The sequence below is a fragment of the Hibiscus syriacus genome, unplaced genomic scaffold, assembly GCF_006381635.1.
Source record: "Hibiscus syriacus cultivar Baekdansim isolate YM2019G1 unplaced genomic scaffold, ASM638163v2 tig00117056_pilon, whole genome shotgun sequence".
Lineage (NCBI taxonomy): Eukaryota > Viridiplantae > Streptophyta > Magnoliopsida > Malvales > Malvaceae > Hibiscus > Hibiscus syriacus.
The window spans coordinates 4,607,961-4,678,929 of record NW_024063539.1 but is presented as its reverse complement, the minus strand read 5'-3'; the positions used below and the strand labels follow the sequence as shown (position 1 = coordinate 4,678,929).

Genomic DNA, 70,969 nt, shown 5'->3' with positions numbered 1-70,969 from the left:
CCAGTTCAAGGGGGTAGCGGAGCGTTTGGCATGTTGGGATAGAAGAGAAGATTGGATTCGAACCTGGTTCGATGAATTGGAATTATTAGAAGGGTATGAGCAGAAACTCAAAAGGAAATTATGGGTTATCTTAAAAGATGTTCCACTAGTAGTGTGGTGTGACCAGTTTTTCATCAGACTAGGGAATCAGTGGGGTTCTGTTATATCCATTCATAAAGAAACTAGCAATAGAGTTTGTTTTGATGAAGCGAGACTTCTCGTGGAAGTGCAAAATACTACGATGGTCCCGGATAGATGCTCTGTTATCATTAATGGTAAAGTGTTCACTATGAAAATCATTACAGAGGCTCATGAAGAAGGCAGAGTTTTCATTGACGGTACACCGGAGGGAGGTAGAGAGATGTCTCCAGAAGGTGATGGAGATTCCCAGTTCCCTAGGCTGCAGGATAATTTTGATGCTCATCTCCACATGCTGAATTTCCTGTGGTCTATGAGGAGGTCGTCGGTGATGGTCTGCATGACGTGCCTATGTTGTCTAACGATGGGCCTATTTTTCAGATGGTGGATGATAGTATCGATCTTGTGGATATTAATAGAGAACAAGCCCAGTTTGGGTTGATCCAATCCATTTCTAATAGCTCCAGATTATTAGACGTCTCAATTGTCCAAGTCTCTCCTCTCTCAGGCCGAGATGAAGGAGAGCAGATAGAAGTTTCTACGGTTAATTTAGATAAAAGTCCAGTTAATTTTGATGGTGTGTTTAATTCTGCAGTGGACATTCTAGCGAAGGGGGTGAATAATACCTCTTCTAAGTAAAAAGGCAGGAAGACTCGTCGTAGAAAGAACCCTTTACAAAAGAAGAAGAATACAAAGATTAATAGGGCAAAGTCTATTGCCGATATTCATTTCGATGGGGTTGGTGCTTCTAGTGGGATCAATTACGATCAGTATATAGGGATTGAAAAGGAAGTCGTGGGAACCTTAGCAGTGGCTAATTCATTGGGAGTGCAATTTGCTACTAATCCTAAGAGGGTGTTTGAGAGATTGAAGACCTCTGTTCAATCGGGTAAGCCTTGATTAAGTTTTGTTCTTGGGTGTTATGTGTGTGTGATTGGTAAAATTTATGAAATTCAGTTTTCCTATTTTGTCGTGGAATATTAGAGGGTTGGGTAGGAACGAGAAAGTGAGAGCAGTCCATAGGGCGATTGATTCGAATAAAGCAAGGGTGGTGTTGTTACAGGAATCGAAGATTGGGAGCTTATCTATTGGTGTAGAGAGAAGGTTAAAGGGTCGGTTTGCTAGGGAGTTGGTTTGTGCGCCGGCAGAGGGTGGTTTGGGGGGTTTGATTTCTCTGTGGGACAATGACGTCTTTAACGTTAAGTCTCATAATGTTTACATGAGAGTCATTGTGTTAAAAGGTTTGCTTGTACAACATAATCGAGAAATATGTATCATCAATTTTATGGGCCAAATGCATATGGTGAAAGAGTGAATTTTTTGAGCAGTTAAATACTATTATAGAGAACCTGAAGGTCCCGGTCATTGTGGGTGGGGATTTTAATATAGTGAGGTCGGACTTGGAAAGAACAGGGGATCACTTCATCGCGTCCTCATCGTCGGTTTTCGAAGATTTTATTTCGAAATGTGAGCTAGTCGACGTTTCAATTTCAGGCAGTGTTTTCACTTGGTTCAGGGGTGGTTTGAACACAGATGCTAGTAGGCTCGATCGATTTCTTGTCTCGGCCGATATAGTGTGTTTAAGTCCTACGCTGGTGCAAACAACTCTTCATAGAGGCATATCAGATCATAGTCCAATTCTTTTGAGTGATAGATTGCCAAAAAAGGTTAGCAAGCCCTTCAAATGGTTTAATCAATGGGCAAACGATCCACGGATTGCAGAAATTAAATTGTTTCTTGGCGCCAATCATGGGAAAGATGTGAACCAAATTCTGATGTTAACAAAGAATGTGATTAAGGATTGGGTTAGTGTGCGCAGAGAGTCAAAGGATGAGTTGATTATTGAATTGGTGAAAAAAATTGATTCCCTAGAAGCTTTGTGTATTGTGAATCCAAGCGATAAGATATCTCAAGCAGAACTTTTGTCAGCTAAAGCTAAGTTATGGATGGAGTATAGACATACGGAAAGAGAATAGTTGTAGAAGTCGAGATTAAGGTGGTTTAAAGAATGTGATAAGAACACCAAATTCTTTCATCTTACTGCTGCATTCAGAGAACGCAGAAATCAGATTTCGAAATTGAAGGTGAATAATTCGATCTTCAAAAACCAAGCAGGGATTCAGCAAGCTTTTGTTAATCACTTCCGCTCTTGTTATAATGATGTGAATACCATCCCGATTAAGAGGTTTGATGTCCAGCTTAAAAGGATTGGAGCTGCTACTAGAAAATGGATAGAACGACCTTTTTCGGAAGAGGAGATTTGGCTCGCTATTAATTTTTCGGATGGTTCAAGAGCCCCCGGTCCTAATGGTTGTAGCTTGGATTTTTTTAAGAAGTTTTGGGAAGTGATTAAAGTCGATATCATGAAATTTGTGGTTGATTTTTATTGGGGTAGGATGACTGATTTCTCTTTCAATAAATCTTCCATTGCTCTAATTCCGAAGAAACCTCAAGCGGCATATCCTGAAGATTATAGACCTATTTCATTGGTGGGTAGTATCTATAAAATTGTGGCACGTACTTTGGCTAAGAGATTTGCTTCTTGTATTAATGGGGTGATCGGTGAGAATCAGTTCGCTTTTATGGCCGGAAAACAGATCCTAGACTGCTCGTTGATTGTAAATGAGGTTGTTGACAATCTGAAAAAGAACAAGAGTGAAGCAGTTTTGATTAAAGCATATTTCAGCAAAGCTTACGACACAGTCGATTGGGGTTTTTTGAACTTGATTTTAAATAAAATGGGGTTTGGAAAAAGATGGAGGAGATGGATTTCAATTTGCATTTCGACGCCTATGATTGCCGTTTTGGTAAATGGATGTCCGTCAAAATATTTTCCTATAAAAAAGGGGCTTAGGCAAGGATGCCCGTTGTCGCCGTTCTTGTTTAATATTGTGGGCGAGGCACTTAGTGGTTTGTTGAACAAAGCGGTTGCTCTTGATGTTTGTCGTGGGGTTTATATTGGTTCAAGAAGAGTAATGGCTTCACACATCCAATTTGCTGATGATTTAATTCTGTTTTCTGAAGCTAATGAAGAAAAAATTATCAATTTGTTTCGTGTTCTTAGAATCTTTGAGATTGTCGCTGGGTTGAAATTAAATATGAAGAAAACGTTATTATTTGGCATTAATGTAGATGAGTGCGGAGTCAAAGAGTGGGCTGATTTGTTATCGTGTGATTGGTCTAGGTTGCCATCGATGTATCTGGGGTTGCCGTTAGGATATAAAAAAAACCTTAAGCAAATGTGGAATCCTATTGTAGAGAAGGTCAAATCTCGCCTCCAAGGATGGAAAGGAAAATTGCTTTCTTTCGGGGGAAGGATTACCTTGATTAAGTCGGTGTTGGTTAATCTACCAGTGTATTATATGTCCTTATTTTCTATGCCAAAAGCTATAGCTGGAACGATTAATAAATATATGGCCAGATTTCTGTGGAATATCAAGTCTAACAGAGGTATTCATTGGATTAATTGGGACACGGTGAGTGGTCCAAAATCTCACGGTGGTCTAGGATTGTTTGATGTCAAAGTTAGGAATCGAGCATTGTTGAATAAATGGATCTGGCGTTTCAGTGAAGAGATAGATAGCTTATGGAAGAGGATTATTGTTGCTAAATATCAGTATGATCCAGCTGCGATTCTGCCCAAAAGCATTAGCGTTAGAAGGATGACAGGGTTATGGACTGATATTGTGCTTCCGACATTGTCATTGGAGGATGAATTCTTTCAAAACGTTCGATGTGTAATGGGGAACGGTTCAAGAATATATTTCTAGTGTGACCATTGGACCGAGTTTATTTCTTTGAAGGTAGCTTTCCCAAGAATCTACGGGTTGGCTATTAAAAAACTCAGCAAAATTTGTGAGTTCGGGAGTTGGGTGAATGGTATTTGGCAATGGAGAATTGAGCTGAGGCGTTCATTGTTCTCTTGGGAATTCCAAGTGTGGAGCCAATTTATCCAAGCTATAAACAGAGATGCTGTTGCTAGTCCTGGGATAGACAGATTGTTGTGGTCTGGGGATTCCAATGGAAAGTATTCTGTTAGAGACTTTTGTATTCAATTGGCTTCAGCTGGAAAATCACAAGATCCTATATGGAATGTAGTGTGGAATAAGTTCGTACCTCCAAAAGTGGTTGCTTTTGTTTGGAAAGCGGTTTATAATAGGCTGCCAGTAGCGACAAAATTAATTAAGAGAGGTATTGCTGGTAGTGTTCAGCCGCTTTGTTCATTTTGTAAAGTTCATAACGAAGATGTTAGCCATGCTTTATGTCATTGTTTTGTTGTCTGGCAAGTATGGCAAAGGTGGTGTTTCCTATGGAATGTGAACTTCCCGATCCCATCGAACGTTAAACAACTTTTAGAAATATGGTCAGCTCAGAATATTAGAAGGAAATTCACTAAGCCTTGGCACCTCGGGTTTTTTGGACTGATTTGGCAGATATGGTTATGCATGAATAATTCTAGGTTCAATGGCGATTCTTTCTCAGTCGAACGGATTTTTAATCTGGTGTTATTGCAGGTCGGGTATTGGGCTAAAATTTTATGGTCGTCAATGGTCCCTCATGTGATTGATTTTGTGCGTAGTCCGGACTCCATCATTTCGGGATTCCAGTTCGATTTCTGGCTTCGCTACTCCAATGTAGTCTTCTATTATTTCGAAAGTTGCCTGTAATGCTTGCCGTTGGGAATGTCATTTTTTGTTCCTTGGGGGCTGTTTACTTGAAAGGTCTGCAACTTTTGGCCTCTCCTTTGTGTCGTTAGAATGGTGCCATTTAGTTTTGTGTCTCTCATGCTCTTTGCTCTTTGTTTTAGAATCTTCAGGGATAGTAGTTCGAGGGAGGGTTGATTCGTGTGTTGATATAGTTTTAATTGTATGACTTTCGCCACCCCAGGGTATACTCTTTTTCCTCCATTTAGGACTATGGAGGTTTTTTAATGAGGACCTGTTCGTGGCGTACTTTGTAACCTTCTCTAATACAAAGTACCCTCTTTCAAAAAAAATATTTATGAATCTTATCAACTTACGAATAGTTATCATGACTCTAGACCTGACTCCAATATTAAAGATTAGTATATAAGTCACTATATATGATCGAAAAGGGGATTCATAACTCTCTTCCTCTCCCTCGATCTGTATTCACGTTGTATATCATCTTCTTCAGCTCACCAGAACAACCAATCATAACTATCCTTCCAAACTACAAATGTTGAATCGTCAATCGCTATTACAATTATACTTTTGTCATTAACTTTAAAAAATCTTAATTTTTTTATTTAAATATTTAGTAAATCTCTAATCATTTTAAAATTTAATAACTAATCTTATAATATCTCATCTTAATTCCAATCTATAGGTATGTAATAACTTTTATTAAATTATGAATAAAATTTTAGACAGCTAGATGTGCTTTATATAAAATTTTAATTAATATTAAAAGATTCTTTAATTAATAACACTATTTAGTACTCTCTCCTTTTTTGCCTTAATGCTGATAATAATGCAAACGTGAGGACATCTTGCTTACTTCCACAATCGACTGGAGACAATCTTATTGACCTAGGTTACAACTTCGAACGAATTCCTCCACGTCTCAGTGTCGACTAATTAATATGTTAAAATATGACTCGTCAAATTAATCGCTCAAAAAAAATTTATCGACTCGATCAAATATTCAATCTTAAGTTTGTAAAATATCATTCTAATATTTTAAAGATATAATTGACGAAATTCAGAATTCGACGATAAGAATGTAGCCACTATTATAATTTAGTGACTATACAGATAATTTACCCTAGTTCTTAAAAATAATACTAACATCTTTGTCAATGCTTGGTCCATGACTCCTATCTCTATCAAAACAGCAATTCCTCGTCTGCAAAAAACCTTTTTTTTTTTTAAATAAAATTCTAAACCTTTATTATATGGCATCTTCTTCTTTTTAATTTATTTTAAATTTAGAAAGTCTTGTCCATTAATTTATTGATGTTTGGAAATGTGTTGAAGTTTTTTTTATAACATGAGACGATTATAAGGTTATACCTATTTATTTTTTTTAATTATGGGTAATACATCCTATAGATACAACTCTTCGAACTAAGACAAAAAAAAAACCTTCCTTTTGACAACAAATTTTTCCCAAAAGTAATTTTCACTAAGATTCATTTTCTATATATTCCCAGTATATTTCATGATTCATTTCCAATTTTTCTTGACTTTTTTTGGGGGGGGGAGGAATCCATGCCTTATATTATGTAATTTGTGAATTCGGTCTTTGTATTTTCTTTCAAAATTTAAAATTTTAAACTAAATTAAAACAATAGCAATAAAATCTGTTAAATCAAAATTTGTTACTGGTCCCAATTTATGCATAAAGTGTATTTTAATTATTGTTCTTCAATTTAATCATTTTTAAGTTCATTGGTTGTTTAAGTCAAAATTGTGGTTTTAAAATTCATAAAGCACAAAGATAAAAATTGATCAAATTATTACAATGCATTCACTAAATCCATAACTTGTGTACTATATAAGGTTTGAGAACAAAATTCAACCTTTATTTTATTCTAATCAAACAAACACTTTCTCATAAAATTTATCGAATTATTATGTTTTGACAATTAAATAAATATAATACATTATTTTATTAAACTTAAAATCATTGATTAAAATTTTGAAATAATTTACTTTTGATTTTTCTGTAGAAATAATGTTTTTTTTTTCTCTCTCTCTAGGCATATTCAGGGACATAACTACATGATATGGAATGATAATTTAGATCTTCTAAGTTAAATAATTTAACCCTTCCTAATATTATTTTTAATAGTTTGAAATGATTATAAAATACTATATGTTTAGAATTTTTTTGGTCATTGAAAAACGTGCATATACTATGCATACCTGCTCAAATCCAGATCCTATAATAAAAACATTTTCTTTTACCGTTGAGTTTACTAGTATAAATCTTGTTTCTTCCCCGAAACCAAACAAAACTGCAAAACCATATACCAAACATATAATTGCAAATCAACGGTATATAAAATCCAAGGCGTCCAAATTTTGTTGAATATGACCCTGAGCTCAAATCTATTGTTTTCGAAAGAAACATAAAAAAATATATCATTGCTATTTGCTAGCTGTCTAAGCATTTTCTACTATTCTTTGTAGCTGTCTCTTTCTTATGATATCCTTCAAAAGAAATGTAAACAATCTACTTATCCAAAAAAAAAATGTAAACAATCTTAATGGGAATTAACTTAAAAGTAATTAATTCTCCATTATAGATCTAATGGCAGATGTTTTGTGACCTTTTGACGTGATTAAGGAACACAATTATGTTAATATTTGAAGGACAGCTTGTGGTGGGTGGACCGTTTTGTTAGGTGTCAAAACATTACTTGAAACCACTAATCATTTACCTTCATTAATATATATAATATTCATCTTAATCATTGCATCAAATGATTGGAAATATGCCTCTAATTAGGTCAAAAGATTTGCAATAAGATTATAGCATTGGATTTCGCTTATGCTTTCTGCCTCGTTATTTGCAGAACTTTCCCCCCTCGAGCAGACATTGTTTAATATTACTATAATAACGAAAGAAACTATCCACCATTGTGTTTAGTTCAATAAGTCTTATTTAATTTTAATTAATCCGTTCAAAGAAGATATTACGTGTTGTCTTATCAGATATACAACCTTCGATAAAGATTATTGTGTTATTCTAAAAAAAAACTAAAAAAATTAAAAAAATTAAACTTAGTTCTTGTTGACATGAGATTGTATGATCATAATCGTAATCTTCCCAATCAATTCATAATATGCAGGGGGATAAAGACAAGGAAAGATGTTAAATTTGAACAAGACAACTGGGAAGGTAAACCAAACAAAGATGCCCCAAGTTATGACAGATGTTGCTGGTGTGCCATGAATTATATTCTGTGTATATGAGTATTTAATATTGTATTCAGCATTGCATTTGACGTTGACGGTTCCAAAACAATTTTTTTATAACAAAAGATCATATTTAAAAAAGGATAACAGAAAAAAAAACATTTTAAATCATAATTTTCGAAGTTAACTTTCAACCATAATAAATAATGGTAGACTAGGGCAAAGGCAAAAATAATCTACAATTAACTTGCTTAGGACAAAATATGAAGCATGTATTATGATTTGGAGAGGTAGAGACATTAATCTTACATTGAGAGAAATAAAGGGAGATCTTGAAATTTATAAGTGATTACGTTGAGCATTCTATTAAACAATTTTTTTGGAGAAAGAATAATAATCTCATGGCAAGTGATAACAGAGTGATTATTTGACTTTATGATTTCACACGCCATGCCCCAATGAAAGGAGTAGACAAAATGAATAACAAAGAAGGTACAATATTAAGAGTTTCACTGACAACATCAAAATGTTCCGAAACAAAGCAAGAAAAGGGAATTCAGAAAACAGATTATGCTCATTTCAATGCTGGTAGTAAGAAGAGCTTTTTAGAACATTCGATGTTCTGTCAGGAAAGCATCATGCAGCCGATCCCAGTCAATTACCAAACACTCATGTGAGCCGATATATGGGTCAATGTATTACCCGAGAACAAGAGATCTTCTTCAAATTGGTATGCCAGCAATCTTCATTAAACTTATGCGATTCTACGTTTTCTCGACTTATTAATGAGATTGTTGTACCTTGAGGGAGGAGTTGCACCCTCATCGACAGTTTTATCTTCCTGCCACTCTCTGTCTCTACTCTTCGTAGCACTCCTGTAAAATTAGACAGCAGTATTTACGTTAAAATCTTAGCAAGTTAACATATAGAAGGTTTACCATTTCAGAGCTTAAGTTTCTTACAGGACCTATCAAATTCTGAACTTTCCTCTGAATTTCTATCTAACCAAAAATGCTTCCAATGTGAAGGGGCATCAATGACCCGATGATGTTAAGTATTTCCTCGTCAAAACTGCAAACAAGAACCAATGTTAAAATCACAGTCATCACGTCTTTTACCACCGTACCTTCCGTTTAGCCAAGGCGAAAGAAGTAGAATAAAACAGAAACTCGGAATGTCGAAGATGCGGGGGGGGGGGGGGGGGACATATGCAGAACCAAGGCATAAGGCTGAATGATTGTAATGGATAAATTTGATTGTTTCATTTGAATTAACACTGAATGATTCACAAACTAAAGATTGACGGTAACCAAAATAGAACAGTATTTTGATAAACAGACATACGCCCTTGTTAAAGTAAAAGGATAGTTTTCTTTTAAAAGCAAATTTTCACTTCTTGACTGAAAAATGGATCATGGTTCCAACCATCATGACATGGCACTTGTGATATCTGCTGGCAAATATTTCCTCCTCGTCTTTCTTTAACAACAATGAATAAGCAACTAACAGGGGTTAATCAAATACGAAATGTAGTCTCTAGCCATTGACACGTACGCGACACGAAAATTGAACTTCAGAACAAGGTAACAAACTATTACTCACAGTTCTGCATTTAAACTATGTGCGGATGTTTTCAGCTGTTATTATAGCAGACGAAAAACCAAGAACAATGACGTTAATTGATTCTTGTGAAAGTTTCACTACTTCCCCTCTGTACATGAAAATTAGCATAGACGATATCTTAAGTGTGCACCTCATAGAGATGTATATAAAAGAAGACGATATCCATCACAAGGACAACTCAATAAATAGCATAAAATATCATGGAAAAACTACCTAAGAGCATATCCGGCTTCCGTGAAAGAACTAGGAGATTTGCTTTTAGATTGAAGCCGAAATAAGGTTGAACACCGGAAAGATTTTTTGCCTGATTATCAAGAATATTAACATCATAAGCCAATAAAACACCAGTAAAGGCTTCCTTAAATCTGCAAAGAAAATCTGAAAAGAAAAACTTATAGCAAGATAAAAGCAAATATTCACACATCATTTGATTATCATCACCACGTGAACGCAACCTATCTAATTCAATGTCGAAAAGACAAAATCTTAATACTTGAACCGAACACTGTGAATGAATTATCAGCAATATACAGACAAATAATACGTTTTAGCTAAAATTTTAGCTAAGACGGAGAATTTCATCATTGCCATTACATGCTAAAATATCATTTAAGATAAGATGTATAAATCTAACGATAATGTAACATTTAAAATGAAATGTCATGCAATACATCGATAAAATTTTGACCAAAACTAATTATTAATTATAGTTTTTTCTTTTTTAATATCATTTTTAAAATGTTGATTACCATTTACCTCTGTAAAAAAAATTGTTTGACCATGCATAAATAGATGAAATCCAAATGGGTTGGGCGGTTCGCCATTATTAATTTTATAATTACTATATAATTTAATATATAGTATATAATTTATTAAACTTGCAATAAAGTGGTGATTTTTAATCAATGATGTCAAAGACGTAAGCAAGACTTCACCTATGCACTTATAATATGGTCAATAGGTTGCCGTGTAATTAGGGTTGAAAATTTGATATCAACAAGATGAGTTTTAGTTTGACCTTATTTTATAAAAATATTTTTTAATTTTAATTTAAATTAAGTTAAATTGAATTTTGTAAAGTATGCACTCACAATATGGTCAATAAATTGAATTTTGTAAAGTATAAATTTAAATTATTATAATACTCATTTATATATATATATATTAAATGAAAATGAAAATGAAATTTTCAAAAAAATGAAAAAAATATATATTTACATTGATATAAATTGAGTGTAAATTTTATTTTAAATTTCGGGTCGATATTTTTTAAAAAAAATCATATTGAGTCTAGGCTCATATTTGAGTCAAAAAAATAACTTAATCTATTGTCATCTCTACATGTATGATGTAATTGAGTCAATCTAAAAATAGATTCATTGTCGGTTCAAATTCAATACTATATAAGTTCACAAAATAAATAAATATGTTCATGAACTAGATTGAATTTATATAATTCACAAACAACAGTAACATTGTATGTAATTGTTTAACATTTATTTAATTCAAAATATGAACATCAAATTTTGTTTGAATCCATTTACATGATTAGCATAAATTCGTTTATACTGTGAAAAATGTAGTGAAATTCAATTTTATAATATTATTTAAACAATAATGAAAATAAGAAATAGAGTTGAAGAAAGGATAAAAAGTGAATGGCATATATAGAAAAAGGGAAAAGAGAAAGCCCAAGAAGAAGGCATGAGTGTCGGCCCACCTCTCACAAACATCGATACGAAGATGGTGGACCAGCGGAAGGGAATGATAATGAGAAAAGGGGTTGTAATATCTTAAGGCCATGTCCCCTTGCACCCCTACATCTTGCACCGCTTCTATGCTTCCTTTATCCCACGCCTTCCTTCCTTTTCGATTATCACGCCCCAGGGTCCCCCCCCCCTTCTTTCATTTTCTCTCCTTATACCATCAACGCTTTTTTTTATTCCTTTTCCAAATAATCATCTCCAATCTCAATCATTTGTTTGCTATCTCAACTCCATACATTTTATCACTCATCCCTATGCAATATCTCCTTTTTGTTTCCTATACACTTAGGATAAATCACACATATACCACCGTTTAACAATATAAATATATTAAAATATTGTATTAATGGTTAGACATAACTTATAAATATACTGAGAAAGTCTCGTAATGTATTAGGGTTTATTTATTATAAAAGGAGATATAATCTAAACCTATGATATATTGAATTGAATAAAAATTCTAGCGCCGTCTAAGACACCGAGGACGTAAGCACATTGTTGAACCTCGTTAAAATTATTTGTGTTCTTTCTGTTTTCTTTACCCGATTATTCAATATTAACAATATTCGTTCAAGTGGTAAACAATTTAATATCACTTAAGTATCGAGTTTGAAATTTTGTATATGCATAAAATCTATGTTGAGAAACTCACTCACTAAAGTCAAATACGAGACACGTGTCGATCCAAATTAATCAGGACAAAACCCTAAGAAACTCGATAGCAACTTATATATATATATTAAATGAAAAACAACAATATACATATATATATATATATATATATATATATATTCTCTTCAATTATTCAATAAATATATATTCAGAATTGTTGTATAAAATTTTAATGATAAAATGTCAATTATCCCATATTCAAAATGAAATCATAAACTTATGTTTTAAAAAAATACATAAACTTGTGTTTCAAAAAAATGAATACATAAACTTCTAATTGTATAGTTTAAGTTGTGAAATCATGATTCAATGTCTCCAATTGCCAATAATTCTCAATTTTCCCCAACTTTTTTGGGGATAACCTGTGCACTTTGTGTAATTGGATAGGATTCTTTGTGTAATTTTGGTTAACAAAACGGCACCATCGACTTATACACGTCATGATAAAGTGAGTTAATTGCATCATTTGTCCCTAAATTATAACTCTCATTTTAAATTGGACCCTAAACTTTTGAACATTTTAATTTCATCCTCAAACTATGCTTTTATTTTAAATTAGTCCCCAAACTAAAACCCTCTTTCTGTATTGACCCCCAAACTTTTAAATATTCTAATTTCAACTTTGAAGTTTTGAATGATTTAGGGGATATTATCGGAATGTTCAAAAGTTTGGGGATTAATTTAGAATAAGGATCATAGTTTCATGATGAATTTAAAATGTTTAAAAGTTTAGGGACCAATTTAAAATGAATGTCATAGTTTACGGATGAAATTAAAATGTTTAAAATTTTTAAAACTAAATTAAAATAAGAATCATAGCTTAAGAATATATGTTGCAAATAACTCTGATAAAGTTAGCAAAAGCAAAACTTTCCCCTATGTTGTCAACCCTATACGGTGATATTGGTAGTACGACAATTTTGTAATTTATTTTTCTGCAACTGGTTAAGATTTTAACGATTTATGGTTAGTTTATAAACCGTATAAAATTATGATTTTTGAAATAAAATTGTACGAAGATAATAAGGATTTTTTATATAAAAAACCGTTGTTAAATATATATATATATATATAATTATATTTTTTTATTAAATTAATTCCACTTACTCATATTACCAATTCAATTATTTATTTTATAAACTAAAAACTGTCTCGTAAAAAATGGAAATGTTGATATAATTAATATTATAGTTATGTGACGTAAATCGTATAGTTTCTAACATTTTATTCCAACGAATATAGGTCATATCTTGACTTTTATAAAAGTAAGCTAAGAACTTTATATGATATAAAGTTAGTGGGTGGGTGCAAAAGCTATTGCTCGATATCGGATTTGTTTGGTCTTAATGTCAAAAAGGGTGGTCCATATTTGGGTTGTTGCCATAATTCACATAAGGGTCAACCTAACACATCTAACGTTGGATGTGAGGGTCTATGTTATGTACCTTTAACAAAATATACAATTCAGTATAGGTTTGTCACGTAGAATTCATGAAAATAAACAGTAGATTAATAATCAATAGATAAATAAAAATGTGTAATTAATGGTCTAATTAACAATACATTTTTAAATCCGAAAGAGAAGCTGATTGGTGAGTGCCATGATTGGCATGAAACAAAGGGATGAGATTAAAAAAAGAAGAAGCTAAGAATGCGACGAGTTTAAGTTCCAATGGCCATTGAACAGAGAGCTTAAGACTTAAGAGTCCAATTCTCAGTTCTTTAAGTGTACGCGTGCGGTGCACCGATTTCAACGTCACATGTGCACCGTCCGATCATATTTCTCATCCACATAGATTTGCAACCCTTCCATGTGATCGTATGATCATCACGTGCCTATTGAGAATGATCAATGACCCCAAAAAGTACCAATATATATATATTTTTGTTTAATATACACTTAGTTAATGTCTCTATAATAGTTAATACTTGAGAATATCAAATTTTATAAACTATTAAATTAACATTAATGTGATTTACATAAATTCATTTTTTAAAGAAATATAGTTAATAATTTTGGGTGTAAATGTTAAAATAAAAAATATGGCAAGATAGGTAATAAAATTATGTATGGTTATCACATTATTAAGTGCATCTAAGACACTGCTAAACAAAATCATTATCTAGATTTATCCATTTTTATTATTATGTAAAATTAGTGAAGGAAAAAACAAATCTATAATATTTCCAAAAGAGACATCTATTTATTTACATATTTGATGTTCCATTGATTTGGTTCGGCTTAGCATCCATGCAAGACCCACCATGCAAAAAGTTGTCCCCTTGGCCATCCCTTTCGGGGGCAACGCTTTGAATAATATATCCTATGGTTTCATTACTGTTTAATGCTACACTTCACTATCTTTACTATAGATGTGATATCTTTCCATACATTTATATCATGTATATATTGTTATCATTTATTTATATTTAATATTGTCAGAATTATGACGACGCCGTGCGTATTCAACCCTTGCAACAGTCCATCAATCATCACTTTTCTTATGTTCTTATTATTATTTTGGATAGATAATGTTTAAAGGAAATCTTGATTTCCTATATCATGACTACTTTAAAATACAACAAATGACAAACATTATTCAATACATGTATTTGAAAGACTCAAAATCAACAATTTTGAATAAAATTCATACTATATATATTTTGCTTTTGGTCTTTTTTTCTTTCTTTTTTCCATTTGTTACCATTGTTTTACAATCTATTACAATTGTACTGCCACGTAGTCAAAAGCTCAATTTATATGATGCATTTTTAGAGATATGTTTGATATGATATATCTTTATTTTACGTGATACAATAAATATTAATTCAATAATTAAACTTAAACGAATGTTAAGTAAAAAAATATTTTTTAAGATGACATTTAGATAAAAAGAGGTTTTTATTAATTTAATAAAGTAGTAAAATTCGTTAGTTTATTTTTTTAGCCAAAGAGATAAACTAAACCATTAGGGTAGTAACTCTAGATTGAGTTCATGTCAACTCCCAACGGGAGACAATACAAGTAAAACAAATTTAATATAAATTCATTTATATTAAAAATAATATAAAAAATCACGTCCTTATGAATTCAATCTTTAGTATCATCTTCGTACCGCTTCAAGATTATTGACGAGGGATCATAAAATTAATATTCTCAATAATATAACTTACAGTTAGCGCAGTTAATTAATCAATAATTATATTTTCTTTTCGATAAATATATTGTATTAGTATATTTCACAATTTTTACAGTAACATCTTTTTTTTGGATAAGTAAAATTTTATTCATCTAAAAGAGAGCAACATAGGTGCTACAAGAGACATAACAAACAACTAAATCAGCCTCCAATTTAGGCACAGCCGCCTATTTACAGCGTCTACCCTATTAATGTGACACCTATACAACTTAGTTCTAACTGCCTCCCTTATATTATTTACAATTGAATCAGTCGAACGAATCACTCCACTAAAACTCTTGTGATTACGTTCCTCCCAAATAGAGGAAACAAACCCAGTCCAAGCTAGCTTAAGGATATGGACTAAGAGGGACTGACTTACCTTTAAAATTCAAAATCTTACAGTGAATCACATCATCCCAGCACCTCAGCATTTGATGTTGCAGTCCACAAGCATGCATAACAGCACACCATATCTCATTCGCAAAGGGACATTCCAGAAATAGATGGTTGCGAGATTCCTGGCCTACCCCACACAACCCACACACATTGTCAGTCACAATTCCAAAACGACCTAATCTGTCTTTAGTAGGCAGCCTGTCAAGCAATGCCATCCAATCTACTAGAGAGAATTTAGGGACATGAGCTGGGAACCAAATGAGCCGATGCCATGCAACATTATCTATCCTGTCACGGATGCTATCCCAAATCCACCTACCTTCAATTTGAGATAAGTTAGCCATAGGACTGAACAGTCTTCTAGCCTCCTCTCTCAGCTTAATCAACTTGCTAAGAATCCAGCTGAAATGAGGTTTACTGACAACGTTCCAATAGTCAACAGTCTTTGGAGTGTATAAATTCTCCAAATTATTACGGGTCCATATTGTACTTTTTGCATAATGAAGGGTAACTTTAATTCTTGCATTGAATTGATATCGGCCAATAAGAATAAACAAAGTTGATGTCATCATATGAGGACATAGATCGGAGGCACATAAATGTGTTAGATTCATAGATATAAATAAGGAAGCAAAGGAATTATTTGGCAGCCCAAATTTATATTTCATCTTAAATGTTGCTGTATAAGTTTGGACAAAACTTCATTTACTAGATTTGCATTTAAATCCAACGAGTGTCCTAACAATACTATTAAAAGTTATTTAATTTATTATTTACAAATATTGTCAAAAATATATATCATAATTGATAATTATGTTAATGTATTCAATGCATTAGGTGAAATATTGTTACATATTCGGGCGAATCTATTTATAAGAGTAACTAAATTTTGACTCGAAAAAATTGATTTTTTTACTTGATTAAATATTAAGAAACTTAACTCGGCTTGTAATTTTATAAACAATACTCAACTCAGTTGAACTTGAAAAAACCACATTTTTATTGAGTAATTAAAAAATCAGTTGGTCTAGTGGTTTGAGACACTAGATCTCTTAAGCAAAGGTCAGATGTTCAAAATCAAAATATATATCATAATTGATAATAATGTTTATGTATTCAATGCATTGGGTGAAATAATGTTACATATACGGGGTGAATATATATAAAAGGGTAAGCAAAATTTGATTCGGAAAATTTGATTTTTTTTATTTAACTCAACATTAAAAAACTTAACTTGGCTCGTCATTTTATAAAATTTACTTAATTTGAAAAAATTTAACTCAGTTAAACTCGAGAAAAAACTATCTTCATAGAGTGATCAAAATATGAAAAATTCGAAAGTTAAGTCATTAAATTGAAATTATTAAAATTTTATAATCAAAATAGGAGTAAGAAGATAGTTGAGTGATGAATTATATAATTTACTCTAATATTTTAATTGAATATAAATAATAAATACTTTTAACTTTTACAAATAAAACTAAAAATTTAAATCCAGATTCAATTTTTAAAAAAAGAAAATGTGCGTACCGTACCTAACTATTTTTAATAAATTTATTAATAGAATCGTACGTAAAAAGGAAATTATTTGTAAAAAAATATTTTTTGAATAGTAATTGTAAAAAATATTAAAATGAATAAAAGCAGGCAACCATATATTTTGTAATAGGAAACTATACATACAATGGCAAGTTGCAAAAACTAGAGTAATAGTATGTGTGACGTGAAGAAGAAACGGCGCCTGACAGCGGAGTCAGGAAAATAAGGCAACACGTGTCAGCTCCAAAATGTTCCCCACTTTCCTCACATTGATTTGTCGTGAACCGCACGCGGGAGACGATCGGTCAAATTATCATACGCAAAAATAAAAAATAAAAAACTTCGAACTTATTTATTATAAGTTAATAATATTCAATAAAAATAAAATTAAATAAAAACACTTTCACACACACGACGAAAATTGGAGAGGACTCGAAACAGCCAATCCACGTTGTCCACGTGCTATGATACGCCACGTAGACTTGTTCATTATCCTACGCAGTCTTCTCTCTCCTCTTTGTTTAAAAAGAAAACTTTATAATTTTTTTTAATTTCTTTATGCTCTTACACTGTACTATTTTCGTGTTCCGTTAGTTTTGCTATGTTTTTTAGACATTTATTTTATTTTAATTTATTATATTATATATATAATGCATTGGTTTGAAGTTTAAAGCTGCAACGGAATCACACCCATATAGAAAGTGTATGCGCAGGATAAGAGCATGCACACTCTTCCTAGTTTCAAGCAACTTACACATTCATTCTATTTGTTTTGGTATTATAAAAACAGAGTGGCAAAAATCGAAAATATACTAGTTTTTTTTTACTTTGGGTTTTGTTTTTATTTTCTTTTCATGGTAATGTAGCTAGAGAGGGGGAAGGAATCAAAGTGAATGATGAGAGGATAGTGGAGTTTTCATTGAAAGGTCTTTATCTTTTTTTTTATAGAGAGAGAGAAGCTAATATACTCAAATGCTATGGTCGGCGTGCTTTGATGCCTGCTAACTGAAGGGGGAGGGAAGGTGTTAGCTTTTTGGTCATTTCAAAAAGCCCACACAAAAAGATCTGTTTTTCTTCTTCCCAGTGTTGTTCCCTTTTCTTTGCAGGTTTTTGTTCCTTGATTTTGGACTTTGATTCTGCTGCTGCTGCTGCTGCTGTTGTTTGTTTGTTTGTGTTGTTGTAGAGGGGCTAAAAGGTTTCTCCTTTCTGGACCAATTGGAGAGACCTTTTGTTTTTTCATGTGTGCCATGATACTCCTTTTACCCTTAGAATAATCTGTCCATCTTATAACATATAGGAGCAATGGGGATGGGAATTCGTTTCTTCTCCTTTTGGAAGTTCATGGTCTTCTGTTTTTCTTCAGTGAAGATGTAAAGGTTGGGATCTTTTCTTTGAGTTCTTATTGTGAAAGAGTCTAGAAAAGGAAGAATTCTTTTAGCAATGATGGGTTCCGTTGTTGAAGAGAAGATGAAACCGGGAGCTTTGGTTAATGGAGGGACACAGTCGGCTCTGCTCGAGGAAATGAAGCTATTGAAAGAAATGCAACATCAATCTGGTTTGTATTATTTTCAAAATTTCTTCTTTTATGTTTTAGTTTTAATCCAATATGCAAGAACCGTTGACGTTTTCTCTTCACCATAGAAGCTCACAAATGAAAGATGTTAAAGTTATTTATTACTTGGTTTTAATGGCGACACATTTAAGTCTTCCAAAAGTGTTAAATAAGATAATCTCTGTCGAAATCATGCGTGTGATGGATTTGTTTTCCTGACTGATCCCAGGGTCCCGAAAGGCTATCAATTCCGAGTTATGGCATGCCTGTGCTGGTCCACTTCTTTCTTTGCCTCAGGTGGGAAGCCTTGTGTATTACTTCCCTCAAGGACATAGCGAACAGGTTTGCATTTATTTCTCATACTTGATTATCAGTTGTCTTCTTTCCGTTACATTGTTTTCCCTTGTTTATTATTTTGACATTCATTAGCATTAAACATAATGAGACCTTAAAACGTTCAACTTGGAAGGCCTGCTTTGCTTTCTTTCATGTCGTTTTTGATGTTATTTTGTTCAAGAACCAAAGGACTAATGGTGGTTTTTTTTTCTTTTTTCTTTTGAGCAGGTTGCTGTGTCCACGAAAAGAATGGCGACCTCTCAAATTCCCAACTATCCAAACCTTCCATCTCAGCTAATGTGCCAAGTTCATAATGTTACATTGCATGTATGTCATTTATATATGATTTTTAGTCACATTGGGACATTAACATCATTTAGGCTTGATAACTCAGATGTTTCTTTCTTTGTAATCTTTGACAGGCCGATAGAGATACCGACGAAATATATGCTCAAATGAGTCTTCAACCAGTGAACTCTGTAAGCTTCTCTAGTTGGATAACTATACATCTCAAACTCTTATGAATTTTCCATATATTCGGACTTGATAAAAAGAAAGAACGCTTTTTGACATTATGATCCACTGCACTGCCCTCATTTATAAAGATTTGAGTTTGGTTAGGAAAAAGATGTGTTCCATATACCCGACTTTGGATTGAAGCTGAGCAAGCATCCAAATGAATTTTTCTGCAAAACCTTGACTGCAAGTGATACAAGTACACATGGTGGTTTTTCAGTGCCACGTAGAGCAGCCGAGAAGCTCTTTCCTCCATTGGTGAGGTTCTTGTAGGTTGATCTAAGTGATGCCGGTAACATTATGTGAATTCGCATGACCCTTTTTTTAATCTGTTTTTCAGGATTATACCATGCAACCCCCAACTCAAGAGCTTGTTGTAAGAGATTTGCATGATAATACCTGGACATTTCGCCATATATACCGCGGTGAGTTTTATTTTGATTATTTATCATCTGTTTTATTAAGTAATCTTATTCAATGACTAGAATTGGGCAAGATGTGTATATCTGTAAAGATACATTTTTGACAGTGAATCTTGAGCATAATATATGATTTTTTTTATGCAGGGCAGCCAAAGCGACACCTTCTTACAACCGGGTGGAGTTTGTTTGTCGGATCAAAAAGGCTTAAGGCCGGTGATTCTGTGCTCTTTATCAGGTATGCCATAGTCACATACTAGCATGTGTTTGGTGCAAGATATTTCAACTGCTATATTCATGATTATGTCTTCTTGATTTAGGGATGAGAAGTCACAGCTAATGGTGGGTGTAAGGCGTGCAAATCGTCATCAAACAACATTGCCGTCATCAGTTCTATCTGCTGATAGTATGCACATTGGTGTTCTTGCTGCCGCTGCTCATGCTGCTGCCAATAGAAGTCCATTCACAATTTTCTACAATCCGAGGTATGTTTGATAGCATTCATACACCACCGAGTTTTTCCGTCAATTCTTTCTCTCCATCACACTTATCTTCTTGCTCTTCCTTAATCTATTTCTTGATTTTTTGCAGAGCCTGCCCTGCGGAATTTGTCATCCCTTTACCTAAATACCGGAAATCAGTATATGGCTCTCAAGTCTCAGTTGGAATGAGGTTTGGTATGATGTTCGAAACAGAAGAGTCTGGGAAACGTAGGTAAGTTGGCTAATAGTTTTTCATCCTCTCACCATATGCTGTATAGATTTTTCTACTTGAGAAAAAAACAACAAAATATCTACATATTTCTTCTAATGTTTCTCAACTTTCTGCAGATATATGGGTACTATAGTTGGTATCAGTGACGTGGATCCTCTGAGATGGCCTGGCTCGAAGTGGCGAAACCTTCAGGTTTGCTTTCATCGAACTCAACACTGTTTAAGCTGAAGAGCTTTGCTTTCTGGTCGGTTTAAACATCGAAGGTCTTGTATTCGTTCTCGAAACAGGTTGAATGGGACGAACCTGGATGTAACAATAAGCAGAATAGGGTGAACGCATGGGAAGTCGAAACTCAGGAAAGCCTCTTTATTTTTCCTTCATTAACTTCAGGTCTCAAGCGACCTTTATATCCTGGATTTTCAGGTAAGCTTCTGAGTTCTGTTTGTAACATTGAGTGGTGGAGGACAGTTTTAGATGCTTACCATTGTGTGTGCTCGTTTCTTATTTTTTTATGCACACAGGAGCAGAATCCGAATGGGGAAGCTTGATGAAAAGGCCCCTCCTCCAGTTTCCTGAAAGTGGGAATGGGAATATTCCCTATTCGGTCTCGAATTTATGTTCCAAACAATTTGTGAAGATGATGTTGAAGCCTCAGATTATTAACCGTTCCGGAATTTTCGCATCTGGTTTACAACAATTCACTGATGTTAAGCCATTTTCATTAGAAGAAATGAAGAACTTGCAGTCTGGAAGCAACCAAAAACTGCAGCTTATCCAATCAGAAAATATGACAATCGAGAACCAAAATCTTCCCAACTTGGTCCCTGACCAATCCAATCCAATCAACTCAAATATTTCCAAAATCAATCCTAATGGGAATCCACATCCTGCAAACAAGTTTGAAAGGCTAACACAAGCTGGGACTGGGAGCAGTAATGAAAAGATAAAGTTGGAATCAAAGCATTCCACTGAGCAGTTGACTTCAGCATCCGAATGCAATGAGGAAAAATTGGTGGTGAATGCTACAAGTCTGACTATGTCGAATCAACTTTCTTTCCCAAACCAGAACCAGGTTCCACTCCAAGTGCAAAATAATCCATGGCCGATGCAGTCACCATTGGATTCATCTGTCCTCCAAGCTGATCTTAATACCTTAAATAGCTTTCTTCCTTTTCCAGACACCGATGAGTGGACGTCAAACCTTTCTTCTTGCCAACCTTTTGCTGGGGTATATAAATCACCTGGTACCGTACCAATGGTTGGGTTACAGGACTCTTCAGCCATCTTTCCTGTTGATACCGATGCTTTGTTAACTACAGTTGGTCAGGATATGTGGGATCAAAAGCTGAATAATTGCAGGCTTTCATTCCAAGCTGACCAATTGACTCCATTCACTCAGCACGATCCGTGCAGTCTTAATTCTGGCGGGGTGAGGGATTTGTCCGATAACAGCAATAATCAAAGTGGGCTATATAGCTGGCTTAATGTTGATGTTAGTAATGGTGGTGGTACTGTGATTGATCCTTTTGTGTCCAGTGCCATTCTAGATGAGTTTTGCTCATTGAAGGATGCTGATTTTCAAAACCCTTCAGATTGTTTGGTTGGGAACTTCAGTTCTTGTCAAGATGTTCAATCTCAGATTACCTCAACTAGCCTTGCGGATTCTCAAGCTTTCTCTCGACAAGAATTGCCCGACAGCTCCGGTGGCACGTCTCGTAGCAACATTGATTTTGACGAGAGCGGACTTCTGCAAAACGGTTCCTGGAAGCAAACGGCTCCACGTGTTAGAACATATACAAAGGTACAATAATCTAGATTCTGGATATGTAAATTCTCGAGTCATACTGTATTCATGTGTCTATAACTCTTCTTGGTCCGATTCTGACAGGTTCAGAAGGCAGGATCTGTAGGAAGGTCGATCGATGTCACGAGTTTTAGGAACTATGATGAACTAATCTCTGCAATTGAATGCATGTTTGGACTCAAGGGTCTGCTGGAAGATCCCAAGGGTTCAGGCTGGAAACTGGTATATGTGGATTATGAGAACGATGTTCTCCTCGTCGGGGATGACCCTTGGGAGTAAGTTTATCTGCAACTGTTGTATATTTCTCAGTCCGAGCATTAGCATCCACCTTCTAATGGCTAATGGTTTGGTCTGTGCAGGGAATTTGTCGGGTGTGTTCGCTGCATCCGAATTCTATCACCTACAGAAGTACAACAGATGAGTGAAGAGGGGATGAAGTTGCTCAACAGTGCTGCAACAGTGCAAGGCATGGATGGCTCTGATTCAGAGGGTTGCAATGCAATGCTGAAGGTTCCACCTAGCTGAGTATCGTTCCGATATGAAAGTGGTCAGGGAGACTCAGATCGCTGAAACCAGATGTATTCAACTAGTATGTCTGTAGTAGAGTTGGAAATGTTATGTATGAATTCTAAATTTACATTTTTCAGCAGGAAAATGAACTTTCAGCAAATAGGTGTACCAATCAGAACATAAGTTTTGCTGATGAGTAATGAGAGATATATATTTCTAAGATTCATTACATCCTTAAGATAGTATAACAAGAACAACATAGCTGTTTTATATATTCTTCAAAGATATGAACTGAAATCATGAAATTCAAGGAAAATGTCACCTTGAGGTACAATGAATATCAATGAAGAACTTCAAACAATTTCCGTGAATTCCACTACGAAAATACTAAGAGATTCAAGAGGTAAAAAGGGGTTTCAGATTACAGAAGAGAGTACATCCTTCACCATTTTGCAGCGTTTATTCCAGCTTAGAAATTTGATGAATTTGCACAATTTTTGTGTGGATATAAATAGAAATTTGAAGCAATATTTTCCAACATCCATCAGTTTCCTGGAAAATCTTTGATCATAAGATTCTCACCGGCTTTTGTAAAACAGCAGATAGATAAATTTCTGGTTTTCCTGCATCAGTTCTCTCCTACAACCCATTTCAGCTTCTTGTATCCGAATCTTTCAATCAAACGAGTTAAAGCTCTCTTCTTGTCATCATCAGAACAACAAAAATTATCGAACCAAAACAAGCCACCGGCCCTTACAATGCGGTCTATATCGAACATCAAGAACTCCAATTTCTCCGGTTTACCTCCAACATTTAATCCACTCGTGGCATGAACCAAATCGAATACATTATCATAGAAAGAGAACCTATGATCCAAGCTCAAAAACGAAGGGAAAAGTCCGAGGCCCAGCACCAATATGGAATCCAATTCTAATCCCACCATTCCACATACCTAACACATCATCCATGAGAAAACCAATCTTGTTTCTAACCTTAACATATCTTTGAGTCTCGTATCCATTAACTAAATCAAAGCAATCGACACAATCTCTATTCAATATCTTCCCTACTCGATTTTTTTATTAATATGAGATAAATATATATAACGAGTGAGAGAAAAAATAGAGAGAATTGAAAGAAAGAACTTAAAAAAACTATAAGGTGTTTGTAAACTAGTCGCAGCTAGTGTCGTAGTGTTATCATATTGGACAAAGTTGTTGTCAAATTAAGGAGGCAAGAATATTGTAGAAGCATATAAGGCGGTGTATTACATATATATATAAATATATATATATATGTATATGTTAGACATAAGAGTAACGAGAGAGAGAAAAAATAGAGAGAATTGAAAGAAAGAGCTTAGCAAAGCTATAAGGTGTTTGTAAACTAGCCACAACTAGTGTCGTAGTATTGTAATATTGGGGTAGTGTCGTTGTAACAAATTTTGTTTCGTATCAATAATAGTTCGAGTGTTATAAATTACCGAGTGTCCATCTACACTTCCAACAAGTGGTATCAGAGCTTGGTTTGAGTTTAACGTGGTGGAGAAGATGACCAACATGATTCAATCACAAATTCTGAGATTAAAAAAGACGAATTATGGAAATTGGAGCATTCAAATGAAGGCGTTACTTGGCTCCTAAGATTGTTGGGATATCATCGATGATGGTTACACCGAGCCTGAAAATGCAGCAGCAGAAGCAGCCCTGACCAATGAAGAAAAAAAAGTATTGAATGAATCCCAGAAAAAACGGAAAAAAAGACAAAAGAGTGTTGTTCTTTATTTTTCAAGGAGTAGACGAATCTATATTTGAAAAAATTTATGATGCGAAGACTGCAAAATAAGCGTGGAAGAGTTTGCAAAAATCTCTACAAGGTGCCGAAAAAGCAAAGAAGAATACATAGCCACAACAGCGTGCACTTGCCAATAATCTAGTCTCCCATAGCCGAAGCAAACATATTAATACAAAGTATAACTTTATACGAGAACAAGTGAAGAACAAAAATGTGGAGCTAATTTACTGCAGAACTGAATATCAACTAGCAGATATTTTCACAAAACCATTGAGAGCAGATATATTCAACCGACTCAAAGAAAAACTTGGAATGGAAAATCGAGTTTGAGGGGAGTGTTGGAAGTCAAACTCAACTTGTTGAAAGAATTGTGTAGAAAGCTAAAACGTGATAGTGCACTAAACCTCTAGAATATGTCGGCAAGATTAAGGAGGCAAAAGCTAGAATTTTCTTGAATTACTTAATTATTAAGGTGGTCCTATAAAAAACATATGTTGACAACAAATTGATGTTATAAAAGCTCAGGAATTAGCTGACACCAATCAAGAGTTTCACCACAGCAAGGGACAAGCAAATTAAGGCGTCAATAATATTGTAAAAGAATATAAGGCGGTGTATTACATATATATATATATATATATATATATATATATATATATATATATATATATATGTTAGTAGTCTTGAGTATAAGGTGTGCGTGTAATACATAAGAGTAATGAGTGAGAAAAAAAATAGAGAGAATTGAAAGAAAGAGCTTAGCAAAGCTATAAGGTGTTTGTAAACTAGCTGCAGCTAGTGTCGTAGTATTGTAATATTGGGGTAGTGTCGTTGTAACGAATTTTGTTTCGTATCAATAATAGTTCGAGTGTTATAAATTATCGAGTGCTCATCTACGCTTCCAACAAAGATACTAAAAAACAATTTCTTGCGAATTTTATTCTCGAAAGAAATCATAAATTATCAATTTAGTCATTTTACAAGTCAATAACTTAGATTTGAACATACAAAATACGAGACTAAAAGAAAAACTATCAAATGTAACAATTCAACGATTAAATATCAAACATAATATTCACAATTTTTATTTTAAAAAATTTTTAATAGTATTTTAATAAATATTTAAATTTTTAGTAATTTAACTTTTTGCAAATTGTTTATTTAATTTTAAAATAAATAAACCTCTTAACTTTAAAAAAATCAATTTGATCCTCAAACTCCTTAAAAAATAATTTAATTAATTTGTCACTTTATTAGTCATCGTGGATCACTACGTCAGCATCGTAAACTACACGTTAACATCGTAACAGTCAACAACGAAAATCATTGCTCAAAGGCCACATTGAATTTTTTTTTTTTGGAGTTTGAAGGCCACAATAAGTGTAAAAATAATTTGACGGTCACATTGATTATTTTGGAAATGTTTGAGGGCCTCACATATCATTATACATCAATTATTTTTTAATATTTTTATATTTTATATTTAAGATAGTTTTATTTTTTATAAAAAAATTGAATAAGTCCTTAAATTTATAAAAAATGAATTAAAAAAATAATTGAACACATTTATTACATCATTAGTCACATCATTAACTAAGTGGATCGCTATAGTAACACGACTGACTGACACATCTACATCGTAAACTATCACGTCAACATTGTTATATTCAACGAAAGAAATCATTGGTCAAATGGTCACATTAGTTTTTCTTTTCTAAGTTTGAGGATTATATTAAATGTAAAAATAATTTGAGAGCCACATTAGTTATTTGAGAAAAGTTTGAGGCCCTTGCATACCATTATGCTTTTTTTCCCCTTAAGGAAATGAAGTGGTGCGTTTTTATCAGATATGATCGAACAAAAAACGCCGCGTTATTTTGACAGTGAATGGCTTTTCAGAGTGACGAAAAGCCACTCCAAAATATCATTAATATTCCAGAAACCATATATAAATGTATTAAAAAAAATTATCTCAATCCCGAAAACTGAATTACGGATTTTTTCAATAATGGGAGCATCATCTTCGACGGAACAGTCGATATCGGCGGAGCAACGAGAGTTGGAAAGCCTCGCCGCTTCTACGGGAGCTCTTCCGTTGCTTCAAAAATCGTTCTCAAAACTCTCCGATCCTCAAACAAACACAATATCCATCCAAACCCTTCAGGTAATGTTAATTTACAAAACCAATCATCCTTAGTTTCATTCAATCACTTCATTTTTTACGATACCCTTTTCTTAATTTATTGTTCACATTGATTACAGCAATGTTTTCTTTTGAGTTACGAGGATCCAGTTTCCGAATCACAACAAAAGCCAGAGTCTTTACCCAGTTTGTTGGAATATTTAGGATCGTCAATAGTAGACTTGTTTTTCATGCCTGAAAAAGGTGGCATAAACTGGATAGGGTTTCTAAGAGGTTATGTGTAGTGCTGTGGGAGAATGTCTACATCGATGTCTCTTAACATTTTGTTGAGGATATTTGCTATGGCAGTGAAAAAATCGGGACTTTCTTCGAATTTGGAGTTCGAATCGGACGATGCTGATTGCAAGATCAATGGGTCTTTACTGCCCTCTGATTTGCTTCTGCTTCTTTGGATGTGCTGGGCTATGTTGTGGAATGTCAGGACTTTGAAATCTTCTGAAAGGAAAGGGAAACTGTTGTTGCCTTATATTGATCATTTGGTGTTGTCTGCTGTTGTTTCATGCGGTGACGTCAATAGCAGCTTCGATATGTGGGATTGTGATATACTGAGCTTGGATGTTCAGCTTCCTGTAGGAAAGTTTCTTAGTTGGGCGTTATCGACGGCCCCGACACTTTCAGACTGTTTTACACAATTCGTTACTGGAAGACTTCAAATCTCAGTTATTGAAGAGGGCTGTATTGTTGGCTTTATATTTGTCTATCACCGAATTCCCTTATTTTGTTCCGTTTTCCGCTTGCATGTGTACCTGACATCCACTCTATTTTCTTCTGCAACTTTGGTGCAATATTATTATGCGAAAATCAGTTGATCTAGTTGTATGTTTCACTAGTTAGATACTTATTTCTTGATGAATTGTAGGATGAAGCAGGACCTTCAGAATCGATTTCAGGAGATATTTCTTCGAAGTCATCTCAAACTTTACTTTTAACACGCGGAAGGGTATGGTCTGTTTCCTTGGGATCTAGAAGCACTGTTAGTGAAGAAATTTTGAAGTTATGCTTCTCTGTTGATATTGATGTAACAGATGAAAATCTTCTGTATTGGTTTGTCATTTCCCCTTTAATGTCATGATACTCTAAAGTATTAGAGCTCTTGGAGATACGGTGCATCTTTTGTATGTGTTTTGTATGACCTGTATTTTTTACTTTTTATGTATTTGGTTGGTTGTTTTCGACTTTGTAGGTCATCTGCTCATGGGAAAGGCTTGAACAGATTCTGGTCAAATGTCAATGGTTATCATGGTCCATTACTTATTTTGATTTCTGGATGCCTACCAGGATAATAACAAAACTAGGAAATGGATCATAGGAGCACTTGCACAGCAGGGTTTTGAAAATAAGGATAAATTCTATGGGAGCTCCGGGAACCTATATGCTATAAATCCAATCTTCCATGTATTTTCACCTTCAGGCATGTGATCAAACAAGAGGAAATATGTCACTGGTCGGTTTTGTCTGTCTTTTATTTCCTTTTTTCGTGGAGTATGGGAAAGAGGGTCTTGTTGAAGAGTCATATAAAGGATTTTAGGATTAATTTCTTACCTGACCAATCTCATCAAGTTTCTATCAGGCAATGTTTTGGTTGATGATTTGGTGAATGCAATTACTTGTAATTTTTAATAGGGAAAGAGAACTTTGTTTACAGCCATTTGCACCCTAAAGGAAGAGTTTATGAAGCACATCCAAAGCCTGTGGGAATTGCATTTGGAGGAACTACTACAAATGAGAGGATATTTATGGATGAAGATTTTACAAAGCTGATTGTTCTCCATCATGCAATGGATAAAACTTACCAACATGGTTCCCTTATCCCGAATCAGGTACATAGAACTGTAATATATAGTCTCGTATAATAAATGCCAAATCATGTAAAGCTGTTAGTTCATACCACCAGTTTGTCTTTTGTCTCTTAGTCCTAACCCTCAGGATAACTATATCTGTTATGAACTTTTCTGGTTTTTCAACATGGAAAGAAACTGATTTGGGCCAATGCTGAACTATGATTTGATTTGTTGCAGGGGTTTCTACCAGTGGAAGCTTTGATATCAGAAGTCGAAGTTTGGGGTCTTGGTGGTAAGAATGCAAAGGAAGTCCAGAATTCATACAAGAAGAGAGAAGAACTCTTCACGGAGCAAAGACGAAAGGTAACCGAAACCCTTTAAGATTTAAGTAGATTACAAACCCTTTAATATGTACAATTAGCAGTTAAGCTTAAGGCATGAACCTACCCTTCTGCAGGTTGACTTGAAAACGTTTGCAAATTGGGAAGATTCACCCGAGAAGATGATGATGGATATGATGGGTGATCCCAACCAAATACAGCGAGAAGATCGCTGAGCAACTGAACTCGAAAGGAAACCATCATCATACACTATAATATTCTTATTTTTTAATAATATAGAGCGGGTCATTATTCATGGAGATCATCTGTAACTATTTGAGAGAGATGAGTTCTATAGAGAAAATAGTTTCTTTGTTCTGTTGTACATTGGCTGTATAAATTTGAAGAACATAAGTTTTAACTGCTGCGGGGCTCCTTCTACCGTTATAACATACCAAAAAAAGGCAGCAGCATCCAAAAAATGCAGTAATAAGAAAGCATGGTGAATTGATTCATTAAGGCACTCTTGCCCAAAATTTAAAATCTTGGTTAAATGGAAAAAAAGAAAAAGAAAAGAAAGGTGAAACCTATAATTGAACTATTTGCAAAACCAGGTATATTAGTATTTTTTTTAACTGATGCTTGTCTCCGTCCATTTTCATTCTCTTTGCATTAGGGTGTATTAGAGGTGCACAAAAAATCTAAATATTCGATTTTGCGTAAAAAATATTCGAAACCGGATTTGGGAAAAACCGATTTTTTTAAAATCGGATCGGATATTTTAAAACCGGATAGTATAACCGGTTTGGGAAAAAATTAGACGACCGGATTAAAAATCGGTTTGAAAAAACCCGGATAAAAAATTAGTTTTTTATCCGAAAAAAATCCGGTATGGGGTTTAAAAAATTGGATGACCGGATTTTTTACCGGATTAAAAACTAGTTTTTTTAAAAAACCGATTTTTTTCAAACCGAAACCGGTTAAACCGGTTACATCATCCGACCCTCCAAACCGGTTATGATCCGAACCGATTTTTTTATAAACCGATATTTTGACTTAGTAAAAAAACCAGATCAGTTTTTATCTGATCCGGATCAGATTTAAATCCGACTATGTGCATTTATAGGGTGTATGCTACCCTCTGGCCCCCTGTTCTGGGACAATGCATGACGCTAGAATGCACTATTTAAATATAATAGTAATAACTTTCTTTTTTAATAATCTAGAGTGTTAACAAAGTAATATCTGTCAAAACTTAATTAACTAATTAACAATAGACACACATTCTGCAGATGTAATTATTCGAACTTAAAATCTATAAGCAGGGTCGTCCCTGGGCATAGGCCAGGGGTGCGACCGCCTAGGGCCCCAAGCTTGAAGGGGCCCATTTTTAAAAATATTGTTAAGTTAATAATTAAAAAATATTTTTAAACGTATTTTTTTTATTTTAAACACTCGAAAATATAGTAATTCAGTGAGCCCAATAATTAAAAAATATTTTTAAACATCATTTTTTATTAAAAAACTCGAAAATATGGTGATCCAATGGCCCCATTTTAATAATTAGAAAGGAAATTAAGTGTGGACTCCCACTTATCTTCTTGTCATCATCTCCTGACCTAGGACCCTTAAAATGTCAGAACCAGGCCTGTCTATAAGGAGAATAACATTTTTGTTACCTTTAGAGTCACTTACTGGTTCCATAATAATAATAACTTGATGTTTAAATTTAACTGAATTGAGTGAAATTTGAATATTTTCTTAACGGAATATTGATAACATCTTCCTAAACCTAATGCAATATTTGAAATTGTTGAAGGTTTAATGCCAGATCTGAGTAGAAAAGAATGACTCTAAATTGAGAATTAATCAATGGAACTTAAAATAAAAATAGTCCTGGAAATGGTGGCCTCAACAACGGATGGTCGAGTTATTACAGGAAAGGGTGACCAAAATCCAAAAGACCTTTCTGAAAGCTCTCGACTGTCTTATAAGTCCGAACAAACATCCTAAAAAATGACGTGGCAAACCTGAATAAATATCACGCCAAACATCGTTCAACAAAAAATACACAAACATCCCGGGCTGAAAGTCTCAGGAAAATAATAAAATTTCAATGGTTTTGGTCTACTAATATACAAGAACCTTTTTACTTCATTCTATAAATAATATATATCAACTGATGTGGCAGAACAATTCTTTGGCATAAAACTAGATGGTAAGAACAACAATCAGCTCTGCTTCTCAATCTGAGGAGTCAAATGCCATGGTACCGTTGTCTACGGTTGGCTACGAATAAGCCTTCATCTTTGCCATCTCCTCTCTCAAACAAATAGGGTTCATGTATGTCGTCAAGGCAACATGCCATGATGGCATACAGTACGCTAAATTAATAAGCTTTTACGATGACATTATAATAATACAGTTTAGAACATACCAGGAATAGGATTGGCACCATTTCCTTTTGCAGCCTGCTGGGCTTGAGACAACAATCGCTGGATTCTTGGAGAACCCTGCCTCCTGTTAGCGGCGGGTAAGGAATGTCTCTTCTTGATAGATATGTCTCTGTCTTGCACATCCGGACTTGATCTCGGTGAATTATTTGCACTGAGCTTAGCTCGTGCAGATTCCGTGGCTTGCATGAAACGAGGGACGGAATTGCTACTGTTAGTATCCCTTGGCTCCTCATCGATATTTTCAGGTCTTGTTGAACTAAAAGAATTGCGTCTCTTCCCATTTTTCTGATCTCTGTGTAACTGTTCTATGCTACTTGCAACTGGAGTTGATGGAGAACCCTTGGCTGCAGACAAGGACTTGCGCTTTTGACTGCTCTTGTCGGTTTTTTTCTTTTTAGCTTTCACAGATACCTCGCTAGGTGTTCCTTGGGACTCCGGAACAGTCATATGGCTCCGAGGAGAGGCTTCAGGGGATGACCTGTATGCTTGATTTTTTATAGAATCCCGTTCTCTCGGCAGATAAGCTGTGCTTTTGAGTGGCTCCTGCTCGACTAGAGGGGAGTCTACGGCAATTAAATTTGTTGATCCCGCTTTTGAACCATCAAGTTTCTCAGGCTGATCAGCAACAGACAGAGAAGAATCAGGCACTGGCATCGCAACTGTATCATTGTCTTTAACATCCAAACCTTTAGGACTGTTAGAACTGCAGTTTTCTTGCTCCAAAACTTTGGCTCCATTTTCATATTCTAAGGTTCCAACTTCAGATATATCAGGTGAATCGAGAGTGGAAGTAATAGAAAGTTCGGTGCCACATTCAGAGCCACCATGTTGAACCCTCCAATTACTGAGGACCGGATTTTCTGCAAAACTAGGCTCCTTTGATCTGCTTATCGTATCTGTCCCAGATGACACAGTATCCACGTTCGATTCCACTTTAACATCTTCGTGGGATGAATCCGTTGATCTACTTGACTTGCCTGTTGAACTCAACTCCTCAAATTTGGTTTGCGTGGCAATAAATGCAGGATTACCTGCCTTTCTTGATCCAAATACAGATTTTTTTGCCTCTTTTTCCAGTTGTTCAGAAGCAGATCTCTTCATTGAATGTTTCGGTTGTTCACTCTCGATTTCAGGCTTGTTAGAAAGACAACTGACCTCTATTGGAGAATGTGCATCGATTTGCATTGTTTTCCCTTGCGAGTTCACTTCGTGAGAGGTCTCTTTCAGGTCTGATGTACTCACATTGTTAATCTGGTGTTGCTCCAAATCATCCGTCACAGAAGATGAAGCCGGCTGGCATGCCTCAAAACTAAAGTTGGTTGCGTCATATGTGATCAGATTTTCTTCACTCTCTGATGAAACCAATGTCTCTCGTACATCAAGTTCATTTGACACAAAAATAACGTCAGATAGAACCACAGCAGTAAGTGGAGAGTCACAATCATCGCTTTTCGTTTGTTCAGGTTGTTCAATAGGTAACTCTTCTTTCAATGACTTTTCAGATGAAGACACCGACATCCACCTCTCCAACCAGCTCCAAGCAGAATTAGGTTTAGATGTATCACACTTGATGTGGATAGGTTTGGTCTTGGGAGTCGAATCCATTATCTGCAATCAAAGGAAAATTTGAGTATAGAAGGGGTAGGCATAATTTGAGAGACAGATGCCAGTTAATAGTTAAAACAAGTAGATACTAAATGTCAATTTAACATACCTGACGAGCAAACCTATTGCTAAGCAGCTTCTCCATGGAACTGTAAGTTGAGTTCTTTTTTGTTGCTGAGCTTCCCTGCTTCCGATAATTAAAGAAAGAATAATGCGTAAAATTATTGTGCCAAAACTCTCCATCTAGACCACCGTAACCCTCTCTCAAACTGAACAGTAAGAACACACAAATTGCAGATAGAATTCACTCTCCACTCATGTTTAAAATTAGATTTGCGCCAGGTGAGATGAAGTGAATATTTTTAAAGGTCTTGATGGATCACTTTGAACTTTCATGCTTGAAAATAAAACGTTGTCATAGAATCTACTCTAAATATGTAGATCTATCTAGGCTGCTGCACTACCGTACAACCTTCAATTGAACTAGGAACATGCATCAATAATGAACCAGAACATACTAGGAAAACAGCCTTGTGACTCCTAATTGTTGATTTTAGTTGTAAGAAATACCAATCTTTGATTGCCTTCTTGGTTCTTGTCATTCAGCTTCATTTCGGCATAAGACCCTTGAGATAAGCTAGCACGTACAAGAAGTTGCATTTTGACAATGGCTTGAACACAGCGTAAGGTCCCGACAGCATGCCTTCGGACCAAGTGCCCACGTACAGCAGCCTGCAACTTTACTAAATTCCTAAGCTTTCTTAGCTCTTTCTGTGCCTGCAAATGAGTGCATAAGATAAAAGTTAAGAAACTTTACCAACTCATAAGTTATAGATTTGTATTGAGAAAGTATACCAAGAACCCTCTGATTGCTGTCTGGATGATAACAACAAGAGATTCATCCAGGGTAGAATCATCTTCAGCCTCATTTGTAGTGGCAGAGACAGGTTCAGTCACTTTTGATTCCTCTGGTGTCAACGGCTGAGATTTTTCTTCAGAGCATTTAGTCAGTGTCAGCAACTGAGATTTTTCTTCAGCGTCTTCTATTGGCATCAACGGCTGAGGTTTTTCTTCATCGTACTCTTTTGGTACCATTAACTCAGATTTTTCTTCAATGTACTCTTTAGGGTTGATCAGCTGAGGTTTCTCTTCGGTAAACTGGACGGTGGAGGTTTTATCAGGAGCAACAGAGACATCTGACTGCTGAAACTCAAAGCCAGCAGATTCTTGACTTTCCTTAAGTCCTCCAGAGGTAGCTTCTTGTATCACAGTGTTGCTAAGCACCCGCTGCCGTTCAGATCTCTTCAGAAAACTCCATACCTTTTTGTCACTTGATCTTTTACTCTGAAATGAAATTTAAACTCTAAATGAATAAAATGCTCTTAGCTCTTAACTCTAGCCTGATCGTAATCCTTTTTCGATCGAACTTAAATAAGTTAAAATGCCCTTAACTTTAAATTCTAGCCAGAACGGATTGCTTTCCGATTGAAATCTAACAATGGCTATCAACAATGGAGTCTCAACAAGGGCATATCAGTACTATTGAACTGCCGTTTATCCAAGAGACAAAAGATGGACGACTACATATACTTGAAAAAATGAAGAAAAATGAAATGGTAAACCTCAAATTTACTAACAAAATTGAAGATTGTCAGTCATTTCCAATCATCAATGGCATGAGTTAATTTTAATCAGATAAAGAAAACAGTAAATAAATCTCGTATAACGGCACATTATGATCTTACATAACTTTTCCCTTTTAAAAGAATAACAAAACAAGCTGAAAGAGAATAAAATTTAAAACCTCGCGAGATTTGAAACTGTATACCAAAAAACAATCTGCATTTCATACATTCTGGAAATAATCAGATTTAAAAAGGCAGGTTCAACATTGCTGATAGAATTTCAAAGCAAGGATTTCTCAGATCTTAACATTGTGGAGTAAGCCAAGTTCCCAAACTCCGATTCATCGATCAAGAATGCATACAAATTAAACAAATTATAAAAAAAACAAACACACACAGTGAACTGACTGTTTTGAAGCTGGAAAATGAAGAATGCACTTTGAAACAAAACATGAAATCCTAATTCGATACAAAGCAACAAAAAGATGAAAAAGAGAAGGAAATGCATGTGGCCATATACCTCAGTAACATCAACGGCGTCGTATTTTTCAGCAGAATCGCCGCCGCAGGTGATGAGTTTGAAACAGGAAGTGGATTTTCCCATTTTCCCCCTTCTGTTTTTGCTTATTCTGCTATCCCTTACTCGTTTAGAGTCTTTCCAGCTAGCGAGTGTGCGAGAGACACGACAGTCTAATATTTTGATGTGTGAATTAGTATTGGAAATTGCAGCAAAGTTTTTTTGGTCGTTGAATTCCAGGTGGCAAAAGCATGTTGCATGATGCGAAGGACCGCATGATTCGAAGGACCACATGATCCAGTCTGACTGGGGCTGGCCGCACCTGATCCAGGCATATGCCATGTTTGGCTGCTGCAAGTGGTATGCCATTACTTACAACGAACATTGACATTTATATCTATCCAAAGTGGGACACCACCAAATGTTTAATTTATAGTTATTGATAACAATAATGACATTCTTAGTTGGTTTAGGCCCTTAAGCTCCACTTAATCAACTCTCGTTAATTAGTCTAATCATTATTTACCTTTTTCGCTCAACTTCAACACATTCAGTGATAAAAAAAATAAAAATAAAACATCAGTAAAAAAATGAGAAATTAATTAAGTTTACATTTTAAAAAATTATTTTTATGATAAACTACGTGTTTATTACATTAACTATCATTTTTGTTCTAATTTAGTCATTCTACTATTTTTTTTTTAAATTATACTTAACATTACGTTTCGATTTCATTTTCGTCATCCATTAAAAAGATTAACAGAACTGGTGATATTACTCTTATGGTAACACGTCAGTATCAAGGATAAAAAGACTTTATGTTCATGGAAGATATGGTAAATTGTAGCTGGTGTATCAGATGCTTATTGAAACTCAGGGCAAATGCCATCCCTATTTTATCTACAGGAGCTACAAAGACAAATGATTTCTGGAAAAAAACTTCGGGTAAAAGGAGATAAAGTCTCATGGCACAAATTGATATGGTTTCCTCTACACATTCCAAAACATAGCATGATTACATGGATGACGCTTCTTGATAGACTCCCAACTAAAGAGAGGCTTCCTATAATGGGAATCACTACTGACAGCTCATGTATACTATGCAAAGAGGCTACGGAGACTAGGGACCACCTGTTCAGTGAATGCCCTCATGCAGTTTCCTTGTGAAATGATATCCTTAATCTCTCTGGCTTATGCACTCTTCGTTTACGATGGGTGAGCATGTTAGACTGGGCTTATAGTGCTTGGAAAGGAAAGTCTCTCCTCACTACTATCTTGAAACTTGCTTGGTGCGCTTTCATCTACTCACTGTGGAAGGAAAGAAACAAAAGACTGTACCGAGGAACCACAAGAAGTGTGAAAGAAATGCTAAACTCTATTAAGGAGATTGTACGTATCCAATTAAGAGGAATGCATATAGATGATTAGATAAAATTAATATTTACATTTCTAATCGTTGGGGTATTGACCATCCAATTATGTTGTAAGTAGGCAATCCTTTATCCCATTGTTGGGATAATCTTGTAACCTTTATCCCATTGTTGGGATTTTTTCTGCAGATGAACTATGCATCTTGGGTATTAAAATTATCCAAAAAAAAGAAAGAAAGTAAAACTAAATGTTATGTATGATTTTGAAAAAAAATAGTTAGATAATAAAATGGATAATAAGTGATAGTTGAGATACTAAATATGTAGTTTACCCTATATCCTATCTAATCCAAGCTGTAAACGTGCATATTATTATAAATAACATGGATTTTGCCCATAATTTCTTTAATCTTTTGTTTTCTTGTGGAATGTTTTACATCTCATCATGATTTATACCATCAAAAATCAAATCATAAATCATTGGTTTCAGCCCCCAGCCATACCCCTAAGGCCCTAATATACAAAATTATCTTAATTTTGATTTTATGTCTTGACTTTTATTTATATACACTGAAATCATTTAGATAACCTAAACTTTTTATTTCATTTTTTAAGTATTACATCCTTTTAATTTACTTCAAGAATTCAGAGATATTTGCTTAAAATCATTCTTATTTTTTAAAACATAAATTAGTAGACAATATTTTATAACCATAATATTTTAGGTTTTTCATTTTTTTAAATTTATAAGTAAGGATAAATTAGATTTTTTTAGACATTGTAGTAAAAGATTATTTTCATTTTTCTTTTTCTCTTTTAATTAAAGTTTTTGATAATATGAATGTATGATCGTCGGATCTCCAAAGTCTCATTCGAAAAATTTAAATCCCATGCTTCATTTGAATTGTCCACGTAATTAGCGTTGAATAATAACACGTATAATACGGTTAATGAGGTCTACACATAATTCCCACACGTATAATAGTATGAACCAAACGACTACAATGGTTAGTTGTTATTTTTTTAGGTTTTGGGTTCGAGTGTATGTAGTGATATGAATGTTTATTGTTAAATAACTTAAAATTTTTGAACAAATATTACTTTATATTTATCCTATATTTATCAAAAAGAAAATTGATATTAATAAACCGTTATTAATATTGATTAACGAAGTATTTACTTAAAAGAAGAAAAGGTACAAGCACAACGGCTTATTAACTGGACACCATATTTTTTTTGGGGGTCCGCTTTTGAGGCAACGTGGTGGAGCCCTTCTCACATGGGAGAGGAAGAATGCAATCATCATCATTTTTATATTAAGGGGTTAAAAAATACAAATATATAATTTTACAAATGTTAAATTGAAATATAAATAAAAAAAATAACGAGGTGACATGGTATAGAACAATATAAATTGATTTTGGATGTAATCAACCTCCATAGACATATTTTGTATAATGCAACTATTTCAAATGTAATCATAATCCTATCTAGAGGGGATGAGAAGGAAGGAGAGTGCATCTAACGAGTATAAAACTCATGGACTAAAGAAATATTAGATGCTTAACCAAGTTCAAGGGTCAATTATGTAAAAACAAAAGTATAGGGACTAATTAGATATCTAAAGCCAAATTTAGGGTGGGATAAGTAGTGTTAGGGCTGGGCCATAAGAACCTAATCAGCTTAGGCCCACGATGTGAAATAACTCCATAAATTGTCTCTAAATGGGGTCTCCAACCATTTAACCTCGTTCCCCCAAACACAAACTCAGTAATGCAATTGAAAGCCATTGATGCTTTCTCTTCACAGCTCTGCTTTTCAATTGTTTGACTTTAGAGCCAAACATTGAATGACAAAAATGGTCCCTCTTCTTTAAACCCACAAATGTGAACCACAACATCTACTTTAAAAAGCTTGGTTCACGCGACAGCGTTTTTGTTCTGCATCAATTGTTCCACTTCGACTTGTTCTGTCTGCTTCTGTTTTTTTTACACATTCATTTTTGTTTCAGAAATTAACATTTTATTCCAGGATGGTTATTATAGTAAAGATCTCGTAACAAGAAGACAAAGTGATCAAGAGCTTGGTTCAACGATGATGTTACATGTCAACAAATTTTGAGGTTTCATGTTCAAATTCTATTCTTTACTAATCATGCGTGAATTATCTTTTAATTTATTTCGACTTAAGTTACCATTCCATAATCATTCGAATTTTATAATTTGTAATTACGATTGTACTTATATATATAGAAGTGAATATTCAAACGAGACGACTAAAAATTTTTAAATTAATCGAGCTGACGAGAATCATAACAAGAGTATCGACTTGTAATCCTGCTTACCCGAGAAGAAAATTCGGTGGATTAAGCTAATAAACTGAAACTTCATTAAAGTACAATAAGACGTCTCATGCACAATACTTCTACAATTAAGTAGAGCCGTTTGCTAACATAGTGGCAAGTTGAAAACCCCATCACTTCTCCAGAGATTGGATGACATGAGACCCTTTATCCTCTCTTCAAATACCAGTCTGGTAATGAAGGATATCGAGGCCGGATAGCAAGTGAGGGGTATCAGAGGGGCCGTTTAGAAGTAAACCCGAATTTAAGTTGGCATTACCCACCTAGTATTCCTTACTACGGTTATTTATGGATTATTTATTTTTCCTACACTCCTAGAATGGTAAGGATGGAAACATGAATGTCGAACGATACTTTGCTAGTTCTCCATAACTTCCGATTCGGATTTGGTTAAAACAACCTACTTGATGGTGATGTAGCGGTTTGTCCCATGCTTGGCCCAATGGTTCTTAAGATCAACAGGATTGGACAAATCATAACCTTCAGCTGCGAGCCGAGTAAGCAGCTTGTTGAAAGCACTTCCACTCATCTTTCTACCACCGATACGGGCGTGCTTTTTGTTTGGAACTGCCGGCAAAGGATACATCGACAAGGCTGTTGTGCAACATGAAGATTGCCACCCGCCGTTTCCCCATTTGTAGCACTGTCTTAGGACTCCGGTGCAGGAACAAACGGGAGGTGCCATGGTTGACTCGTTGAATACAACTTGATTCAACCCTAGATCTTTACCTGTCCAATCTGGTTTGGTTGTAACCAACTGTTTGTTGAAATCATCACTGGCACCACCAACATCTTGTGCACCCTTCCACTCGTGTGACTTGCCAGACATAATCTTGTTCAAGTTTTCAGTCTCTTGTTTTACCTTTTTAGGAGGCTTTGAAGCCTTCTTGTTAGGTGCAATCACCTTGGCCTCTTTTGCTCGTTTACCCCGTCTTGACTTTGCAGCTTCGGAGGTACCTGGCATCACTGGAAGGGTATCAGTTGAATGCATTTCTCTCGAGTTATAAGGAACTTCACTAATGTGGGGAAGATGGTGAATGTTCTGGTGTGGATGTTGCATGTGCTTCACCCCACGGGACATATGGAACCCTGCCAAACAAGAGGACATATTACCAGATGACAAGGAGTTCTCTCGATACTGCAGATTCGCTATGGCATTATCACGTTCCGCTATAGCATTATTTCGTTCAGCAATTGCCGCATCTCGTTGCAAGAATGCCATATCTCTCTCGGCAATAGCTGCTTTCTTTTCGGAAAGAGCTAAATTCCTTTCTTGAATGGCTGCATCTCGTTCAGCCATAAGGGCCATTATCTGCTTCATTGATGGCTGATGCATCAGCCACTGCAACAACAATCCTCATAAAAGTTATCACCATTGACAGAAGTTTTCAGAAAATGCTGAAATTGAACACATTAATCGCAGAGGGGAAGTTAATTCACTTATGTCATTCGTCAGTCCAAGTATCTATAATTTCCAAAATTAAACAGCCTTGAGATACCTGGCCCTGAGCTGCTCTATACTGATCTGTTTTAATTCTTCCATTTTCACGATGCCCACCATCATCCATCGGAGACTCCAGGAAATTATTGAGATCAACAAATAAAATCTCAAAACTCCGTTCTGAGGGTGGTATTCGGTCAAGTAAGCATCACATCACTTCAGGGCAGCAAATCCTGTATAGCAGAAAAGGTGGAACGGGAACTATTCAGATTATGTTATTAATAGCAGAATTACTCCATTACTATCAGGAAAACAGCTGATATCATCCCACGGAAAATACTAACATCTTTCTATCAAAAATGCTATATGAGGGACAAAACCACATCCTTCAGCAGTCAATTTTACCTGAATAAGAACTGATGCATAAACACTTCACCGGAAATAATGACACAAAAGTTTAATAACCGACTCTTCTTCACTTAGTAGCACGAATTCCATCAGTTCCGTGAGAATCATTTCCTAGTTTAGTCAACAAGTATAAAACCCCCTAATAGCCATCAACAAATCATCATTACCGATCAATCGGAAGGGTTCAAAAGTAGAAGCTTTGGAGACAAAAGCATCTCCCTCCCATACCTAGAGGTCACTTTTCTATAACATCAAAGAACTCCAGGCGTTAATAATTAACGATTAAGAATTGCATATCGAATTCAAATTCAATGCAAGTAAGCTCAACACCTTGAACATTAGTTTTAACAGTTAAAAATTGTTTGAAAGTGAGACAATGAAAGCTAAACTTTCGGGCAAGATTAGACTAAATGTACAATATACTATACGAACAGCTAAATGACCTGTTTCTTTCCACAAACCAGTATATATATAAAGTATATCCAGTCCTAAGCCAAAACCGGAAAAAAACAACAACACAGAATCATACAACTCTTAGTTGAAGAGCTAATATATCAAAAGTCTTTTAAGTTCACCCCCATACCTATTTTAAAGAGCTCAATTCGCAAAAAAAAAAAAAAATCTTAAAACCCTAGAAATGAAAGATATGAGCTTGTGAAAGCACTCTTCCCTGGCTCCCTCAAAGCACCAACCACAAAAAATTAACCAAAACCAACTGAAAAAAAACAGGAAACAACTAAAACTAAGCATAACTAAGATGGGTTTAAAGCCAAATCGACGATTAAAAGGAAAAAAAAAAGTGGGAGTAGAAGAGAAGAAGAAGCTTACCAGTGGAAGAATTTCAAAGGAAATATATGGGAATCAAGACATGGAATTCTGGGCAGTTGGGAAAATCAGTGGAAATGAAGAGTTAAAGAAGGAAAGACAAAAGAATTTATCCTTACGTTTTGTGTCCTAAAGACCGTGATTTTCCACTGTTGTCTCGTCACGTTCCAAGGGTGGGCTAAAAACCTAACCTGTAAATTACAGTCGATCGACCGGCTAAGGCTAATCTATTTTGTTATACATTACAATTTATGTATACATGTATTAGTTGTCCAAAATTTAAATTCGAAATTTGATTTTAGTAAGAATTTAAGATATATTAATTTTTACTGTACCGAAACTGAACTAACATTTGTTTAAAAAAATTATTCTTTTTAACATATAAGATGATTGTAATATAATATATATTCATAAATTTTTTAATAATTGACACTACATACACACACAATAGATGCTATTACTCGTATCTAGAACATCTAGAGAAAACAACACAAAAATATGGGTGAAATTAATTTCCATACATTGCGATTCAATTGCATTTAAATATCCACAGTTTGCATTAAAATTATAGCATTTGAGAAAACACATAGTACGTTACAAAATTCGGATCATTATAATCTTTTTATAAGAAAAAATAGTTCATAAATTAACATAAATGTAACTTCGGTATTGGGGAAAACTCTGCATGAAATTCACCACAATTTAAGCCAACATGGTTTAGAATTCTGTATCTGTAACTGGTAATGCAAAGTTATCCCTCTCACCTACTAAGAATGAATACTATTATTGAAGACTGAAAGGCCACCATCCATACACATTCGATAAATCTAGAGTTCGAATCTTGTGAATTAAGATCCGTATCGAATAATACATGAAAGAAACTTTGTATGACATCTCAAATCCTTAGATCTCCTCGTAGTTGAACGGAGACCAATGCTAAGTTCCATGTTTGCTGCAGTTGAAAATGGTATTTCAAGAAAAATAGACTAGAGGCATTCTGAAATGGAAACAAAAGAAACCGAATCTGTGATTATCACAAATCTTTCAACTCTGTTCATATGTCTGTAACTGACTTAATTATATACCCAGACAAATAAAAAAGAAGATGGTGAAAATTCTGAATCCGACAGACTAACATTAGTGCTGAAACTGAAAATCATCTCTTTAGCCGATAAAGGTAACTCATAGCACCAATAATTTGGCGGTTGATGACTGAAAGAGAGATTCTTTAAAACAATTTTCTCGAGTGCTCTTCCATTCCAAAAGAACCCGAAAGTTATAACGGTTGAAATGCAGCACCACTAATGTAAAAACTCTAATCAGTCTTTTCGCTCTTCTCTACGCTAGACTTGCTGAGGATATGTACACCGATGACAATGAACATGGCACCTGCAAACCACTGAAAAAGCTATCGTAATCAGAATATGCATTTTACAGAGTTAATTGCTCATAGACAATGAGTGTTAGTTTGGTTTTCATGCAAACGGTATCAACACAAAGTTTTCATAACCGAAAAAATACCAAAGCAGAGGTCTATAAAGTATATATCTAGTAACTTCAATCCAACTTCCCCCTCTCTTGCCTTCTTAGATACCATAATACAAGAGGGACTACTACACAATACAAATAAGAACTTTAAAGACAAGTCATAAGAAAACTAATCGAAGTTACGGTGTTTGAAACAATGTACTCGAAAATCTTCTATTCTTCTAGAATGGTTTTCGGCATGCATCTCCAAACTTCCATACCACCAAAAATAGAAGACGAGCAAAAGCCTAACTGAAAAATTTTCCCATTTCCAAGCATCTGTTTTTGCCAAGTGAATTCAATTATAACTCAAATGAAGACAGGTTTATGCTGCAAACTAATCAATCACTCCCACAGTTAAATGACATAAACATTAAACTAATCCTTAAAAGTCTTAAACAACAGTTAGTTGGTTCTAAACCTTGTTCTTGTTACTTGTTGATAATTGCTAAGCTATTCAAATATCAATTTATAATTCGGTTTATTGGGTTACCTTAATCGACAATAGTTCGTCAAACAAGAAGAAACCGGCAAGGCCGGAAGTGAGGAAATTAGTAGCGAAATTCGTAACGGTTGCTTGAAGAGATGAAAGAGCTTTCAAGCTGTTAACATAACATCCCCACATCATGACGTTGAAAATTACGACCAGGCCGTATCTAATTACCTGCAAAATATTTAAAGAGAAATTTCGACTGCAGATCAATTATCATTTCAAAATTACAATTAAACAATGGGTTCATTTGCAAATTCAGGGAAAAAAACTATGGGTAATTTGCAAAGAGATGTAAGATTTGGGATATGTAAACGAAACAACGAGAAGAAGAATAGCAAGCGAAATTAAGATCGGCGATTGGAGTATAAGAAACTTGGGTGATTACGAAGTTACCGGAGGGAAAAAGAGCTTAGCTGAAACGGCAGCGCATGCAGCGTTGAAACCAGCTGAGATTGCCCAGGCGTAGCCTTTCCCACTGCTACCTTCCATCTTCTTCTTCACGCCAAAAGCAGGGTGGGTTTTTTTTTTGCAGAAAAAAAAAATCTACAGATTTTTTGCTTTCTTGAGAGCTCCAATAGCCCAAAATTTAGCTATGGTACTCCATTGGGCTCAAGCTTAGAAAATTAGGGTAAAGTACATAAACGGTACTAAACTATTCTGAAATAATCTTTTTGACTACTTAAGTTTTTTAAATTTACAATATAATCATTATAATTTTCAAATAATTATAAAATAATCATTAAATTTACGGAACTGTTACAGAATATCCTCTGAAACATTACATTCTAATTTGTAAATACATTTGTTTGTTTGTAGAGGACAACATTACAATTACAACATTGTCAAAATAAACACATTAATCAAAATTAATTATTATTTTGGACACTTGAATAAATTGTCGTGTTTTATTGCAACTTCACCCAAATGCCTTGGCTGGGTATGTCTTGATGAACCACAAACAGAAGATAATACCCAGCAGGCGCAAGGTTACCGGAACTTGGAGTCGTAACTTCAATGTTATACCTTGATTTCCTCAAAGCCGTCATCTTGTCATTGTCGAGTACAAGCAACCTTTGATTCATGGAGAACGAATGTGTGTTGAAAGCCGGTGACACCATTGTCACCGACACCAAGTTTTTAGCTAATCTCCCTGTAATAATCACTTGAACTGTCAATTTCTTACAGTATCTGATCGTTGACATCGACTTTGGAGCAACAATGGTGGGTCGGAAATTGTTGAATTTAGCGTTCAAATACCCCGGAGAGAATGCTTCTAAGCTTAGTTCAGTAGGGAAAAGTACACCCGTAAAGTTGTAAAATGCGTGGGGATTGCTTCCGCCGACCAAAACTCTGCCATCACGATGCAATGCCGCCGTCGAATGGTACATCCGAGAAATCTTTGTCGGATTTTGCGTCTCGAACCGTGATCCGATGTTGTTATTAGGTCTGTATAGGACCGGATTCAAGATCGGATTCCTCCCCAGTTCCCATCCTGCTGCCCCGGAACCGGCTCCGTTAATGAGCAGAACGTTGCCGTTCGGAAGCAATATCATGTCACCCATGACTCTAGCCATCGGCATAGTTTCGAGGATCCATTGTGGTTTTCGGTCGTTTATTGAGATTCTGGCGCAAGTGTCCAAAGCTTTAACGAATTCACCTCTTAATGCTTGGATAAATGATCCTTTTGGAGCACCACCACAGACCAAAACTTCAGCCTGAATATCCCGTGCGGTCAAGTTCTTCAATGGCAGCAAAACAGCCGAGCCTGTGCTCGTATAGCTTCTAGGCTGGCCACCTGGTATTTTTGGATAAGTTTTCACCACTTTGTTGTTCACATAATCGAGCAAAATAGCACGATTGTTTGCGAAAATGAATAAGTTCCCATCGACATTGAGGAAAACATAAGGGTAGAGATTGTTCTCCACTCCTCGTTCATTGGTTTTCGACAAGAAAGACAACTTGAATGTGTTGCCGTCCTTGTTTTTAGGAACAAACTCGTAATTAAACTGCCCCCGACCACCGACAACGATTTGTCTTCCATCTGGCAAGATATGGTTGGAGGCATACCACCTGCTCGCCGCCAATCCATTCGGTGTTTCTAGCCAATCGCAGCTCCCGCATGGGGTGAAAACCCTGACACGAAGCTCGCCGTCGTTGAAACCGCCGGTTTGGACCAGATTACCGTTAGGCGTGACGGCTCCCGAAGAACACCAGACGTTGGTTTGGACCGTGAGAGCTCTGAACTTATTGGTCAAAACATCGTACTCCACCGAATGAGCGGTGCAATCTACTTTGATAGCAGTGTCGGTCGGGTCATTCCGGCATTTCCCATTCGACAACTGCAGATTAGATGGCCCGAAATCAGTTCTATCGAACATAACGACACGATCGTTTTTGAGCAGTTGCATGTGCATGGCGGAGATGCCAACGCTTTTCTGCAGAAGCTGCCACCGACCGGCAGCGGCGGAGGTGAGGATAATGTGATATGGCTGTGAAGCAAATATGAGTAGGATTGAGAGAAGAAAGGTACAACGGGCTGACATTTTTGGTGAGTATTGTAAGATGATATTAAGGCTTGTCAGCTTGGGAGCTCTTTATGGTGAATGACTCTTAGACGAGGGTAGAGGAGAGGATTAATGGTGGCTTGCCTTCGTGAATCCCACACGCATGTGGAGTCGCGTGCGATGCATTAATTTGTTCTGGTTTTAATTTTAATTATTTTGTGCTTTGTTATGGTTAATTCTGCTTATGGTGATCCAAATGCATTTAAACAAATATTTAAAAAGAATAAAAGGATTTAATTTTTTATTTTAGGGTTTGAGCTTGTGTTTGAAGGAATTGATGTATCTTTATTTTGGGATGTATGAAATATATTCCATCTTAGTTGTCCGTAACTAAAAGAATGATTCGTGATTTCCTTTTACACCAAGACAAAAGTTGCTACTTTGCAGTTTTCCCTGCTTTACTTTCTTTTCATTTGTCTTTGTAACCACCAACTGTAAAGACAAGTTCTCCAGGATTCGCCAATTGGGTACTTAGGATTTGCTTTTTTAACATTAAATTTTTTATTAATCTAGGTAAATATAAGATAATATTTATTTATTGACCTTCGGTCGTTTGATATTAAGTGTTTATAATTTTATATATGTGATGCTCTAACCCGAAATTTTAAGAGATAATAACAATCTCTTAACCATTAAGGTATTTGACATTGAACGTTCACACTCCTGCATACGTGATGTTCTAACCGTGGACCTCAAGGGACAACAACAATCCCTTAACCACTGAGGTCTCTCTACAATGCATTTTCTCAACCTTTTGACTTTAAACAATCGTACCCTATATACGTGATACTCTAACTCGAAACCTAAAGAAATAATGACAATCTCTTAACCACTAAAATGTATTGTAATGGATTTTTAACGAATAATTCCATCTATTACAATCTTTTCATTCCTACTCCCTTTTTGAAATATTTATTTCAGTCTTGTTGTTAATTTTTCTCGTTAATTTTATTAAATAATTTATTTTTTAAACATGTGATATGACATAAATATCATAATATTTCTTTATAGTCGATCAAATATTATACATCTTTTCTTTTCTTTTTTTATATTTTCGAATGTGAAAAAAATGTTGCACGAAAAATGTCAAACAATACATGTCACGTTATTCTATGTTTAAAAAATAAAAGCCATAATTAACAGGAATATACTGAAATGCACGTTCCAAAAAGTTGAGGATTAAAGATGATTACATCATAGTAGAAGGATTAAATTTGCAAAAAACACATAGTATAGGACCTTATACAAAGATTGACCTTTGGAATAGATTGGTGATCAAACATTAGCTTAGCTGACATAAGGTTCTTACGAATAACTAAAATGTTTGAGAATATTGGAACCTCAATGAGCTGGTCCATCTTCTTTTTTTAGATGAATGCTGGCCTATCTTCTTTTGGGTTTATTATTGTGTTTTAAATCGTAAAACGTTATTTTTACAATTTTTTATATGAGATATAGCACAATCGTAGTTTTTTCTAAAGTTATAAATACTAGGGTTCAATTTGATTGCAAACTTACTTGGCCGAATTCTTTAGCCTAATTCTTTAAGTTCGCGATTCAAAAGTCTTCAGGGGTCCTAGTTAGGCCAATTAAACAGTAAACGAGCGATTCAAAACGTATCCTCGTCGAACTGATCGTATTAAACAGACCAATCCCAACAATGGTTCAGAAGGTGTCCGTGGAAATATGATTATGTGTACAATCGAGTAACTCGATTGAACAATTTTATATTTTTTTATTCGATTTGATGTTTAAAATTTGACTTGATTTGTATTTCATAAACTCAACTCGACTAAAAAAAATTTAAATTTGTGTCGACCATAAAATAAAATTGGAATAACTATTTATTTTTAATAATTAGTACATTTATTTTCAAGTTCGAGTTGACTCTCTCAACCTTATACGATATATGTATATCGCATATGAAAAAATAGAGTTAATTCCATCGTATCTCCTCAAACTATAACCCTTCCTTAAACTTTTAAATATTCTAATTTCATCCTCAAATTATAGCTCTCATTCTATATTAGTCCTTAAACCTGTGAAGTTCTAATTTCTTCCCTAAACCATGACCATCTTCCTAAATTGGTCCTCAAACTTTTGAATATTCTAATTCCATCCAAATATGTAATTAGTTTCAACCGTAGTTTAACCTAATTTTTCCCCAAACATACAGTAATATAACTTGGCCTAATGGTTTTATTAACAATGGATGTGATTAGTATATATGTATAGTTTGGGATGAAATTGAAATGTTCAAAAAAGTTTGGGGACTAATTTAGAATGAATATCATAGTTTGGGGATGAATTGAAATGTTCAAAAAGTTTGGGGACCAATTTAGAATTAAGATCTTAGTTTGGGGACTAATTTAGAATGATATACATAATTTAGGGATGGAATTATAATTTTTAAAAATTAAGGAACCAATTTAAAATAAAGGTCATACTTTGAGTACATATGATGTAATTAACTCAAAAAATATGAGGAAAATTATATGTATAATATATATAGTTTATAGAAAATTATTTAAATTGAAATCAAATAGTACCGCAACATTATAAATATTTACAAATAAAATTAAACAAAAATTCAAATAATTAAAATCAATTAAACTCAACTTGAATTAATCTTTTAAAATAAAATATAAAATATAAAATAACATCCACTAACTTAAACAATATAATTTTTTTTTATTTAATTTAACTCTATTCATTCAAATACTTACCATTCATTTTACGTCTTTCAGTTTCATCGCGTTACTTGTCTTTTTCCTTTAGATTTCATGTGACGATGTGACTTGGACGTCGGTTTACTGGCATCATTGCAATTTCACACTTTTTTGTTTTACATGTAATGCATAAAATAAGAACAAGTCATTAAATATAAGTAAATATGCTAAGTAATCACCGTTAACTATATATGTAGAGAGAGATATCTATTGGGAGGTATCTAGATGTGCTATTTTATATTTACGTGATTTTCCAATAGAATGAGTTGGTTAATAGTCTTTAGAGTATATAATTAAAAGTTTTAATTGAGTTATTGGTACATCCCTATTTTTCTAGATTATAAATTTAATACTTATTAAAAATAAAAATTCTTTTTTCTCCTTTAATATAAATCGTTAAAAAATTGAATAGAATGAATCAACATGCTTCATTCAACTGAATAAGTCCATAAAATATTATTTGATGGATAGTTTATTAATTATCTAATCATTGATTTTATATTTTAAAAATATTTCTCCTGGATTTTGGTTTTAAAATGTTCTTTTGTATTTTTTTTAAAAATATACATGAATTAACTTATCTCAATGGTTAAAAGATCGTTATTGTTTCTAGAGGTCATGAGTTCGAGCACCTGCGGCTGCAAGGGAGATTGAACTTTCATTGTTAAATGGTTGAGAGTATTTAGAACAGATACTACTTAAAAGTGTTATAAAATTGATCATTCGATTATATGATATTGTTTAGTTTGAAAAATATAAATAATTAGTTACGTAACTATTTTGTAACTTTTATTTTTGAATAAAATTTGTATTTTTTTCTTTTATGTTTTTGACTCATTATTCTTCATATATTTCTTTTTATCCTTAGATGACTTCAACGTGGGACAAATTATCCCAACCACGTAGGCAAAGCATTTCCTCCAAAACACACCTTTCGGCAAATATTTTCACATCAACACATTTTTACTAAAAAATATATACCATTTTAACGAATAATATCGTTTGAGTAACATTTTAAAAATAAAAAGATTTAAAAAATATTATTACCATAATTAAGTCAGGCTTTTATCTACTGTATGTATCACAACGTATTGCTCTGGATTGTAAAGCTTTGTACACTGCTTGAATCTTCAATGAAACCATAATTTACCATGAAAAAAATAAAGTAATATTAAACTTTATATGATAGGGGGAAATTATGTGAGATAAAATTTTCAAAATATTATATTCATTAAAAAGAATTTTTGTTAAATAAAGTAAAAGAAATACGTAATATTAGTGATTGAACCATCCATTTACCAAAATCATGATTGAACGAAAAATAATTGACTTAAATAGAAAAATACAGTCAATTTTTTACAAAATTAACAATGTATTGACTAATTAATTAAAGAGATATTATTTTTACAAAATTTTATAAATTTAAAGAGATATTAATTAATCGATAAATTAATAATTTATTAATTTAAAGAGATTTTTTTATTCAACGAACCTACATTGTTTTTCATGAATAAAACATAAACATTATATTAACCAATTGAATGATGTTAACGTACAATGTGATTACTTAAATATAATACATGTCCATAAAAAAGTAAAGTTCATTGTAGTACATAATACTAGTTAAAACTTATTATAAGTTCATGAACGGTAAGAAAATTAATCAATATATAAACAACATCAAACATTCATAATTAGTCAATCCAAATTAAAAGTAACGATCAATTACGTGAAATGAAACACTCATAGCGGCAACAATTCTTCACAATTTTTTTATTGCAGTATGAGAACGCAACATCAAAACTTTTTGGTACAATAAAAAAGTTAAAGATGAAATACAACTAAATTTAAGTTTTAATGAGAAGCAAACAATAATAGCATCATATTTCACTAAGTTGTCGTAGTTACATTTGTAATTTTATAAAATTATTAATTTATAATATTAAAGGGACTATAAATTTATTAAAGAATCATTCGGAAAATTATTAACTTATTAATTTATTAAAATTATTAATTTACACATTAAACTTAAATCAAACCCGAAAAAAAATTAATATTTTGGAAATATTATTAATAGAAAATGTTCACGTCAGACCTTAGACTACCCTGATGACAAATTGACAATAAAGTAAAAATGTTATACAAAAGTTCATTTAAAAAATTGATTTGAAATTTTAACCCTATATAAATGTTAAAACGTTTCGAATAATTGTAGGCTTAATTGAAAAATAAAATATCCCAATATATTTTATTTTAGGTAATTAACATTTTTCTTATCAGAACAAATATTTAACATTTTATTTCGTCATTTTAAAACTCAACTTCAACAACAACAACAAAAATCATTATTCAACAAATGCATGACGCACGACTTGGTTTTTAATTAAAATCTTTAGTTTTCTTACAAAAATCAATATATCTAAACTCTTCCCAAAAAAAAAATCCAGAAAATCCTATTTTATAATCACCAAACCTCTCATCCCCAAATCTCCAACTCACCCAATAATTCATTGTTGTTAACAAATTTATACTATCGAATCAATCATCAGTGTCTATCCTTTTTTTCATCCAGCTTTCACTCATAGATCACCTCCTTTTCGTAGTATGAAATGTCCAAATCTCCAAGTCCTCTTAAATTATGCTTCGTAGTTCACCAATCATCGTTTATTGGTTTGTTGTGATCGACAAACCTGTGTTACTATTTAAATCACCAATTGTTTAAAGAGATTTACGAATTTCGTACGATGATGACAAGGGAGGACGATCGATCTTGGGGTATGATGACAAAAAAAGTGGGTAGTAGTGATCCAGTCGACAACTATTAGAGGTGTGCATTTTCAGATATCATATATTTATTGATCTGAAATTTTAAATATCAGATATTACATTACTAAATCTATGATCTATAAAATTAGATATATGAATATCCATATCCAAACATATAATTCTATTTTTATATTTTGTGACTTTATACGATATCATTTATACATCTACTATATTATATATATATATATATATATATATATTCACATACAATAAATACGTGAACATTCTGATTTTAAATGGGCTAAAGCTTAATAGATTAACGAGTTACTTAGTGGGTTAGGGTTGTTTAAACTCTAAAAATTCAATTTTATTGAATTTTTGAATAATTTAAAATTAGAATTTAATATTTAATATGAATTATTCGAAAATAAAAATATTTAGATTATATATTGTGTATTCATTGAATGTTGATTTTTTATGCACGTTAACCGTTCAAATTTATAATAAAATGTTAGATTGATATTCGTAAAAAATTATATTTTGAACAAATATTTTTACAATAAATTAAAATATTGATAATACTGTCCTAACGAAATTCACTTTGTTTTTGCAATTACAGTGATGGAAAGAAAGGGCGATGATAATTGCAGGCAGTTGACAGTAATTACTAATTAGTGCACTTTTTCGCCTCAAAATAAGCTCCTTTTGTTTTACAGCCTCAACTGCCAACAAACCATCTTTTTCTCTCTCCTTTTCTCCCATTATTTTTTTTTTAAATTTTATCCTAAAAACAATCCACCCAATAAAATCAAAACTATTCCTCAAACATCAGGAAGAAAAAAAACCTCTGCTTTTTGTGGGATTTCTTTTGTTGTTGCCAACACACCCTCGTCTTCTGAACTAGAAAAAATCAGGAAAAAAAATCATCTTCCTCACCAGCCCTTCCCTTTCTTTCCCTTTACTTAGTTCCCTCACTTCTCAGATCCAATCAAAGTTTGAAACTTTAAAATTAAACCTAACTAAAACAGATTTTGAATCGACCCCTCTCTCTCTAACGAGCAATTATTGTTAATATTCCTTAATATTTTCTAATTTATATAAAGCAAAAAGCCCATTTTTTCCCTTTTTCTTTGGTCCCTCATTTCGAAGCTTAGCTTTGGGGATTAGCTTTGGCTAGCATTTTCATTTTCAGAGAAAAGAGAGGAAAAAAAATAAGGGCTGAAGGAATGGCGACGCGAGGGAGTAGATCGGAGAAGGTGAAGAGGATTTTTCAGCAATTCGACAACAACCGTGATGGGGGTCTCAACAGGGACGAAATGGCAGCGTTGGTTGTCGCCGTTAATCCCAGGGTGAAATTCAGCGACGAACAGATCAACGCTATCCTCGACGAAGTCTTCCGGACATACGGGGAGTTCATCGACGGCGAAAGGGGCTTAACTTACGACGGGTTGTTGAGAACTTACGACGACGGAGCTGGTGACGTCGACCGTGACTTCGACGCGCTGGGTCTCGATCTCAATCCCGACGAGACCAAAGGCGCCTCGATAATTTGCGAGGCGTCTTCGTCAATTGCGGATGAGAGAGTAACGGAGTCGCAGAGGAAGCAACGGACGGCGGCGTGGGCGGTGTCCCCGCACCACGACATAGTTTTCGACGACACGTGGAAGCTCGTCGACGAGTTGGAAATTCTGTTGAAGAGATTGAAATCAAGGCAAGCGAAAGATGGGAAATTTAAAAACGACAACTTTGATGCGTATTCGGATGCCGGTTGGTCAAGGGAATTAGGTCCCTCTGCAGAGCTCTCGGAGAAAAGGGTATATTGGGAAGAATCAGGACCTGATTACGCCATTTTTGTCAAAGAATTGGGAGCTTTAAGAAGTAGAGCCGATGGAGCAAGGTCAAGAGAAGAAGCATTTGATGGACAAATGGCCATTGGAAGGGTATTGTACGAGCACCAATTGTTTAAAGAAGCTCTGATTAGTTTCAAAAGGTCTTGTGAATTGCAGCCAACTGATGTGAGGCCACATTTTAGAGCTGGAAATTGTTTGTATTTGTTGGGGAAGTGTAAAGAAGCTAAAGATGAGTTTTTGTTGGCATTGGAATCAGCTGAGACAGGTGGGAATCAATGGGGTTACTTGCTTCCTCAAATTCATGTCAATCTTGGGATTGCTCTTGAAGGAGAAGGTATGGTTTTAAGTGCTTGTGAGTACTACAGGGAGGCTGCTATTCTTTGTCCTACACATTTTAGAGCCCTGAAACTTTTGGGTAGTGCTCTTTTTGGGGTTGGGGAATATAGGGCAGCTGTTAAGGCTTTAGAAGAGGCTATTTTCATGAAACCAGATTATGCCGATGCACATTGTGATTTGGCTTCGGCTTTGCATGCTCTCGGTGAGGATGAGAGGGCCATTGAGGTTTTCCAGAAAGCTATTGATTTGAATCCAGGTCATGTTGATGCTTTGTATAATCTAGGTGGTCTTTACATGGATTTGGGTAGGTTTCAGAGAGCTTCCGAGATGTACACTAGGGTTTTAGCGGTGTGGCCGAATCATTGGCGGGCACAGCTCAACAAGGCTGTTTCTTTGTTGGGGGCTGGAGAAACTGAAGAAGCTAAGAAAGCTTTGAAGGAGGCTTTAAAAATGACGAATAGGGTTGAGTTGCATGATGCCATTTACCATATGAAACAGTTGCAGAAGAAGAAGAAGGTAAAGAGTAATGGTGGTGCAAATGGAGAAGGGGCTTTTGTTGTAGTGGAGCCATCAAAATTCAAGACGGTGGGTGAGAAGACTACATTGAGGCAGGATTTAGGAAATGCTATTCAGATTAGGGCTTTCCAGAGAATTACTAGATTGAGCCGGTGCGATGTAGATCTTTTGAAGAAGGAAATTAGTGAAACTGATGTGCCAATCTCCTACTCTGGTGGTGGAGCTCCTCAGAAATCCATTCGCAAGCCTAATTTGGAAGAAACTCTACGCAGATTACTTCATTTTCTAAAACCCGAAACCTTTCAAGGTGCTGTCAAAGCTATAAATGAGAGAATCCTCTCTGTCTTGGATGAAACTGAATCAGGCAGGGTGGACTTGGGCATGTTTTATGCTGTTCTTGCCCCCATCTGTAATGGACCTCCAGATAAACGAAAAAGGATTGCCTTTGATGCACTCTTATGGCGGCCAGTAAACGAAGGGGGTTCCCAGATTAGAAAGGTGGATGCTGTACAGTACATTAAACTTTTGAGGGCTATTTATGTTCCTGCTCGTGGAATTAGTGAAATGCTGGAAGCTCATGGAGAAACGGATTCCTCAATGGTATCTTTCAGTGAATTTCTTGCCATGTTCGATGATCCAGATTGGGGATTTGGTATCATGTCCACTCTCTTGAAGTTAGAAACCGGAGATAGGAACCGTCATGGACGCCAGGTTTGCTCAGTTTGCCGTTACCCGGTCATTGGTTCTCGGTTTAAGGAAGTGAAGTCTCATTTCAGTCTATGTAATCAATGCTACAGCGAGGGCAAAGTTCCCCCTAGTTTTAAACAGGATGAATATAAATTCAAAGAGTACGGAAGTGAAGCCGAAGCGATGAAAGATAAGTGCATGTGCTTTACCTTGCAATCCCACAAAGCTCCATAACTAGTCGGTTTAAAATCTTTTTTTGCTTATCATGTACCATTCCATTTTGTTATTTTAGTCGCTCAGTGTGCATTGTGCAATATATATATAGTTCATCAAACTTGTTCAGTGAGAGCATCATGCTCGTGTACAATAAACCGTTTCCGAGCGATGTTTCTGATATATCCCGGTGAAAAAGAGAGAAGAATTCGAGATGGTATATATATATTCACTGTATCGTCATCTTTTGCTTTTGTTTCTGGAAATGTTGAATTTGTTTGAAGATATATTCATAGTTGAATGAAGAAGCAAATGTTTGTTCTTTTCAACTATATAGTTATTGCCTATTGTGCATACTTGATGAGTCTTGGCAGGTGATTGCAGGCTCAGCAATTTAAAACAATTACAATACTTCATCTTTAAGAAAGAGAGAAATCATATACTTTAATAACTTTAATCATACATAAGAGCTTGCAAGTGTCGAAGTTTCGAGTTCTGGAACTGCTAGATGTAAGTTTCAGAAGCTGAATGCATAGATCAACTGTGCTAAACCTTAGTTTCTCATTGTTCGTATAAGTTGCCGGTGAGTACTAAAAGGAAGAATAACAATAATTGCAGAGTGCTGTTAAGTACCATAATCTCAGTTGGTAATTACATCAGGTGCTTCACAAGTGGCAGCATCAAGTTTTCAATCTCTAGGTTTCTTTTACAAGGATAGTGGGGACCACGTGACACAACTGGTTGGTTGGTACCATTATTAGCTGGGACTTGCTGGATTACAGGTTACATAGTTGACCTATCTACGGGTTAGATTTATCCAAAGCATATTTCTTCTAATGTAATTGCAATTTTTGTTTGTTTCAGGTTTTTTTTTCTTTCTTTCTCGGCATACAAATGCATAATTCCAAAAACTAAATGCTTGATTCCAGCTTTTTATCATTACGGTCAATGCAAGCTGATATAAAGCCATGTGTGTGTTTCCATTATACACACACACAACTTTGATCACATTGCAGTGTTGCACACGTCAACAAGACAAAACTTGATATAATATTAGGCCTATACATTGAACGGCTCGAATTGATTTTTGTATTGATTAATCTAACCCTCAATCCAGTCTATAGCTTGATTCGCAATGCATTTGACCAGATTAAACTTAACATATGAACCATTTTCCAGTAGCTTATCAATTTGCTGAAGCAAAGGATTGCTTTTAATGTTGCAGTGTAAAAGAGATTAACTGTGACTCTTATTGAATTTCTCAACTGATTACAATTTCTTTTCCTTCTCAAACTTGTTTTAATTACACAGGGTTTTGCATTGGGAGAAGCAATTCTCAATTCATCATCTCCAACATGACATTTTCACAAAGGCTCCCGAGTTCGTCAACTTACCATTCAAATACTGCTTAATGCGAGTTTGGTTCGTCTCGAAGATGAACGGCATTCCCCTTATCTGCAAAATCATCATTTACAGCAGGTCAACATGGGGAGGACAAATGTGTACTGCATATAAGTATGCATGTCACCATGTCTAATACACATTACCATATAATATTAATGAAAAGGAAATCAAAACAGCACCTCAATCAAACAATTGGAATTAAGGGCCAGGCTCTGTCCTGTAGCTACATCCTTACTATTTATCGATACCGAACACTTGCCAAGATTTTTAAGATGAAATGATCCATCTTCTTCCATCTTGATAATTGCCTAAAATACATGAGAGGAACCCTAGAGTTAGTATAAGGGTTATAACTATTTCCAGCAGTAATTGCTTCGTGTGTGTGTGTGTGTAATGGCATATTGTACCTGCCGCCTTGACACTTTATTAGCACACCCTTGACTTCCCAAGTCGATGTCAACAACAAAATCTTCTGTCGTTCTACCGAGTAAAATCTGCACAATCAAAATTGAAAAGTACAGAGTCAATTTTTAACTACTTACCTAAGAAGAAAAAAACTAAACTGCCACTAGCTTTGGATAGAAAATTCCAAAAATAAAACCACGGAACTTCGGTGAAGTTGTGTAAGCGTAAAAGTTTAGTAAGTTCATGATTCCCTCATTGGACTTGGTTTTACAGCGAGGAGAACTGTAAAAGGTACGCATATGGAAGAAAAGCTTAAAAGGACTTCTTAATCATAGAATACCTCAGGTTTCTTAATGTAATGTTTGGAATGTCGGCCATATAAAACGGCAAAAGCACCATGGGATGCGATTGCCCTTTGCATGTAAGACTGAGAAGCCTGCTCCAACCTTATAATTGCTCTTTTCATATCCTCGTTCTGATATCTTGCAACTGCACAGAAAGTAAAAATTATCTTCCAAATTTCTAGAAGACTCCAGATTCAAATACGAAAAGATGAAATTTAAACCCACAACAAGTGGAGACAGAAGAAAAATAACATTTTAAAAAAACATTTTTCCCAATATTATAGATGGAGGTAAGTTAAATCAGATGTTATCAAACTACAGGCAGAAGAACAATCACAGATACAAGTTTGCAATTTAAAATTTATTCGGTCGACATACTACCTTCCCGATCACACAAATCTTGGTCATCTGGATCCAAATCCATATCAAGGATCTGTTCATAATGCATAAAACAACATGAATAAATGCAGTCAATAATGATGACTATGTCGAGAGTGACAACCAGTCATAATTTAAGGCATACCATTGCCTCGATGTCTGAGAAATAAGGAACATCATCATCACTTTCAATCACTAGCTCTTCTAGATCTAGAGGAGGAGGATCAACAACTGGTTCTGGAGAAATAATATCCATGGATCCCACCTCTGCACTTGAAGCTTGTTGAACTTTAGCCTTTTCATGAGCATCCACTTCTTGTTTAATGGCAAAAGAATTCACCAGTGAATAACTATTGCGGTTATCAGAACAAAGACGTGGTTTCTCTTGTAAAGAATCAGCAGAACAATGACTCAAATGCTTTCCTGGCATAATATTTTCACTCTTTTCCTTTGGCAGTGTCAGGTGGGAAGTGCCTTCGCTAATATTTTTGGAATTAATTTGAGCTGAACCTCTTGCCAGAAAACCATCAGGTTTAGGTGCTACACATGAGGAATCCTCACATTTAACTCTGCAATCACCAACTGGATGGAGTTGATCCATTTCTGGTTTCGTCTTTGATTCTTTCATTTGAGAAGATCCATTAGATTGTCCTGGATCTCTTTGATCTCTCTGAAGCAGGAGGGTACCTCCATCTCTAGTTTTCTGACCCCCAGGAATATCTTTTGCACGTGCAACAGATAATGGATTGTCAGCTTCTTTGAAAATGTGTTGTGTCGAGGAAGCAACTGATGGGCACAGCTGTTTGGAGAAGACAGCACCTTCATTGCATGGGATTTCTGGGTCCTCGGTATTTAAGGTGCAACAAATGACACCATTAATCCGCTCAGGGAACTGACTATTTGAAGTTAACACAGAAGAAAGCATTGGTACCTCAGAATCAAAGGGCACAGGCACATCTGCTACGGAAGATCCTGCAACGCCATCCAATTCTCCAAGATGTGAACAAGATATGTTTGCAAGATTATCTTGTGTTTCTAATGCCATAGCTTCAGTTACATCCGGCATTTGATCTCGAACACAGTTATTAGGTGAACTTGCCAAAAACGAGCTTAGACCATCAAAGTAAGACTTATCAATCACATCTTTCGAGTCAACATCCATGAAAAAGGGTTCATCATTCATAAGGGTATTGGTTATTTCCACCAAATAACCTTCCGTATCAGCTGTTTGATTTTCCACTTCATCACTAGGTATGTCAGTTTCCAACTTGGTATCTGTAGTAACAGCATCATGTCCTGATGCATGATCACTCTTAGCAACGATGCCACTCGAAAGTGCATATATATCTCCTCCCTGAAGGTCTTTTCCCCCATGATCATCAGCGGGAATAGCAGATGCAGACAAGCCTTCATCAGTTCCCCAGATTGACAACTCACAATCCATTGGTGAGTTGAAGACCTGGTTGCCTTCAAACTCAGAGCAGATATTATCTGGATCATTGTTAATTTGATCAAATGTAGATGAAGGTTTTACCATTAAATCATTAGCATCAAACAAGCCGTTCACAGACAATTCCTTGGATTCATGCAATTCCTCAATGCGACATCCACTCTCTAGAAAAAACTGATTCTCTCCGAGCATGTGGGGAATGTCATCATGTATATTAACTTGCTCTGCAGGAAAACAACAATCATCTTGATTACAATTAGTAGTCTGAAAGCCATCTCTTGTGCACTCATCCATCGCTGCAGCTCCATCATCAGCTAATACTTGCGGAAAAGAACAATTCATTATATTCATATTTGTTTCTTCAACTCCAAAATGATCTGAAATTGGATTGCCAAGCATGCAATTTCCGGGTAGAGGCTCATCTTCAATCCCAACATGGTTGCCATCATTAGGTGCTATAAGAAAACTCAAATCCATCGAGTTAAAAGGCTCAATCCGAATTCTTTTGCGCAATGCATAGTAACAGCTACGCACACTCTCAGATTTCCTCTTTCCAAACAAATTTTTGCCATCTTTTGAATTTCCAATCCTGCCAAATTTCAAAGGCAGTGAAGGAGCAGAACGTTCAAACTCAATTATGCGAGAAGACACCTCCTCGGAAACAACTGGATCATAAAGGAGAGAATGCCATCGATCTTGCAATTCTTTCATGGTGAATTTTCTTGAGAACTTCACTGCACCCTTAGCAAGAGCTTCCAAAGAAGCACCAGCCTGAAAATAGAACGAAATCAGGATTTCATAAAACAGAAACATAATTCAAAAAGACCATAAACAACAAAACAGAAAGTGAATTGTAGCAATGGGATAACATCATGCAAACTTCACAATTTAGGTCCATTTTCCTGCCGATAATCACACAATCTTTGAAAATTACGGCTCTACACAGCTATATCTATGAAAACAAGCAGTATTTCCAAATTAACACTTTGGCACATCACAGCTATGCTAATTAGTGCACTTTCTACATGACATTCCCACAAGCAGCCCCATCTATCATCAGATTTCGGCCTTTTGCAACCCTTAACTTTATAAATGCAAGTATTTTCAACTCTTTTAGTGACAACCGCCTTATATTGCAATACTATAAACCCAGAACAATGACAATGCCATAAATCCGCAACAGTATAAAAGAAATGCAACAGTATAAATCCACAACAGAACAAATATAGCAAGATAGAATAGAAAAGAAAGAACATCAGTATTCAGCTACTAGAAAAAAAAAAAAACTGAATTTGGGCACGAGCTTATATTTACTTCCAAGTTGACAACAAATACAAACAGAAGAAAAGTCGAAGTTGACAACAAGTATGAAAAAGACCCAATCTTTCCTTCTCAATTTTCTTCGAAACCAAGCGAGGAAAGAAAAAAAACCATGTACCTCAATGGCGTTCTTCAACAAAAAGTCATCATCAGGTATCCAAGTGGAAACGATTGGAGCCAAAGCGCCCATTTATTATTAGGAGCAGAACCAACCAACAGCCGTCTTTAAAAAAAAACCCTTTGCTTCACAACTTTCTATTCCCACGATTTCTCTCTATCGGAAGCGTCGGTTTGGGCCTCTCCGGGTTTGAAACATGAAAACGAAAAGTAATGAACCAAAAAGGTAGGGGTTTTAAGAGGAAACCTAAAGCTGAAACACAAGAGTATGAGAACCCAAGGCATAATGATTTATTTGGCCCTCAAACTTTTAAACAATATCATTTTAGACCTTTTAATTTTTTCACCTTTTTTCTTTACTTGCATTAACTTTTAAAAAAATAATTTAAAACTGTAAAAATATAAACTCAAAATATTTACTTAAAAGCTTAGAATTGTTTTTCTTCTTTTCCTTTTGAATGGTGTACATAGATGCGATTGACTATTTTGAATAAGAACTTAAGGTGATTAGCCGATACTTGACCTTAAAGATTTACCTTTTACTAGATAAATTAGATTTGATGATTTCACCCATTTTCAATCCAATGCCATCCCAAACAAAAGTAAAATTAAAAAAGAAAACATGTTTTTGCCCATTGGCATTATGGTCAATTCTTCAGCTGTCTGTTTTGCGTGTTGGTTGCGGCGCAACGTAGTTGGGTCTAGAGTCATGTGTAGTGGGGGTCAAATCAAACCCCAAAACTTTTTTTTATTTTATAATTTTCTATAAAAATATATTAAAAGTAATATTGATGCAATAATATTAATTTAAACACAATGATTGGCACCTATCATTTGACAACACTCACTTTAAAAAATATTTTTAATTTTTAAAATTTTAATAGTGTAATTTAATTTTTTTTAGTTTTATCAATATTAAATAATAAAATTCGATCAGTTTTAGATTTAAAATTTATCTTTAAGTTATTTTAAATTTAATTATTTAAGTTTGATACTCAAATATTTTAAATTTTAGATTATTCTGGTTTGATCAATGAGCTCAATAGTTTAATTTCTTGATTTTTAAAAAAGAAACTAAAATCAAAGTGTTTATTTAATTAAATTAGTTTTTATTAAAAAATTTAATAATAATTAAAAAATGTTTTTTGAAATAAAGAAATTAAAATATTTTTTATAAATTTAAATTATTTAGTAGATGGTATACAAATCTTGTGAACTAACGGAAACATCAGCATTATTCAATATAATTTTAAATTGTTGCTATGAATATTTTATTATTAATAATAATTATATAATTTTTAATTTCCTTAAATAAAAGTAAAGAAATGAAATGATTAACTGATAGAAGTAAAGGACAAAGAGGAACAGAAAGCTTGTGGAAATTAATTCAAAATCAAGTCTTGGTGTGTTAGGAAAGTTGGTAATTAGTTTTTGGATGTAATTTGATTTATTTTTATAATTTACTAATTTTTTATATTAACTCATAATGCTTCTGAAAATTATTGTCTAAATTAATCCATAATCTTATATTTAACATGTTAAGCCAAATTAATAACCCAATACTATTACAACAAAGTATTTCCATAAACGTTAAATATGCTGTCAATACCTATACTCGGATGAAGTTTAACATTTAGTCCTTACACTTAAAAAATTAAAATTAAAGTTTATCTTATTCTTTTTTTTTTCCATTTAAAACTCTAGTCCAATAGTTAACATTATTAGTATTTTTCGACAAAATTTATCATTAATATAAATCATATCAACTTTAAAAGCAAATCATTATGAACTCGATAAATATATCCGAAAATAAATAAATTTTATCAAAACATACAAATACTGCTAACGATTAACTTTTAATATTTGAATAAAGTAGAGCTTAATTTTAATATAAATACTAATTCTCAAACTTTATTTAAGCACAGAATGAATTTCCATAAATCAATAGTCATACTAATATATAATCTCTACTAGGTAAGTGAAATGAATAGGAAAAATACCAATTTGAATCTTGCAATCACATAATAAAGTGAAGAGTCTTTTAGTATTAGTACACACCATATAAATATATATTAGTTTCCATGGCAATATATTAGTCATCAAGAGTAGATTCTATTGTAAAGACAAGGGATACATGAAATATAAATAAAGTTTTTTTCTTTCTTTCTAAAGAAATATATAGAGATATAGATATGCTACCCGAGCAAAGGATAGGTTGTGATCTCTGATCCTCCTCCACTGGGATGGCTAGGCTGTAAGCGTAAAGCAAATATACGAGGACCTCCGTTTTGGTATCCAATAATGGTCTCACAATCCCCTCCATTATCAACAAAACCGTATGGATCTTCTTTCAGTGCATCCTAATTAAACAGTTTATTCATAACATCAATCTTAAGAAAGGATCAAATCTGAAATATGTATCTGTATCTGTAGGATTCTCAATCTGTGACTTCCTTTTATGCCAAAAGTTAATAAGTTGATGTTTACCAGTTCATGTAACAGGTTTTTGTGTATCTCTTCCTCATTCCTCAACTGCAATTCAAGATGATATAGAAGAATGAGATGGAATAATATTCAATATTTATCAACAAATTCAAAAGATATAGACTTGCATATAAATTACCTTTTTTTTGGAAGTATCAATCCGATTGCTGATCACACGATACTGTCAATATAATAATTATTGACGTAAATTTGGTTAGCTTCCATGTCAAAAGGAATTTCATCTAAAAACTTATATATATATATATATTTAGTTCAATAATGCTTACAGAGAAATACCAATAAGCTGATTCAACTCTAAAAAGACAACAAACATAACAAAGCAAAAATTGCAGATTACAGACTAGCGTAAACTAGACTATTAGCTTCCCTGAAGAGTGTATATAACCATAATGCTACATTTGAATAAAATAACTATATTTTATAATTTAATACATGTATTAGCAAAAAATCTAACTTTACTTTATAATTTTTAGTCATTCACATAGTTTAGTTTGAATAAAATAAAAGAATAAATATAGATTATTTTCTTTTTTGGGGTGCTGAAGTAGTAACTTCAATTTATGTTTAATTTTCCAATGAAAACGTCCAAGGATTGGGGGCGATGTCATACAAGGGGAAAGCAAAAGTGAAAGAGTGAGGCCTTAGAGAACTATCGTGTATTTCTTTTCTTCAATGGCTTAGTATGAGCCACATTTCTGACTCAGGTGAAAGCTTAAAGATATATTACCTTTGACTAAGTTTATACATGCTATTTAAAATTCAAGAATTACATGAGATCATGTATGTGTATCGTGATGTTTATGATGTGAACTTTCATGAATAAGCAAGTTTGAATATATATATATATATATATATATATAACGATTTGTTATGAGCCATAGTTGTTCGTGGTGGAAAAAGTATACAAAGGGGTATGTCCTCTAAATGTGTATTATATACTAAACATGTTCAAGTGCATAATATGATACATAAGGTTCAAGTTCAAGCACGAATGGCATGAACTTTCAATGAATGACCCAAGTTGGAAATGTATACATGACAGGAGTAACTGTACTTTGTACACAAATATGTATTTCAAGAATGCTATATATGAATCATGATAACAAATTTATATGATTATGAAGCCAAGGTAAAAAAAGAATGAACTAACAAGAATGCTTATAATAAGGTTATACTGTATGACTATGCATATGTATATGGGTATGAATTAAGTATGAAACATGAATATCAAGAAATGATAACATGAATATGAAATTATTAAATGATTGGTCATGTTGATATTATGAAACTAATTAGGTCCAGTTGATATATAATAGAGTCGGTACACTTAAATTTTAAGTTCACACCTAGTGTGTTCAAGTATCATGATAATACTTTGTGTATGATAGCACTTTGTGTGCTCAAGTTACTCTGATGGTCCTTCAATTACATCATCTAGGAGTCAAATAAGAATACATTTAGGCAGATATGTTTAATAGGAATCTATATAAGAAGAAATTTTATGAATTCCACATGCGTATAATATCATGAATTTGTTTCTGTTATTGATTTTAAATTATAAGTATGATTTTTAACTTGTGTTATCTTTCATTGTTAAGCTTCGATGACTTAGCATGCTTTTTTGTTTCTCGTATGCGAATTCCAACTTTAGATAGAGGATCACCAACCGAGAAACTACAAGAAGAAATTAAGTTACAACATGCTCCTTAAAAGTATAATTTACTTTCCTTTTTGATTGAGGGCATATGTATAAAATGTCTTATTGGTGTACAATAGGTAAGGTATGGTGGTTTAAACGACGGCATATGAAGTAGTTAAACGCATAATTTATGATTCACTCTTTCTGATTTAGATAGAGAATTGTTGTCAATTCTGCTCTTGAAGTAACAAATAGAATAGCTTGATAAGAAAAGAAAGAAAAAGAGAGCCCTTCCTCTCTCTTTTGGCCTTACTTTATTATGCCCTTCAAGTTTTTAATAGCCTCTTTCATTATGTCGTAGTTGAGTTGGATATAAAATTATAAGATTTGGGGTTAAACTATTACTTGATTAATAGTTTTACTTTATGGTCCATTATACGGATCCATTAAGTCATATGTATTATTTGTTATTGAACTTCACAATGTGATTTTGGGACAGAATCCTTTTAGAATGATAGAGAGTATAACAGTTATCCCTTCTGGTTTAGAGAACATTAGTTATCCCTTCTGGTTTAGATAACTTTATATAGTGGCGTAATTTGAAACATTAATTACTTAATTAATAGTCTTTATTTATAATATTAACCATGTTCTTGAAAAATGAAAAGATTTTCTGGGGCCTTTCTATTTCATGTTATTAGGTGGTTCTATAAAGACAAGATAGGGGGGGGGGTTTCGTCTTATTCCATATATGCATGCTTTCAACTCCGTTTTTATCTACAATCATCTTTTTTCTAATGGCTTACCAAAGATCCTGGAGCGGTTTGTCTTACACCATACTTGTTGAAATTTTGATGCATGTTGTTGTGAGTTCTTTAACGGATTTCTAACATTTGAGTTCTACATGTGAGCTTTTCGTGGAGCTACGAGGAGTAGGTTTATGTTATGAACTTTCAACTCCATACATATGACTTAAAGCCTAAGGATCGCAGAGAATATTTGTTTTTACGCAAGGCCCTTATAAGGCAGAAACTTAATATCAAGAATCAATACTAAATTGTTTTCAATTTGAAGCATATGGTTTATATTAAGCTTTAGGTATTGATACATGATATCAAGAATCGAGACTAAATTCTTTATAATTTTTTGAAACATCAATCCTGAAAATGGTTATCATTATCCTTTAACGTATCGGTATCACATTGAGGTATTGATACAGATGTCTTGATACCGACACCTTTGATGAATTTAGCTAATTTTTGTACTAATTTGCAAAATAACACAATTGCCCTTTTAAGTTTTTATTTTAAAATATGATCCCAAAGACGTGACTGTGCTTTAAATGTTATGAATTGACTTCAAATTAGTCTTGAAAGTGTTCCAATCACCAATTGTGACACATCCTGCTCTCGGGTAGAGGTTTTATATCTAAAAAGTATTAAAATCACTTCTTTTGAAATAGATGCTATAATTCTTAAGAGGGTTTAAAACTTCAAATCAAAGTGTATCAAAATGTTTGTGCTAATAAGCTGATCGAATTTAGTACTAAAAAGAGACTCGAATTCAAAGCTTGTCATTGTGAAGCTCAACTCAAGTAATTTTAGCAACAAAATAAGTAGAAAATATTTTAATACTAGATTCAAATAGTTTATAAGTTCAACATATATATATATATATATATATATATATAGTTATTATTATTATTTTATTCAAACTAAAACGAGAGTTCGAGTAAATATAGCTGAACACAAAGTTGTGTATAAGAATTGAGCTCATTCTTTACTACATATAAATATAGATTGGAAAAGACATTCTGTACTAGGTAAATAAGTAATCATGTCGCTTCAAGCTCAGCAAGTAAAACTTGTATCAAACTTCAAACCTCGAATTTTGAACACATCTTTTAATGTCAGGATTGGTTAACTTAATTTAAACTAGAATGACTATCAGCAAAATCTTAATTTTAGCTATTATTATTTCGACAGCAATTATTTAACCCTTCTTAAATATGAAATATAATTTAGTATTTTCCTAACTCATGAAGACTTTGATGATTATTAAAGGATTAAAAAAGAAAATAAACCCTAGAGTGGAAAAAGAAGATTAATATGGTTAAGAATGGTGGACCTTTCGATCACGTATAAGCTTGACAGCGTTATCCATTTCCAGCTCCAATCCTTGAAGATCCTCTGTGCTTACATCGTTCAAACATTCACCCATCCTTTGCCTGCCATTGATCCCATCAAATATTCAAAAATCAAGTTAAAAAAGATAATGTTTTATATATATACACACCGAAACAAATAAATTCTTCACGTTTACCTAATTTTCTTGCGCAGATTCCTGTTAACCTCTTTCAGCTGCTTCAACTTCTCCTGCATTTTCTACATAAAATGAACACAGAAAACAAAGCATCTCTCAATATCGTAACCGAAGATGAAAACCGAAGCAGAAAATATAAGGAAAGGAGGGAGAGAGACCTCATAGTGACCTTGCCAGACATCGATGCCCAAGGTTTTCTGGTACTGATCAATCATTTGCTTCGTTCTGCAAAAATTAGAAGAAATCTAGGGTTTCAGTTCAAGTTTTTGGAAAAAGAAAAAGGAAGAGATCTAGGGGTTTCAGAAGTGATACGAAGTGGAAGGGCTGATGAACTCGTGGATTTTCCCAGTACTGGAAATCATGATGATGGAAACCCTCGCATCGCAGAGAACGGTGAGCTCATTAGCTTTCTTGAAGAGACCGTTTCTTCTCTTCGAGAAGGTGACTTGCCTGTTGGTCGGGTTCTCGATGAGCTTGATCTGGATCTTTCCTCTAGCCATGATGAATGATTAATTTTCTTTGTTCTCTTCTAGTTTATTTTCTGTAACGATGATGAAGGTTAAGTAATGAACTAAAGAGACGATGGAATATCCATAGCTAAAAATGGCACGGCATAGCCTAATCACAGAAAGGCTTTCAAGGGTTTGTCAAATGTGGTAAAACGTAAACCAGAGTTTTTCCCTTCGGGGACCATCACTTTCCGTCAAACCATCTCTCTCTCCGACCACGTTTTCAAACGGCAGCCGTAAATGGATACAAATATAAATTACATAAAATTTAATATATTTCAATTATCATTAATTCTGATTGTACTTTTTAATTGTATATTACTCCATATTAATTGATTTCAGTTGAAATGGTGGGATTATCGATATATACTATAATTATAATTCAAACTTTAAATTTTTGTTTTAAAAAATAATTGACGTGACGGGTATATGATTCTTACGGCTTGTTGTAGCAGGTTTAGAGACGTGGAAGAGCAGTAATTTTTGAAGAAATTAACGTTGTTAAAAGGTAATGTCATTTCAATGCTCCAATCCCACGTCTACTCCAATGCTTTCTTTAATCTTTTCCCTCCTTTCCCCGGCAACCATAATCACAAGTTTGGGCAATTTATAGATTGGTCCCTCTACCTTTTCTTCTTATCAAAACAGAAAAATGAAAATCTGAAACCTGAAGCTTTGTAGTAGGGATGAAGCCAGGATTTTTATTAGGGGGAATTTATAACAATTAGGAAATCCAAATTAATTTTTTATTAGATTAATTTATAATTATATAATTTTTAAGGCATTATATAACCTTTTTTTTCATTTTAGAGGTCCAATGCCATTGGTTCCCCTTTAACTTTGAATGAATTTATTTAAAGATTTTATAAATATGTGAAGATTCAAAAATATTAGTATAATAATATTAATAAATTTGAAATTATTTTCAATTAAATTATTTATGATTAAGTTATTAACTCAATATCAATTAAAGGTTTAATAATAACATAAATAAGATTATTATTTGATACACATACAATAAATTATAATTTATATAATCTATCTATTTTAACATTAAACTCTAAAATTCTAAAACTTACTCTAAACCATAGATTATAAAATCTAAACCTCAAACCTTGTGCACAATCCTAAAATATAAAATCTTAAATCATAAAATCTAAATAAGAAAAATAATATTAAAATAATTTGATACACGAATTAGGTATGAAATATATATATATATATATATATATATATATATATATATGTAATGTTATTTTATTAAATTGAAAAAATACTTTAAAAATATGGGATCCATAACTGATGCGACATGTGAACGATTCTGCTTCTCGTAGCAGGTTTAGAGATGGGGAGGAGCAGTAATTATTTTGAAGAAATTAACGTTGTTGAAGCCAAGGTAATGTCATTTCCATGCTCCCATCCAACGTCTAATCCTGTGGTTTTCTTTATTCGTTTTCTTTTTGCTCGAAAACCTTGTTCCAGTTTCCATAATTTACATGTTAGAAATTTATAAGTACAAATATAATTAGAGAAAATAACTTCAGTGACCAAAAATTTCAGATAATATACGATTTTGACCAAATTTTTTTGGATTTGCGAAAATGACCAACAAAATCGCAATGCGATCTCTAATTCGCATTGCGATCTCCACTATCGCAAATTCGCGTTGCATTTCGCGTTGCGATAGTTGAAAATCGAGTTGCGATAGTTGAAAACCGCGTTGCGATTTTCCATTTCGCGTTGCGATAGTCTACAGTTGTCGTTGCGATTTTCCAAATTCGTTGCGATCGTCTACAGTTGTCGTTGCGATAGTTGAAAATCGCGTTGCGATTTTCCATTTCGCGTTGCGATAGTCTACAGTTGTCGTTGCGATTTTCCAAATTCATTGCGATTTTCCAAATTCGTTGCGATAGTCTACAGTTGTCGTTGCGATTTTCCAAATTCGTTGTGATAGTTAAAAAAAAAGATTTTGTTTCTTAAGAATTTTCTCTAAAAAGTTAGTATCCGCGCGGACGTGTCGAAGACACGTATTACCACGACCACGACCACGACCACGACCTGAGACGAGACGAGACGAGACGAGACGAGACGGACGGCGGCGGTGGCGCGCGAGAGTCCCCCTTGTTCTCTATCACTCAACAAGGAAGTAGGAAAGCCAAGCCTTAAATACCATTCCCAATAGTGTTTCCAATACTATGTGAGATTTGAGCATGACCAACACTTGTTCCCAATACTACGTGGGATTGAGCCTTAAATAGTGATATTATTTTTGAATGTTTTGGTTAAAATTGCAATAATCGCGATTGATTGTAGATTGACTTTTAATTATGACATATTTAATCGTATAATACTAATGCAATTGATTGCTGATTCAGTTGTTTTAAGGTGCATGATTGTTAATTGTTTCCTGAATAATCACATTGTATTGGAAACAAGTGTTGGTAATGCTCAATCCCACATTGTATTGGAAACACTATTGGGAATGGTATTTAAGGCTTGGCTTTCCCACTTCCTTGTTGAGTGATAGAGAACAAGGGGGACTCTCGCGCGCCGCCGCCGCCGTCCGTCTCGTGGTCATGGTCGTGGTCGTGGTCGTGGTCGTGGTAATACGTGTCTTCGACACGTCCGCGTGGATACTATCTTTTTAGAGAAAATTCTTAAGAAACAAAATCTTTTTTTTCAACGAATTTAGAAAATCGCAACAACAACTGTAGACTATCGCAACGAATTTGGAAAATCGCAACGCGATTTTCAACTATAGCAATGCGAAATGCAACGCGAATTTGCGATAGTGGAGATCGCGTTGCGATTTCAACTATCGCAACGCGAAATGGAAAATCGCAACGCGATTTTCAACTATCGCAACGCGAAATGCAACGCGAATTTGCGATAGTGGAGATCGCAATGCGAATTAGAGATCGCATTGCGATTTTGTTGGTCATTTTCGCAAATCCAAAAAAAGTTGGTCAAAATCGTATATTATCTAGGATTTTTGGTCACTGAGGTTATTTTCTCATATAATTATTATTAGAATAATTCATACACGCAAGAAATAATATTTAAATGGTATTAAATCTATCAAACAATCTGTCGTAA

At 34.2% G+C, this 70,969-nt stretch overlaps 8 protein-coding genes and 1 pseudogene across 13 annotated transcripts; 3 read left to right on the top strand and 6 right to left on the bottom strand.

The window, feature by feature from the left end:
- The first annotated feature begins 18,624 nt into the window (after nt 1-18,624).
- Nucleotides 18,625-23,306, top strand: LOC120198368 (auxin response factor 5-like). The gene is made up of 14 exons (XM_039199721.1): nt 18,625-18,796; nt 19,023-19,135; nt 19,358-19,456; nt 19,552-19,608; nt 19,751-19,903; nt 19,986-20,070; nt 20,212-20,302; nt 20,385-20,549; nt 20,656-20,778; nt 20,895-20,970; nt 21,066-21,201; nt 21,300-22,579; nt 22,667-22,857; nt 22,942-23,306. Exons 1-14 carry the CDS (start codon nt 18,682-18,684, stop codon nt 23,105-23,107), a joined length of 2,850 nt encoding a protein of 949 aa, XP_039055652.1. The 5' UTR covers nt 18,625-18,681; the 3' UTR covers nt 23,108-23,306.
- A 3,519-nt stretch (nt 23,307-26,825) lies between these two features.
- LOC120198369 lies at nt 26,826-29,641 on the top strand (annotated as a pseudogene).
- Nucleotides 29,642-31,069: 1,428 nt separating this feature from the next.
- LOC120198432 (protein IQ-DOMAIN 32-like) lies at nt 31,070-35,762 on the bottom strand. The gene is made up of 7 exons (XM_039199784.1): nt 35,397-35,762; nt 34,107-34,595; nt 33,822-34,028; nt 33,361-33,435; nt 32,268-33,254; nt 31,628-32,213; nt 31,070-31,513 (listed from the first exon to the last, which is right to left on the bottom strand). The coding sequence occupies exons 1-7, from the start codon at nt 35,760-35,762 to the stop codon at nt 31,494-31,496; spliced, it is 2,730 nt and encodes a 909-aa protein (XP_039055715.1). The 3' UTR covers nt 31,070-31,493.
- A 3,366-nt stretch (nt 35,763-39,128) lies between these two features.
- Nucleotides 39,129-42,039, bottom strand: LOC120197813 (protein BASIC PENTACYSTEINE6-like). Of its 5 annotated transcripts, none has more exons than XM_039199212.1 (3): nt 41,803-42,039; nt 40,625-40,799; nt 39,129-40,467 (listed from the first exon to the last, which is right to left on the bottom strand). In XM_039199212.1, exons 2-3 carry the CDS (start codon nt 40,691-40,693, stop codon nt 39,526-39,528), a joined length of 1,011 nt encoding a protein of 336 aa, XP_039055143.1. In that variant the 5' UTR covers nt 40,694-40,799; nt 41,803-42,039; the 3' UTR covers nt 39,129-39,525. The 5 variants fall into 5 exon arrangements, with proteins under 5 accessions (XP_039055143.1, XP_039055145.1, XP_039055144.1 ...); XM_039199214.1 differs by having other exon boundaries at nt 41,919-42,039; XM_039199213.1 differs by lacking the exon at nt 41,803-42,039 and adding an exon at nt 40,972-41,217.
- Nucleotides 42,040-42,802: 763 nt separating this feature from the next.
- On the bottom strand, nt 42,803-44,359 carry LOC120198269. 2 transcript variants are annotated; one of them, XM_039199617.1, is made up of 3 exons: nt 44,213-44,359; nt 43,820-43,990; nt 42,803-43,198 (listed from the first exon to the last, which is right to left on the bottom strand). In XM_039199617.1, the coding sequence occupies exons 1-3, from the start codon at nt 44,306-44,308 to the stop codon at nt 43,115-43,117; spliced, it is 351 nt and encodes a 116-aa protein (XP_039055548.1). In that variant the 5' UTR covers nt 44,309-44,359; the 3' UTR covers nt 42,803-43,114. The 2 variants fall into 2 exon arrangements, with proteins under 2 accessions (XP_039055548.1, XP_039055550.1); XM_039199619.1 differs by having other exon boundaries at nt 42,803-43,188.
- Nucleotides 44,360-44,610: 251 nt separating this feature from the next.
- LOC120197955 (aldehyde oxidase GLOX-like) lies at nt 44,611-46,395 on the bottom strand. Its single transcript, XM_039199352.1, has one exon. The coding sequence runs from the start codon at nt 46,360-46,362 to the stop codon at nt 44,725-44,727; it is 1,638 nt and encodes a 545-aa protein (XP_039055283.1). The 5' UTR covers nt 46,363-46,395; the 3' UTR covers nt 44,611-44,724.
- A 6,371-nt stretch (nt 46,396-52,766) lies between these two features.
- Nucleotides 52,767-55,678, top strand: LOC120198325 (uncharacterized TPR repeat-containing protein At1g05150-like). Its single transcript, XM_039199666.1, has one exon. It carries the CDS (start codon nt 53,105-53,107, stop codon nt 55,499-55,501), a length of 2,397 nt encoding a protein of 798 aa, XP_039055597.1. The 5' UTR covers nt 52,767-53,104; the 3' UTR covers nt 55,502-55,678.
- A 1,025-nt stretch (nt 55,679-56,703) lies between these two features.
- On the bottom strand, nt 56,704-61,132 carry LOC120198388. The gene is made up of 7 exons (XM_039199740.1): nt 60,900-61,132; nt 58,157-60,232; nt 58,015-58,066; nt 57,630-57,778; nt 57,292-57,378; nt 57,064-57,192; nt 56,704-56,935 (listed from the first exon to the last, which is right to left on the bottom strand). Exons 1-7 carry the CDS (start codon nt 60,969-60,971, stop codon nt 56,825-56,827), a joined length of 2,676 nt encoding a protein of 891 aa, XP_039055671.1. The 5' UTR covers nt 60,972-61,132; the 3' UTR covers nt 56,704-56,824.
- Nucleotides 61,133-62,923: 1,791 nt separating this feature from the next.
- Nucleotides 62,924-67,942, bottom strand: LOC120197875 (floral homeotic protein PMADS 1-like). The gene is made up of 7 exons (XM_039199274.1): nt 67,677-67,942; nt 67,523-67,589; nt 67,365-67,426; nt 67,170-67,269; nt 63,522-63,563; nt 63,386-63,430; nt 62,924-63,258 (listed from the first exon to the last, which is right to left on the bottom strand). The coding sequence occupies exons 1-7, from the start codon at nt 67,862-67,864 to the stop codon at nt 63,094-63,096; spliced, it is 669 nt and encodes a 222-aa protein (XP_039055205.1). The 5' UTR covers nt 67,865-67,942; the 3' UTR covers nt 62,924-63,093.
- Nucleotides 67,943-70,969: the final 3,027 nt, after the last annotated feature.

Coding starts and splice junctions, on each gene's coding strand:
- LOC120198368 (XM_039199721.1), top strand. CDS start 18,682: ATGATGGGTTCCGTTGTTGAAGAGAAGATGAAACCGGGAGCTTTGGTT. Junction 19,136..19,357: donor CTCAAGGACATAGCGAACAG/GTTTGCATTTAT, acceptor TCTTTTGAGCAG/GTTGCTGTGTCCACGAAAAG. Junction 20,971..21,065: donor CGAAGTGGCGAAACCTTCAG/GTTTGCTTTCAT, acceptor TTCTCGAAACAG/GTTGAATGGGACGAACCTGG.
- LOC120198432 (XM_039199784.1), bottom strand. CDS start 35,762: ATGGCATACCACTTGCAGCAGCCAAACATGGCATATGCCTGGATCAGG. Junction 34,596..35,396: donor ACGCCGTTGATGTTACTGAG/GTATATGGCCAC, acceptor ATTTCATTTCAG/AGTAAAAGATCAAGTGACAA. Junction 33,255..33,360: donor GCAATAGGTTTGCTCGTCAG/GTATGTTAAATT, acceptor CTTTGATTGCAG/ATAATGGATTCGACTCCCAA.
- LOC120197813 (XM_039199212.1), bottom strand. CDS start 40,693: ATGGATGATGGTGGGCATCGTGAAAATGGAAGAATTAAAACAGATCAG. Junction 40,468..40,624: donor ATAGAGCAGCTCAGGGCCAG/GTATCTCAAGGC, acceptor TTGTTGTTGCAG/TGGCTGATGCATCAGCCATC.
- LOC120198269 (XM_039199617.1), bottom strand. CDS start 44,308: ATGGAAGGTAGCAGTGGGAAAGGCTACGCCTGGGCAATCTCAGCTGGT. Junction 43,991..44,212: donor CTAAGCTCTTTTTCCCTCCG/GTAACTTCGTAA, acceptor AATATTTTGCAG/GTAATTAGATACGGCCTGGT. Junction 43,199..43,819: donor ACGAACTATTGTCGATTAAG/GTAACCCAATAA, acceptor TAGCTTTTTCAG/TGGTTTGCAGGTGCCATGTT.
- LOC120197955 (XM_039199352.1), bottom strand. CDS start 46,362: ATGTCAGCCCGTTGTACCTTTCTTCTCTCAATCCTACTCATATTTGCT.
- LOC120198325 (XM_039199666.1), top strand. CDS start 53,105: ATGGCGACGCGAGGGAGTAGATCGGAGAAGGTGAAGAGGATTTTTCAG.
- LOC120198388 (XM_039199740.1), bottom strand. CDS start 60,971: ATGGGCGCTTTGGCTCCAATCGTTTCCACTTGGATACCTGATGATGAC. Junction 58,067..58,156: donor TCTCAGACATCGAGGCAATG/GTATGCCTTAAA, acceptor CATTATGAACAG/ATCCTTGATATGGATTTGGA. Junction 57,779..58,014: donor AGATTTGTGTGATCGGGAAG/GTAGTATGTCGA, acceptor CTTTCTGTGCAG/TTGCAAGATATCAGAACGAG.
- LOC120197875 (XM_039199274.1), bottom strand. CDS start 67,864: ATGGCTAGAGGAAAGATCCAGATCAAGCTCATCGAGAACCCGACCAAC. Junction 67,590..67,676: donor TTCATCAGCCCTTCCACTTC/GTATCACTTCTG, acceptor TAATTTTTGCAG/AACGAAGCAAATGATTGATC. Junction 63,564..67,169: donor AGCTTATACGTGATCGAAAG/GTCCACCATTCT, acceptor TTATATTGACAG/TATCGTGTGATCAGCAATCG.